General features: G+C 43.7%; 1 protein-coding gene across 1 annotated transcript; it reads left to right on the top strand.

Annotated features, from left to right (window-relative positions):
* The first annotated feature begins 36,299 nt into the window (after positions 1–36,299).
* Positions 36,300–68,641, top strand: NCCRP1 (NCCRP1, F-box associated domain containing). Its single transcript, XM_077480059.1, has 6 exons — positions 36,300–40,177; positions 44,641–44,715; positions 54,858–54,954; positions 57,739–57,834; positions 60,709–60,847; positions 66,472–68,641. Exons 1-6 carry the CDS (start codon positions 36,385–36,387, stop codon positions 66,625–66,627), a joined length of 4,356 nt encoding a protein of 1,451 aa, XP_077336185.1. The 5' UTR covers positions 36,300–36,384; the 3' UTR covers positions 66,628–68,641.
* The last annotated feature ends 2,304 nt before the right edge of the window (positions 68,642–70,945 follow it).

The following is a 70,945-nucleotide window of genomic DNA, read 5'->3' as shown; positions in this document are numbered from 1 at the left end:
GATTGTCCGGCGGACTAGAGTTTGCCGGACTTTTCCACCCGATTGTTTGATCGTGTGTACGCGGCATACGGCTTATGGTACTCCTAGGGATCATCAAAGATTTTTATATTGTTTTTATAACCTAAGGCCCATTTCATACGGGGCTGTCTGTATTTAGCCATCCGCTTGCTCAGCGGGGGTCGCTCCGTTAATCCCTGCTGAGCCGGCAGATGACAAGTCCGTCTATGCACTCTGTGCAGGGACGTACCTCTCAGAGACTCTGCTTTCCCCCTACAGGGGGATCGGATGATTGCGGACCGCCTGTCTGATTTCATCTGATCTGCCAGACGGATGGAAAATAGGACATCCATCCATCTGTCTGGATTTTGCGGATCGAATGTCAGTGGACTTGTCACCGCTGACATCTGACGCTCCATAGAGACAATGGGGAGACCGTTCAGATCAGCCTGAAAAAACTGACAGGCAGATCTGAACGGTCTGCACATGTGTAGGGGCCTAACCCTGACTTGCACTTCTCAACAACATTGTACCTTACTTGTTTGGAAAGTTCCTTTGTCTTCATAGCAGTGTTTGGTTAGTGGTGTCTCTTAGGTGTTGCAGCCTCTGGGTCTTTCAAAAAAGGTGTGTATATGTAATGACAGATCATGTGACACTTAGATTGCACACAGGTGGACATAATTTCACTAATTATGTGACTTCTGAAGGTAATTGGTTGCACCAGAGCTTTTTATGGGCTTCATAACAACGGGGGTGAATACATGCCAATTATCAGTTTTTAATTTCGGAAAAAGTTTTATGTATATATTTTTCTAACTTTACTTCACAAACTTAAAGTGGTTGTAAACCCTTACAACACACTTTGACCTACAGGTGAGCCTAGATTAAGGCTTACCTGTAGGTCTAAGAAATATCTCCTAAACCTACACGGTTTAGGAGAGATTTGCCGAAAGACAGGCACCGCTGTCTACGGTGCATATGCCGCGAGTGGCGGCTCCCGTGCGCATCCACGGGAGTGACGTCATTGCGGTTCCGACGAATGACAGTGCCGGAGCAGCGAGACCCACCAAGAAGATGGAGGCTCCGGACTACAGGGGACAACGGTGACTTCGCTGGCTCCTGTGTCAGGTAAGTGACACATAATGGACTACTATGCGATGCATAGTAGTCCATTATGCTTTACCTTTGCATCCCATCAGGGTTTACTTCCTCTTTAAGCCGCATACACACTATCAGATTTTCTGCTGTTTTTTTTTTCCTTCAGATTTACCAAAACCATATAGCGCAAGGGCCTGCCTGATTGCATACGCATTGAAACGCCTAAGGTTTGGCCTCATATTGTATGGTTTTGGTAAATCCTGAAAGAAAAAAGTCAGTAGAAAATCTGATAGTGTGTATGGGGCTTAAGACTATTGTGTTCTGATCCATCACTTATAATTCAGATTAAAAAAAAAAAATTTAACTAAAGGCTGTAATGTAACAAAATAGGTAAAAAGCCAAGGGGGGTGAATACTTTTGCAAGACACAGTATGTTGAAGGAAATGTTTGCCTTCATATGTTCCACATGTTTTTAGGGTGGAAGATGTAACATGTTCCCACCTCTGCAGCCGCCACCCGCTCTGCTGCCTGTAGTGACAGCAAGCAGGGGATCTTCTCCCCCCCCACTTGCTGTAACTATTTTAAAAAAGACATGGCCTTGCAGGGCCCCACCCGCCCAGCCACATCATTCATTCTGTGAAAGGCAAACTAAAAGTACCGACAAACTTTGCAGCTGACGGCTTGTAGTTTCAATGAATTACCATGGTGTTGTTGAGCACTCTGGTTGTTCATTCTCTCTTCCTGTCAGTGTGTATATGCCTGCCCGTACAAGGTATGAGCAGCCTGATACACTAACAAGTCTGTAGGAGTCCTGCATGACAACCACCTTCAGCAGATCGCGGGTGCCATGCAGGACTCCTACAGACTTGCTTTTACAGGCTCCACATAAATAAAAAAATTATACAGTACCTTGAAAAAGTATTCATACCCCTTGAAATGTTCCACGTTTTTGTCATGTTGCAAACCAAAAACATAAATGTATTTTATTGGGAGATAGATCAACACAATTGTGAAGTGGAAGGAAAATGATAAATGTTTTCTTTTTTTTTTTTTTTTTTTACAGAAGTGTGGCGTCCATTTGTATTCAGCCCCCCAAGTCAATACTTTGTAGAACCACCTTTATCTGCAATTACAGCTGCAAGTCTTTTTGGGGATGTCTCTACCAGCTTTGCACATCTAGAGTGACTTTTGCCCATTCTTATTTGCAAAATATTTCAAGCTCTGTCAGATTGGATGGAGAGCGTCTTTGAACAGCAACTTTCAAGTCTTGCCACAGATTCTCAATTGGATTTAGGTCTGGACTTTGAGCTATTCTAACACATGAATATGCTTTTGATCTAAACCATTCCATTGTAGCTCTGTATGTTTTAGGGTTTTTGTCCTGCTGGAAGGTGAACCCCCACCCCAGCCTTTTGCAGACTCTAAAGCCCCATACACACTATCAGATTTTCTGCTGATTTTTGTTTTCGGATTTACCAAAACCATGTAGTGCAAGGGCTTGCCTGACTGCATATAAATTGAAACTCCTAAGGTTTGACCTCAAATTATATCGTTTTGGTAAATCTGAAGACAAAAATCAGAAGAAAATCTGATAGTGTGTACGGGGCTTAACAGGTTTTCTTCCAAGATTGCCCAGTATTCCCTGTCCCTGCTGAAGAAAAGCATCCCCACAGCATGAAGCTGCTACCACCATGTTTCAGGCTCGGTTCACATGAGTCGCATCCATCGCACAGCAGGAGTCCGGTGCGTGCCGGTTCACCATTTCAAGTACGATTTTAGCACAAATTTTTGGCTGAATGAAACGGACCAAAAAGGGCACTAATTTTTCTTGTAAAATGCACCAGACCTGTTGCAGAGATATGTGAACCTTGCACCGTCACATTCTCCTGCTATGCAAATTGGATGTGGGGAAACCAGCATCCAATTCGCATAGGTTTGAACCCAGCCGCACGGTGGGGATGGTGTGTTTAGGGCGATGTGCAGTTAGTTTTCTGCCACACATGTTTTGCTTTTAGACCAAAAAGTAATTTCTTGCCACTCTTCTGTAAAGGCCAGATTTTTGGAGTACATTACTAATGCCCTGTACGTACAACTGGGTTCCCATCGGAATAAACTCTGAAGGTTGTTCCGACGGAATTCCGCTGAAACTGTCTTGCGTACACACGATCACACCAAAGTCCGACCGTCAAGAACGCAGTGACATACAGCATCTACGACGGGACTAGAAAAAGCAAGTTCAATAGCCAGTAGCCAATAGCTTCCGTCTTGTACTTGCTTCGGACCATGCGTAGTTTTTGGTCCGTTGGAACAGCATACAGATTTGTTCCGTCGGAAATATTTAGAACATGTTCCATTTCTAAGTCCGTCCGAATTTTCGAGAAAAAAAAAGTCAGTTGAGGCCCACTCATGATCGGAATAGACAACGAAAAGCTTCCGCCGGACATTCTGCTCGTGTGTACGCTGCATAATAGTAGTCCTGTGGCAGGGTGGCTTTTATTTAAATCAAGTCGTTTTAAATTGCTTGATTTAAATCGATTTGTTTTAAATCATCATTTTTAAAGAGCAACTGTCATCTCTGTCCCGCAGCGGCTCCTCCTCTGACCCGCTGTGTACTCACCCATTCACTTTAATATTACGGCTGGTTATGCGGCAGGGATGTGACAGAAGCAGGTGAGTGGATGCCCACTAAAGCCCCATACACACTATCCGTTTTTCTGCTGAGTTTTTCCTTCAGATTTACCAAAACCATATAATATGAGGTCAAACCTTAGGAGTTTCAATTTGTATGCAATCAGGCAGGCCCTTGCACTACATGGTTTTGGTAAATCTGAAGGAAAAACTCAGCAGAAAAACTGATAGTGTGTATGGGGCTTTACAGGCACTTCCATGATGGATCTGAAATGACAGGTGCTCTTTAAATGTAAGAAATTATTCTTGCTGGCAGTTAGAATATTTAATATTTGCAAACAAAATGAAGGTTTCCTATTTAGAATAAGTGGTCAGGTTAGTAAAACGGCAATATCAGAACTAATTTAATCATACAGTTTGTAGTGTACATAGATTTGCAAAACATTGGGATAAAGGAATATTCCTGAACTTTGGTTTATCTCATGGTTACTGTGAAATTGTACAGCCTCATGCTACACAAATTTTAATCAAGTAATAGCAAAACAGAAAGAGGGAGTAATATGGCGCACTCTGGAATTTAGCGAAGAAAAAAAAAAAGGCGCCGTCTCTCTTTCTTTGTTTCATGCTACACAACTAAGCTCCATTTCATGCTGAATGAACTAAATTATTACTGTGTCTTAACCACTTAAGGAACGCCTCATGCTGATGTACGTTGGCAGAATGGCACGGCTTGGCAGAGCCATGTACAGGTACAGTGCCCTGTAAGAGCCCAGCCCTGGGTTGTGTGCACGCCGCCGGCAGCGCACTCACGACCCAGTCCTGAGCTCCGTGGCCGCGGGACCCACAGACCCGATCGCCGCCAGTGTCCCACGATCGGGTCAAAGAGCTGAAGAATGAGGAGAGGTATGTGTAAACAAACCTCTCCTCATGCTTCCTAGTGTGGCTGTCACTGATCGTCTGTTCCCTGTTATAGGGAAAGACGATCAGTGACGTCACATACCAAGCCATGCCCCCAACAGTAAAAAAAACACACACGTCACACTTAACCCCTCCCCGCCCCCTAGTGGTTAACCCCCTTCACTGCCAGTGTCATTTACACAGGAATCGGTGCATTTTTAATCGCACTGATCACTGTATTAATGCCAGTGGCCCCAAAAATGTGTCAAAATTGTCCGATGTGTCCGCCATAATGTCGCAGTCACAATAAAAATCGCTGATTGCCGCCATTACTAGTAAAAAAAAATTAATAAAAATGCCATAAAACTATCCCCTATTTTGTAGACGCTATAACTTTTACGCAAACCAATGAAACGTTTATTGCGATTTATTTTTTTTTTTATTTTTTAACCAAAAATATGTAGAAGAATACGTATCGGCCTAAACTGAGGAAAAATAATTTTTTTAAAATATATTTTTGGGGGATATTTATTATAGCAAAGTAAAAAATATTGAATTTTTTTCAAAATTGTCTCTATTTTTGTGTTTAGCGCAAACAATAAAAACCGCAGAGGTGATCAAATACCACCAGAAGAAAGCTCTATTTGTGGGAAAAAAAGGACGCCAATTTTGTTTGGGAGCCATGTCGCACGACTGCGCAATTGTCAGTTAAAACGACGCAGTGCCGAATCGCAAAAAGGGGTCTGGTCCTTTAGCTGGAAAATGGTCCGGGGCTTAAGTGGTTAAATAGAAAACTATCTTTATTTTTACTCAAAAAGAATTCTAAAATAAATCTGATAAAAAAAAATAAAAAAAATCACTTTTTTTTTCCCTTTTTATTAAAAAAAAAAAAAATCATTGATTTTTATCCACGCTGTCCTGTGGACAAATTCTCTAATCTGAGCTGCGGATCTCTGCAGCTCCTCCAGAGTTACAATGGGCCTCTTGGCTGCTTCTCTGATTAATGCTTTCCTTGTCCGGCCTGTCAGTTTAGGTGGACGGCCATGTCTTGGTAGGTTTGCAGTTGGGCCATACTCTTTCCATTTTCGGATGATGGATTGAACAGTGCTCCAGGAGATGTTCAAAGCTTGGGGTATTTTTTTTATTATTTTTTTTTTTTTATAACCTAACACTGCTGTAGCCTCCCTGGCGGTATTCCCGAGTCTGGCTCGGGGTGAGACTTAATTACCATAAGCGGTATTCCCGAGACAGACTCGGGATCGCATTGCAGGATCCATGTAGGGGGTTACTTACCTTGTTCCCTGGATCCAGTGATGTCTCCCCGCTGTGATCAGTGAACCGCCGTGTCTCGCTCGATCTGTGACAGTGCCGAGCTCCATTCCCTGTGAGCGTTGCGACGCACGGGGACAGAGTTCGGCGTCAAAATTCAAAAAGTAAAAAAACACAGGATAGATACATTACTGTAATCTTACAGATTACAGTATACTGTATCAAATAATTACACCTCCCCTTTGTCCCTAGTGGTCTATCCAGTGTCCTGCATGCAGTTTTATATTATAAATACTATTCTTTATGGCAGGAAACTGGAGATTGTCCATAGCAACCAAAAAATGTCAGTTTACATCAAAAGTGGTTATAGACCAGCTAGAAAACAGTGATAATAAATTAGAATCACTCGCAGAATTGAGCGATAGTAATTTGTGGGGAAATTCGTCATCAAACACTAAAAGTAGCTGCCTGTGGGGACAGAATCGCTGTGAAATTGTTCGGAGTAACTTGCACTCTGCCCAGAGGCCTGCTCCAAGCAAGCATCCAAACAGTAAAAAAAAATTTCAACAACTTTTAGGTATGCTGCGCAAATCAGAACACATACCAAATGTGTAATGGGTGTTTTCTCAAATTTGACTGCAAAAGTGGAAATACACTTTAGATTATTAACCACTTGCCAACCAACAGCCATCATTATACAGCGGCAGGTCAGCTCATTCCCACAAATCGCCGTTAAGAGCCATAGCAGGCACGCACCCACTGCACGGCGGGGGACTCGATGCGCTTGGCCACGATGTTCACCGGCCACCCACGATTGCGGGAAAGAGAGCAGGAACAGAGATCTGTCAATGTAAACAGACAGATCCACGTTCTGACAGGGGAGGAGAGAGAGAGAGATCTGCTGTTCCTAGTGATTAGGAACAGCGATCTCTCTCCTCCTCCAGTCAGTCCCATCCCCCACAGTTATAAACACCTTCCAGGGAACACATTTTATTTATTTTTTTTAAACTTCTTTTTTTTATTATTAGTAATTGGTACAGACAGGTTATAACAGACATTTTACATCAGGGTATAATACCAACAGGACATCATGCAGGGTATCAATTCTTAAATTTTTAGTTTCCCTGTACTTCATTTATTCAGTAAGTGTGTACTTTTTCTCCCCCCCCCCTCCCCCTAATCCCAAACAACAATAAACAAACATACAAACTGTAGCACGCATATTTAGGATAGCCAGGTGGGAAAAAGTTCTAAGCGCAAACCCATTCCCCTGGGCTCAAGAGAGCCTCATGGTATTACTCTCATATAATGTTAGGTTCACAATTCAGCAGTTCCACACGTTTCTACCTTTTCCACCCAATCTCCCCATATTTTAAGAAACTTCCCTGCCCTTCCCCTTGCCTCATAGGTTATTTTGTATATCGGTATGTCTTGATTAATCAAGGCTTTCCATTTGTTTAAGGAGATCATTGCGGTTTGTGTCCATTGTAAGAGTACAGTCTTCCTAGCATAATATAGCAGAAAGCGCAAAAACTGTTTGCGGTAACTACTAAGTTCTACTTCCACAAATACCGAGAGGAGACACCATTTAGGACTACATATATTGGGCAGGTCAAAAGTGACCGCAACAAAGTGGGTCACCTGAGACCAGAATGGTCTTATCTTCTCACAGTCCCATAGCATATGTAGCAAGTTTCCTTCCCCTCTACCACACTTATGACACACTGGGGTAGGTATTTTCCACATACGAAAAAGACGCAGAGGAGTGTAGTATATCCTGTGAAAAATACGTATCTGTATCATTCTATCTCTGGCGGAGATAGCAGTGCTAAAATACGTATCCAGGAGTTCCTCCCAGTTATCCACGGAAAGCTCAGGTATATCCCTTGTCTAGTGTTGTTTCAGGATTTGTAATCTAGTAGTTCTAGGATCATTCAGTACCTTGTAATAAGTGGAAACAAGTTTAACATGTTCTGGTCGTGCTAGCACTCCCTCTAATGTAGAATTCTGAAAGAAGACATCCCTGAGTCCCAGCTGAGAATTAGATGCATGTTTTAGTTGTAAATATCTAAATCTCCAGGACTCAGGTATACCCAGCTCCTGTCGCAACGTTGGGAATGTTTTAAAGCCCCCCTCCTCGTACAGTTGGTGAACGTATTTTAAGCCTCTTTCAGCCCAGCTGCCTGCATCAGGTAAGGCTAGGTTCACACCATAGCGATGCGGGAACGCCGCGAATCCGCGGCGTTTTCCCGCATCGCATGCCTCCCGCCGGCAGTTCACACTGCCCTATGCGGACTGCTGGGAGTGTCAATGAAATGTTAATGACATCCCCAGATCCGTCCGCATATCGCAGTGCGATCTGCACACTCGCACAGGAATCGGATCGCATGGTGTGAACACCCATGCGATCCGATTCTGCTGCGGACCAAAAAAAGGGTCCCGTGCGAGTTTGCGGCAGGAGCTATGCGAATTCAGCCATACTATCTGTATGGCTGAACTCGCATCGCTACGGAGATCGGATGTGATTTTCACTGCAGTGCGGTGCGAATCACATCCGGATCTCCCACCCGCAGCAGTGTGAACCGGACCTAAATCACGAAAATTTGGAAATGAAGGGTTATTCCATATGGGCTGATTGGGTGATATCGTAGGGTGGGCTTCAGGCACCAGTGTCTGACACAATTTAAAGATTTTGAGAGAGACCTTGATCATGTCTGTACCACTCCTCCCAGCAACTCCCCCCCCCTAAATACAACGTTCGATAGAGCCTCATAGGAGGAAAGCAATGCCGCCTCTGCCGCAGTCGCAGCATTATTCAATTGTGGGAACAGCCACAAGTGTTCATATACCAGTTGTGAGGCATAGTAGTACAGTCTCAGGTTTGGTAGCGCTAGTCCCCCCTTATTTATGGGTAATTGCAGAGTAGTCATTGCTATCCGTGGGTTTTTAGGAAACCACAGAAATGTAGATACTAAAGAGTCAATCTCTTGAAAAATCACTTTGGGCACATATATTGGGCAGTTTGCTAAGATGTATAATAGTTTTGGGAAAAACACCATTTTAAATAAATTAGCCCTCCCCATCAACGTCAGGGGTAAGTTAAACCAGTTATTAAGTTTAACCTTAAGGGAAGCTATACACCCACACCCCTAAGTATTTAAACTTTGTGGTAATCTGCAGAGGACAGTTTTGTGGTAAGTGATCAGGAGAATCCGAGTCTATTGGGAATATAATGGATTTGGTCCAATTAATTTTCAGCCCTGAATATGCGCCAAAAGCAGTGATCAACTGCAGCAGCCTGGGAATCGTACTTTTTGGATTCGACAAATAAAGCAGCATATCATCGGCATATAGTGATATACGCTCTTCCAACGGCCCTATCCACATGCCCTGTACCCCTTAACAACCTTGCCAGAGGTTCCACTGCCAACGCATATAGAAGGGGTGACAGAGGACAACCCTGCCGGGTGCCTCTATGAATTCTAAAGGGTTTAGAAATGATACCATTAAGCCGAAGGCGTGCTATGGGTTGGTCATACAATATTCTAATCCAGGTAATAACATTGTTTCAGAATCCAAATTTTTCCATAACATATAGGAGATAAGGCCATTCCACTGAATCAAACGCCTTATGGGCGTCCAGGGACACAATCGCTCTAGGGACTGTTAGTGGATTAGGGGTCTGTAGATTGGTATATAATCTGTGAATGTTACTATAGGTAGATCTTCCGGGGATAAATCCGGTCTGATCCGGGTTAATTAGGGTGCTAATTATAGAATTTAATCGAGTGGCTAAAATTTTAGATAAAATTTTCAGGTCCGTATTAATTAGTGAGATTGGTCTGTATGATTCACAGTAATGAGGGTCTTTGTTGGGTTTGGGAATTAACACAATAAGTGCTTCTTTCATGGATGGGGTAGGCAGCGCTGTGTAAAAATGGTTGAAAAAAGTTTACAAAGTCTGGGGACTAGGATATCCTGATATTCTAGATGCCATTCAATGGGAAACCCATCTGGACCCTGGGTTTTGTGTTTAGCAAAGTTTTTAATGGTGAGCGTTATCTCCTCAGCAGAAATGGGCGATTCCAGTGACATCTTCTGTTCTAAGGGCAAAACAGGGAAGTCAATCGTATCAACATGTTCATATAGTTCAGGAATGGTATAGTGGGCCTGGGATCGATATAAGTTAGTGTAAAAGTTCTGGAAAGTCTCCATAATCTCATCCTGTGTATCTCTGAGTGTATCCGAAGTATCATAGACGCAAGGGATGAAGATGGGGTCAGGGAGCGGTGCGGCCAAAAACGCCAGCAGTTTCCCGCTCCTATCGCCCATTTCAAAAATCCGCTGACGTTGGTACAGGGCTTTTTTTTTGAGTCTTTGAAAGAAGTGCTAGTTCATATTCTCTACTAATGCTCTGTAAGTTCTGATAACAGAGAGGAGAGGGATCCCTAACATAGGAATCCTCCGCCTCCTTTAGCTGAGAGGCCAACTTTCGTAGGCGCTCCCCATTTGCCCTCTTCAGATCCAGTACCCCCTTCATGTAGGCCCCTCTAGAAACCGCCTTAAAAGCATCCCAAGTGATTAGTTCGGGGACCTCGTCCCTGTTTTCCTGCCAAAAGTTTGCCACTGCGTCTTTACATGTATATGTCACCATGGGCTCCTGCAGCCAATATGAGCTCATCCGCCACACCCGGTCGCCCAAGGTTGTGCATGTTCTCATAGTCAATTGCAGGGGTGAGTGATCCGAGACTGCCCTCGGTAAGTAGGAAATCTCTTCTACTCCGGGCAACGCAGCCCCAGAGAGGAAAAACATATCCAGCCTAGAAAGAGATCTATAGGATGCCGATGCACAAGAGAACTCCCGCAACTCCGGGTGCTTCCAACGCCATACCTCCTTCAGGTCATAGGACGCGGCCCAATCACTCAATACTGGGGATGAGGGTCTAGTGCATCGGAGCCTATCTTGATCTGCGCTCATAACCTGGTTAAAATCTCCTCCTATAAGGAGGTGACCTTGTAACATGGGAAGCACCACCCTCATACAGTCCCTCAGCCTCTGCAAGTCAAATGGCGGTGGTATATACATATTCACTAAAGTATATAACACTCCCAGGTATTGTAAAACTACCACAACATAGCAGCCCTGCGGGTCAGTCTTGACTTCCAGTATCTGGACCGGTAAAGATCTTAATATAAGTATAGACACACCTCTAGAGTAACTTGAATAAGTCGCATGAAAAGCATGTGCAATGTATCTCTTCTTTAGGACCATGACCCGGGATCCCACCAGGTGAGTTTCTTGGAGCATAAGTATTTGCGCCTTAGTACGTTTTAAGTAATCAAAGACGAGTGATCTCTTAATCTTTGAATTTAGTCCTCTGACATTCCAAGTGATACAATTAAAACTCATCGGTGGGATGCAGAGCCCATACAACAGAAAAGGGTAGAGAGGACAGGCCAGGAAAAACCTAGTCCCCATCTCCCCCCGTTTACTAACATATCGTGAACACTGTGTAAGGGATTCAATAATCGATCACTTCTATTCCACCAGTTTTTTCGCTGCCAGTTTGTGCGTGCAGTGTCTATGCAATAAAAACAGAACAAACAACCCAAACTCAACCATCCAGGTTCCCCCCTCCCTGCTTATTGTCCCCAACTGTAACGAGCTTCATCCCAAAAACCAAAAAGGAAAAGAAAAAAAAAACAGTTCAGTCTAGGGAGTGACCAGGCGTATCTCCCAGTTTCAGTTAGTAGTAAAACCTTGTCAGGTCAATCAAGGGGAATCTTGGTCATCCCCCGGCAAATCATAGCAAATGAAAGGCATCTAATGCTGTTACAAAATGAAGATGTGCGCATCCTTTGTTGGGTTATGGGCACCAGATCTAGGTCCGCCAGATAAACGTGAGGGTAACACAGCACTAAGCATGGCTCCTGGTAGGACAACACAGAGATACCTCACATGATATGCGCCCCAGCCCGCAAACAGCGAATCCATCCGTAGTAATAGATAAGGGCAATCTCATCGTAGACTGTGCAACACCTTAGAAAGATAGGTTTATTGCAGTCCATCTAACCATTCCGAAGCTTCTGTGGGTGAAAGAAAAAATTGTACTCTGCCTTCATTAACCACTCGCAGCTTGGCAGGATACATCATGCTGTAAGGAAGGTGTTTCTCTCGTAGACGCTTCTTAACATGGAGGAAAGCCGCTCTTTGTTTTTGAGTGGTGGCAGAAAAATCAGGGAAAATTGAGATTTTCTTTCCGTTATATTGTATATCTTGTAAATTCCGGGCAGTACGCATAATGCATTCTTTGTCCCGAAAGTGGAGCAGCTTTGCCAGGATGGGACGTGGGGGCGCTCCAGGGGGCATAGGGCGCACAGGTACTCTATGAGCCCTTTCAATCGCGAATAAGGGTGACAGGGCCTCCCGCCCCAGCAAAGTACCCAGCCATTGCTCCAGGAATTGCTCTGTGTCTCTGCCTTCCGCGCCTTCCGGAAATCCCACGAATCGCAGATTGTTCCTGCGCATTCGGTCTTCAAGGTCTCCCAATTTAGTGGCATGATCTTTAAGCTCCTGTTGGTGCGTGCGGATAGTAGCAGACATAGGCTGTATACTGTCCTCCATATCACTGATTCTTTGCTCTGTAGTAGAGATCCTAGAGCGAATCTTCTGACTGTTTCGATCTGTGTTGTTAGTGTGGTCTGGCATTGATGTATAGCCTCCATCACATGTTTTAAAGTAAGCTCTTCCTCTCCCTCCACCGTCCCCTCAGCCTCCATCCCCCGGTCCGCCTGTGGTGTGGGCTCGCCAGGGTCATTGTCCTTCTCCCAGGCCCCTTCCTCCTCCCATGGCTCCATGTTCTCCTCCGCCCATGGCATCACCGGTGGAGGGGTATGCTGACTGTGCGGGGAGTCCGCAAAATGTTCCTTAATGGTCGTCGGGGGTTTAGTTTTAATGGTATTGCCTGAAGATGTCTGTGTACCGGCCGAAGGGCCAGACTCACCTTTCGCCTGCGGCTTGCTTTTCGGCGGCTTACCATTAGAGGAGGATGCGCCAGCGCCATCTTTGGCCTTGTTCCCTGCCTGCGAGGCCGCTCGCTCCGCGGCGGATTTTTGACTCGCCGGGCCGTTCCGACCCATTCTAACGGGTCCTGGTGAAGGCGGTGGGTGTCCCGGTGGTGTCTGCGAGACAGGGATAGAGTCGGTGCAGTCGGATGCTGTGCAGGATACTTTGGTGCCAGAGGAGCTCTCAAGACACGCTGTCTACATGTCCGCCGCTGGCCACGCCCCCACCCCAGGGAACACATTTAATCCCTTGATCGCCCCCTAGTGTCAACCCCTTACCTGCCAGTGTAATTTATACAATAATCAGTGCATTTTTATAGCACTGATCGCTGTATAAATGTCAATGGTCCCAAAAAAGTGTCTGCTCTATCCTGCTAAAAATCGTAGATTACTGCTATTACTTGTTAAAAAACAAAACAAACAAAAAACATACAAATGTGAAATCTATTCCCTTTTTTGTAGATGCTATAACTTTTGCGCAAACCAATCAATATAGGCTTATTGTGATTTTTTGTTTTCCTTTTTTTTTTTTTTTTTACCATAAATATGTGTATGGTCTAAGCTGATGAAGAAATTTCTTTTTTTTACATTTATTTTTTTAGATATTTATTATAGCAAAAAGTTAAAAATATTTTTTTTTTCAAAATTGTCACTTTTTTTGTTTATAATATGATCAAATACCACCAAAAGAAACCTCTATTTGTAGGGAAAAAAAAGAAGTCAATTTTGTTTGGGTACAGCGTCGCACGAGCGCAATTGTCAGTTAAAGCGATGCAGTGCCATCTCGCAAAAAATGTCCTGGTCATTAAGGGGGGGTAAATCCTTTTGGTCCTTAAGTGGTTAAAGAACGGTATGACACAGAGTGCACAATTGCTCAGTGTCTGAATTTGTATAGGAGACATCTGGATGTAACAAATATCTCATTAGGTAAAAGTGGCCTCAGGCAATTTCCATACTAGTCTTCTTCTAATCCAGTTTCAGAAAATCTTCCAGTTTGTAAGTGGTTAAAGATGCCTGTTTTCAGGATAATTTAGATCCCCTATTTTATACAGCATCAAATAATTGAGAAGGCATCTACTCCCCAAAGTATGCATCCTTAAGGTCGGGTTCACACTGGTACGACACGACAGTCGTACCACTTTGGATCCGACTTTGCCCTGCGACTTGAAGTCCGACTTCAATGAACAGGGATCCGACTTTGATCCCTGACAATACCAGGCACTGTGTCTGGTATGAATCTTTAGGGGGAATTCCACGCCAAATTAAAAAAAAAATGGCATGGGTTCCCCCTCCAAGACATATCTGACCCTTTGGTCTGGTATGGATTTTAAGGGGAAAAGTTCATACCCCCCCCCCCTACCCCAAAGCACCTTGCTCCCATGTTGATGAGGACAAGGGCCTCTTCCTGACAACCCTGGCCGTTGGTTGTCGGGGTCTGTGGGCAGGGGGCTTATTGGAATCTGGAAGCCCCCTTTAACAAGGAGGCTCCCAGATCCCGGCCCCCACCTATGTGAATGAGTATGGGGTACATTGCACCCCTATCCATTCACTTAAAAAAAGTGTCCAAAATAAAACACATTACACATGTTTTTAAAGTAATTTTTTAAGGCAGCTCCGTCATCTCTTCCAATCTCTTCCCCCCCTCCCTCTCTGGCTCTTCTGCCTTCTCCGCTCATGTCTACTTCTCTGCCGGTTCTTCTCCCCTCTTTTTTCTCCCCCCGGGTTTTCTCTGCTGATATCTTCTCCCTCTGTCCCTGTCTTCTGCCTCTGCTGGGTCTTCTCCACTATCTTTTTGCTCTTTTACTGGGTCTTCTCCCTTCTTCCGATTTTGACTCTACCCTCTCTCCCGCTCTAATGCTGCATGCTGTTTTTTCAGCGTTGGGGGTTCCCCTTAAAATCCATACCAGACTGAAGGGCCTGGTATGCTCTTGGAGGGCTAACCCATGCGTTTTATTTTTTATTTGGCGTGGAGTTTCCCTTCAAGATCATCATAGCACAAGTCGCATGCCAAAGTTGGATCAGATAGGACGGTGATCCACCATCAGTGATATTTAATGGGCTGAAGCAGGATCAAAGTGTGACCAAAGTAGTGCAGGGACCATTTTCAAAGTCGACCGACTTGTGTCGGACCAGTTAAAGTGGTTGTAAACCCTTACAAACCACTTTGACCTACAGGCAAGCCTAGATTAAGGCTTACCTGTAGGTCCAAGAAATATCTCCTAAACCTATACGGTTTATGAGATATTTGCCTGAAGACAGACACCGCTGTCTACGGCGCATGCGCCGTAGACAGCGGCGCGCAGGCGCACTGAGCGCGGCATTTCCAACAATGGATCTGCCGCGCGTGTCGGTTCCCGTGCGCATGCGCGGGAGTGACGTCATCGCGGCTCCGCCGAATGACAGCGGCGGAGCTGCGAGACGCCACCAGCAAGATGGATGCGGCGGACTACAGGGGACAGCGGCGACTTCGCTGGCTCCTGTGTCAGGTAAGTAACACATAATGGGCTACTATGCAATGCATAGTAGTCCATTATGCTTTGCCTTTGCAGGGAATGAAAGAGGAAGTAAACTCATCAGGGTTTACTTCCTCTTTAAGACGGCTTCCATAGGGAAAGATTGATTTTCACACGTCATGCGACATGAGCTTCCAATGTCGGATCGTTTGTCATACCAGTGTGAACCCGGCCTAATAATGTAAGTTGGCTAATAAAAAGCCTGTAACAGCTGTTATTCCTATCAATAAAAAGGATTATGTATTCATTTCCCATTTTGTATAGTCAATTTGTAAATGGGTTCAGTTCTCTTCCTGTTTTGCCAGATGGTTTGAATGCTCTGAAGATTAGGCTCTGTGACATTCCTTACTCCATAGAGGAAATGAGCCAGTCTTGTAAATGTATTCTCTGGAATGTGTTTGCTAACTGACCTGTAAGGCCGACTAAAGTACAGTAACAGTAATTTCATCGGGTACTGGCAACAGAAATACCCACAGCCTAACAAAACCTAAACATAAGCCTTGGCTGTTCTGTCACATTGGTTAAAGAAAACCTCTACTAAGGAAATATATACAGTAGGTGTCACTGCTTACCTTTGCTGTTGAAAATACTAGTTGCCTGACACTTTCCAACCCTAAAGAAGAACGTCAGTCCCCTTTCGTTTGGCTCCTCCCCCCTCTGGCACCGCCATTTTCATTATTATGGTGAGCGCTCAGATGTGCTGAAGGACTCTGCCCGGCCTTTGGGTCCTGACAGAGACCTTTGGCAAATCTGCTCATGTGCAGGAGACTTTCTGAGCATATATAAACATGGCAAAGTTTTGGCAACTCCATAACGGCCATCTTTTATGCATTCATGTGGAGACCCACCGGACTCTGTCAGGACCTGTATGCACAGAATCTGGGGATGTGGGGGAATCTCCATGTTTGCAGCATTTTTAAATGTATAAAATATGTGGAAATGTGCATTTATTGCTGAGATGCATATTATTTTAATATATATATATATATATATATATATATAATTTTTTATTTTTATTTTTTTTTAAACTTTGTCCATACATGCACTTCATGACTTTCTGTGTAACTGACCTGAAACAAGTATACAAACTTGGAGTTCTGACTTTGCTTTGACTCTGCCATAGATGATCTAAACTCAGCCCTTACATATACAGAGGTAAGTTCCTGCTGCAATTACACTAATCGGAATGTAAGGCTGGCCATAAACTGCTTAATAATAGAACACAATTCTCTCTATTTCAAGACATAGGCTAAAATTTAGTCCAACAATCTACCAATTTTCGGTATGGTGCTTTTGACAGTCAATTCAGGTTTTTCGTCCAACAAAAGCTGGATGTGCAGACTATAACATTTTTGTCGGATGTGAAGACACCATCCATTTTTCATATAATTAGTATGGTTTTTGTATTATTAGTACAGTTTTCATACGAAAAAAAATCATAAGAGAAAGATTACGCATGCTCAGAAACGAAAGAATATATACAATACTAGTCAACACATTACATCACTTCTGAAGTTGTATTCTGTTGTATGAGAATTTTAGTATGGTGAGTAACCTCTTCGCTTTCGACATGAGACTAGCATGCAACAAAAAAAAACGGACGAAAGATCGTCCAAAAATCTGATCGTGTGTACGAGACTTTAGTTTCTCAAATCATCAAAGCAAGGGTAACTTCTGTATGTTTATTTTGGCCATGCGACTGTAAATTTCCAATTTCATTGGACTCCACCAGTCCTGTAAAACAACGTAATTGTACGTTATCCCCATTAAGAGCTGCTGGAGGTGCACGTGCCCGGCAGGTGCGATCACAAGCACGAGAGCTAGAATGGGATTTGTGTGTTTAAACACAGAAATGCCTGTTCTGTCAGGGGAGAGGAGACAGATTGTTTATTTCTACTTAGTAGGAACATCAATCTGTCTCCTCCCCCAATCAGTCCCATGCCCCCACAGTAAAGCCCCATACACACTATTCGATCTCAGGCATATTTTTGTCTTTAGATTTACCAAGACAATATAATATGAGGTCAAACCTTAAGAGTTTACATTTGTATGCAATCAGGCAGGCCCTTGCACTACGTGGTTTTGGTAAATCTGAAGACAAAAATCTGCAGAAAATCGAATAGTATGTATAGGGCTTAAGAAACACTAACTAGGGAACACATTTAACCCCCTTGATTGCCCCCTAGTGTTAACCCCTTCTCTACCAGTGACATTTGCACAGTAATCAGTGCATTTTTATAGCACTGATCACTGTATACAGTGCCTTGCAAAAGTATTCACCCCCCTGGCTTTTTACCTATTTTGTTATATTACAACCTTTAGTTCAATGTTTTTTAATCTGAATTATATATGATGGATCAGAACACAATAGTCTAAGTTGGTGAAGTAAAATTAGAAAAATTATATACATTAAACTATTTTTCAGAAATAGAAAACTGATAATTGGCATGTGCGTATGTATTCATTCCTTTTGAGATGAAGCCCATAAAAAAGCTCTGGTGGAACCAATTACCTTCAGAAGTCACATAATTAGTGAAATGATGCCCATCTTTGTGCAATCTAAGTATCACATGATCTGTCATTACATATACACACCTTTTTGAAAGGCCCCAGAGGCTGCAACACCTAAGCAAGAGGCACCACTAAGAAAACACTGCCATGAAGACCAATGAAATCTCCAAACAAGTAAGGGACAATGTTGTTGAAGTACAAGTCAGGGTTAGGTTATAAAAAAAAATATCTAAATCTTTGATGATCCCTAGGAGCACCATAAAATGTATCATAACCGAATGGAAAGAACATGGCACAACAGCAAACCTGCTAAGAGATGGCTGCACACTAAAACTCTTGGACCAGGCAAAGAGGGCATTAATCAGAGAGGCAGCACAAAGACTTAAGGTAACCCTGGAAGAGCTGTAGAGTCCCACAGCAGAGATTGGAGTATCTGTACATAGGACAACAATAAGCTGTATACTCCATAGAGTTGGGCTTTATGGCAGAGTGGCCAGAAGAACACCATCAGCAGCATTGTGCTGTGGGGATGTTTTTCAGCAGTCGGGAGTGGGAAACTGGTCAGAGTTGAGGGAAAGATGGATCTGTGTGTGATTTAGGACTAGGACAATGACCCCAAACATGTTCAATGGCTCGGTTCTCAGTGTAGAGATGGTCCGATGCTGCATTCACCTAGGTAAGTATGATTATGGGAAAATAAAATAAAATAACAACAAAAATATTCCAAAAAACAAAAAAGTTATAAATTGATTTGCATTTTAATGAGTGAAATAAGTATTTGATCCTTCATCAATCAGCAAGATTTCTGTCTCCAACTGTCGTCTATATATACAGGTAATGAGCTGAGATTAGGAGCACTCCCTTAAAGGGAGTGCTCCTAATCTCAGCTTGTTACCTGCATAAAAGACACCTGTCCACTGAAGCAATCAATCAATCAAATTCCAATCTCTCCACTATGGCCAAGACCAAAGAGCTGTCCAAGGATGTCAGGGACATGATTGTAGACCTACACAAGGCTGGAATGAGCTACAAGATTATCGCCTTGCAGCTTAGTGAGAGGATGACAAAAGTTGTCACGATTATTCGCCAGTGGAAGAAGCACAAAATAAATGTCAATCTCCCTCGGTCTGGGGCTCCATGCAAGATCTCACCTCATAGAGTTTCAATGATCATGAGAACGGTGAGGAATCAGTCCAGAACTACATGGAAGAATCTTGTCAGTGATCTCAAGGCAGCTGAGAGCATAGTCACCAAGAAAACAATTGGTAACACACTACTCCCTGGAGGACCAAAATCCTGCAGCTCCCGTAAGGTCCCCCTGCTCAAGAAAGCACATATACAGGCCCGTCTGAAGTTTGCTAATGAAAATCTGGATGATTCAGAAAAGAACTGGGTGAAAGTGTTGTGGTCAGATGAGACCAAAATCAAGCTCTTTGGCATCAACTCGCCGTGAGAAGGAGGAGGAATGCTGCCTATGACCCCAAGAACAACATCCCCACCGTCACACATGGAGGTGCAAACATTATGCTTTTTGGGTGCTTTTTCTTCTAAGGGGACAGGACAACTTCACTGCATCAAAGGACGGGGCCATGTACCATCAACTCTTCGGTGAGAACCTCCTTCCCTCAGCCAGGGCATTGAAAATGGGTCATGGATTGGTATTCCAGCATGACAATGACCCAAAACACACAGCCAAGGCAACAAAAGAATGGCTCAAATAGAAGCACATTAAGGCCTGGAGTGGCCTAGCCAGTCTCCAGACCTTAATCCTATAGAAAATATGTGGAGGGAGCTGAAGGTTCAAGTTACCAAACGTCAGCCTCGACTTAGAGATAATCTGCAAAGAGGAGTGGGACAAAATCCCTCCTGAGATATGTGCAGACCTGGTGGGCAACTACAACATCTGGCCAACAAGGGTTTTGCCACCAAGTACTAAGTCACGTTTTGTGAAGGGGCAAAATACTTATTTCACTCATTAAAATGCAAATAAATTTATAACTTTTTTGAATTGTGCGTTTAGGATTTTGTTGTTGTTATTCTGTCTCTCTCTGTTAAAATAAACCTACCATTAAAATGATAGACTGATCATTTCTTTGTCAGTGGGCAAACGTACAAAATCAGCAGGGGATCAAATACTTTTTTCCCCTCACTGTATGGGGATGGAGGTGCAGAATGAGGCACCATGAGACCCCATTAGAGCACCACTGGATCACCAAAAGCCTAAAAAACTGGCAACTGTATGTTCATTGTTATAGAGTTCAGGATTTTTTTTTTCTTTCGGTGGGTGGAGGGCTCTGCCAGAACACTGCGAGGATTCAGTATAATAATAATAATGGTACACTGGCTTCCTTGATTGCCATCTTTTTCAACACTGCATTTTCAGTGACCAGTCTCCAGGTTCTCTTTAAGGGTGTAGGCATCAGACATAGCAGAGAGTGTCACACATCAGCTAAATAAAGCCAGTATAAGTGAGTCAGCAGGGAGGGGACACTACCTACAATCACTAAAACTTCCAACACAATCACTAAGGTCACCTACCTTTATATAGGTCACGTCTGCTAACACTCCCTGAAAAAGACAGTGCTGTTACAGACAATACACTATGTTCTGTACCACTGAGAAACCTGAAACAATGCTGGAGTGCTGATATATCAAGTACGGTCTATCCTTTATATTTTAGGCAGCTAAAAACTTATATGTGACTAATAAACTGCAAAGTGGAGGAAATAGAGAAGAAACTGTTACATCATTTAAGGGCAAGCTGATTTATAGAAATTGCCCATAGCAACCAATACCGTTTAGAGAATAAAAGTAAACAACCAGTCACTATGTGTTGCATTACATTTTATCCTTTGATTTTAAACAACTGTACAACCATAGCTCCCAACTTTCCCTGATTTCGAGGGACTGTCCCTGATTTTGAGCAATGTCCCTCTTTCCCCATCATTTGTCCCTCATTTTGATCTGATCTATATAATTGTATATAAAATGCACTTTTTATCTTTCAAAGAGTGTTTCCTAGCACTAAACCTTTCATCCAAATTCTAAATGGCTGTATTTGTAAAATTTAAAAGCCAATATAAAGGAATAGTAGGGGTAAAAAAAAGCCCTAAGTGGATTTAATTGACTCTTTTTTTTGGTTAATTCTCCCTTAAGGGGGTGTGGCAGGGGGGCGTGTCCTATGCCTACATACATTTGCTAGTAGGTGTCCCTCATTCCCATCTCAAAATGTTGGGAGGTATGTATAACAATTAATAATAATTCTAAGTATGCAATTACTATTACATACTTAAAGTAGAAAAAAAAAGAAAACCTTTTTATTTTTCAATTTGGTGTAAGGGAGGCTTAAAACACCTGCCAATTATTTTTTTTCCATCTGTATCCATTGGACAGTTTTCCATCACTTCCTGTCCCATAGCTAAAACAGGAAGTGATCCCCACCAGTCACCATAACTAGTGTCCCCATTGAAAGTTTTCCCCTCTATTTCTGTTTTAGTAACAGCTCAAAATATGGGATTTTCTTTCACTCACAATGATAATGGTCACCAGGACAAATTCAGAGGGTTGATCTCCCTAACGAGGGCACAAGCAGCAATAAAAACTGTCAGGGGTTCTAATCCTTCTCCACTCTATCCAAAACTAAAAAAAATTGCCTTCAGCTATACGTTACTTTTATTACTGTAGGTAGTACAGACTCCCATCCTATATGTATGTCTCACTTGAATCCTGCTGCATGATACTAGTTTACACATAGCTCCCAACTGTCCCTGATTTCGAGGGACTGCCCCTGATTTGCAGGATAGTCCCTCTGTTCCTCCTCATCTGTCCCTCATTTTGATCTGATCTTTATAGTTGTATATAAAATGCACTATTTATCTTTCAGAAAGTGTTTCCCAGTGCTAAACCTTTCATCCAGTTTCTAAATTTATAAATTTCAAAAGCCAGTATAAAGTAATAGAAGTGGTAAAAAAGAAAGCACTTAATAGGTTTAATAAAGGGGGCGTGGCGGGGGGTGTTTCCTATGCCTACATACTTTTGCTAATAGGTGTCCCTCATTCCCATCTCAAAACGTTGGGAGGTTTACATTTATTTAAAAGCATCACCAAAAGTCAACTTAATGGTGAATTCCAAGCAATAAGCTAAAAGGCAATTTAAATATGCACATGATCCTGGCTTTATAAGTGTAGCAAGGTCCCAGGCCTCTTTTAGTCTAATGAGAACTTCCAGAGCCAGGGACAGCTGACATCCTTCTATATAGAGTGGGGCACAAGGCATGGTGGGTGTAGTATAAGATGGATTCATGGGCACCAGACACTTCTTGAATGCAAAGAGATATATTTTCTCTTGAACAGAAATGTGGGAGAGAGGGTTAGGGCCAGGACACCTTAGGTAATTGCAATGTTAATTGGCAGACTCAGAGAGGTCTACAGGTAGACAGCCATGCAGGGAAAGGCATCCAGCAAGATACCACATGTGCATGGTATAGGAGCGCTGTCTCCTATGACACAGTCTTATAACAGTTTCTAACACAAGTTGTAACAAACTCCTTTACTTCCTCTACAACCACTTCTTGTAGATTCTCAGCCCAATGAGCTCCCAGTCTCTCTCACTAGACTTGCTGGTTCACTGCCACTGAACCCCCACAAGCTCTTCAAATCGTCTTACGTAGTATATTCCTCAAGCATCACACCCGCTTCCCTGCTGGGTCCCTGACAGTCCCACTCCAGATACTCCTCAAGCGTCACCCCACTGGTTGAGTCCCTGGCTTGGCACCTGCTGAAGTTTCTCGATTCTTCACCATCCCCGGTTGGCGAGAACACTGCTCCGGTACTTGCGTCAGCTACTCACTGTGGTCCCTGGTAACAAGGTGGTTGGTCCCTTAGTAGCGACAGCTTCCCCTCTACTTCTGACCACAACAGGTTCTCCGGCTGGCAGAACCGTCACTTCTGGTTGGACTGCAAGCCACAGTCTCAACCCTATGCTGCTCTCTTGCTTCTGGATAGACCCTTGGACAGCCTAGCAGCCAGGGCAGCTCAACACACGTCCACCCAGACAGCCGTCCAGGTGGCACGAAACAGTGATCACCTGACTAAACCCAACTTCTCCCAGCAGGCTAAGGGGCCAAGAAAACCCCTGTTCATTGGCTGAGACACCCCATATACTCCTAATCTGTCCTTGCCGTACCTTATGTCACCAGGTACCCGGCAACCCAGCAATTGATCCCTAGCAATTGGCCAAGGCAACTATACCTGGCAGATAAATTTAGAAGCAACCCGGCCTAAACATTAGGGTGCTACATCAGCACAAAAGAAGGGACTTTATGGCCTCATCCAAAATCAAATCTAGAAAAAGGTAGGTCTAAACCAGAGTATATCTCCAGTCAGGGCCGGCCCTACCATGGGACCCAGGGGGCCCATGGCCCCAGGTGGCATTTTAAGAGGGACGGAAGCCGGCAGTGATAAGTTGTACCTGTACGGTCAGCCGTGCCAGATGTCTCCTGAGATCTTCCTGTGGGACTGTCACTGCTGTGAAAGGCTACATCCAATGAGTGTGCAGCCCCTGCTGCCTGTGAGACAGTTTCACATTGAGCAGATTGTCCTGCTTGTAAGAGCCGCTGTGTATGTGATACTGACATGTAATGTAACTGAATGCAGAGAGAGACCAGCTGTCAAAAGTGAGCGTTGATGTCGGGGCCGGGCAGGACCCAGCAGCTATCAGACACCAGCCAATGGGATGGGATCTGGGCGGGGCGTTACGTGTATGTGACCTGCCCACTTTCTTAAGCAGCCCAATCATTGGCTGGTGTTTGATAGCTGCTGAGGTCTGCTGGGTCCCACCCATCCCAACATCATCGCTGAATTTTGACAGCTGGTCTCTCTCTGGATGAAGTTACATTACATGTCAGTGTCGCAGTTTTACTAAGCGTCAATATCGGTTCAGTGTGAAACTCCCTCTCCTCTACCAGGGCCAATCAGTGCCACCTGCCAGTGCCAGTGTTTCTAATCAGTGCCACCTGTCAGTGCCAATCAGTGTTTCCAATCAGTGCCACCTGTCAGTGCCAATCAGTGTTTCCAATCAGTGTCACCTACCAGTGCAAATCAGTTCCGCCAATCAGTGCCAGTGCTTCCAATCCGTGCCACCTACCAGTGCCAATCAATGCCCATGAGTGCCACCTATCAGCACCCATCAGTGCTAACTATCAGTGCTGCCTATCAGTGTCCATCAGTGCTGCCAATCAGTGCCACTAAATGCTGCCCATCAGCGCTGCCTATCAGTGCCGATCAGTGCCATTAGTGCTGCCAATCAGTGCTTTCTATTATTGCCAATCAGTGCCACCAATCAGTGCCAATCATTGCTGCCTGTCAATGCTGCCAATCAGTGCACTGAGTACAGGGATGGGGCAATGAACTCAGCAGCCAGGCACATTGTCCATGGGGGGCCGGCGTGGTGGGGCACAACTGAAATCTTTTGATGTTTATTAATTGCACATGCCCATCTTTAGTATAATAGGTAATCATCACACTACTATTTACAATAAACTACTGGAGGTAAAATAAAAAAAGTGTCAGTAAAAGGCCTGCCGCTAAGCACTGTTACGTGTTTCCACACCACAAAAAAAAGTGCAGTGCTAACTTATCAATAACAATAATGGTGGAATCCTCTAATGTATGGAAATCTCAATAGACTTCAATATTACGACAATACCGGTCTCTGATACGCAACTTTACATATAATACACATCAAACGGAAAATAAGATATACTGTATAAAATGAAACTTAGCAGGGATGGTGGAAACCCCTCCTATAGATATTGGCTATAAAAAATGTCTTCATTAGTTTAGGCCAATATGTATTCTGCTACATATTTTTGGTTAAAAAAAAAAAATCTAAATAAGCGTATATTGATTGGTTTACGTACAAGTTATAGCGTCTACAAAATAGGGAATAGATTATTGGCATTTTTAATCTGATTTTCTGATAATTGGAATTTTAGATATCATGATATAAAATAATGAATGGCCTTTTTTGTGGGCGTGATTTTTTTGTTTTGGGGGGGGGGGGGGGGGAGGCGGGACAGCATTTTATTCTTGGGCCCAGGCAAAACAATGTCTTGGGCCGGCCCTGTCTCCAGTAACCTAAAGTTTATTTTTAGGTTAGGTTACTGGAGACATGATCCTGGCTTTACTTGCCTAAAGTTTGTAATTTTTTCAGTCCTGTGATCCAGGCACCTCTGCCACACAGGACAGCAAGGTCCTGGGCCTCCACCACAGAAGAAACACAGCTTTATCTAGATGACTTTAACTGATGACTTATCACCACAGCCACACAAAAACCAGGTGCAAAGGCAGGAGCAATGCCGCCTTACCTCTGCCTCCTCATCTCCAGCTCTGGGACACCTACGTACAGTACACTCCATTGACTGACATTGGTGAAACTAGTCACGAACCAGCACTGCTGGAGCTGAGGGACTCCCCTAGTTGCCAGGGCAAGAACTCCTCTAGTGAGAATGGTGGGGAAGCGAAGGGAAAGGAAAGACCGATTCTGTTGGTAGGGGATTCAATTCTTAGCCCACGTACACACGGTCTGAGATTTTGCCAACCAAATTCGTCGGATTTTGTCCGTCGGATTTAGTCCGACGGATTGTGTCCGAAACTGTTGCATACACACGGTTGGGCCAAGTTGTCTGATTTAGCGGTTGCCAAGAACGCGGTGACGTCATTTCGTTACGATGGGACTACATTCAGGCTAGTAGCCAATAGCTTTGATGTAGGAATTTGATCTGAGCATGCGTGGCACTTGGTCTGATCAAAATTCGCTACACATGATCGGAGTATGTCCGACCGGCCCAGTTGGTCGGGAAATATTTCCAACATGTTGGAAAATTGGGTCCGACGGAGATTCGGACGGAATCAGTCCGATGCATACCACATACAGTCGGATTATCTGACGACACGGTCCGATAAGATGCATTCCGACGGATTGTCCGACCGTGTGTACGCGGCATTAGAAGGAGCAGAGAGGGCAATCTGTGACAAAGACCTGAAGTGTCAATCTGTAGGCTGTCTACCGGGCGCTCGGGTTTGGCACACCACAGATCTGGTGGACAGATTACTAGGAGGGGCTGGGGAAGACCCGGCTGTCATGGTGCATGTTGGCACCAATGACAAAGTCATTGGCAGATGGAGTGTCCTAAAGAATGATTTTAGGGACTAAATTGAGCTAAATTGAGGAAAAGGACCTCCAAGGTAGTATTCTCAGGAATACTACCGCTACCTCGAGCCACACCAGAAATGCAGAGGGAGATTAGGGGCGTAAACAAGTGGCTGAGGAGCTGGTGTAGTAAGGAGGGATTAGGGTTCCTGGAGAACTGGGCCGACTTCTCAGTCAGTGACCAGTTCTATAGAAGGGATGGACTGCACCTAAATGAGGAGGGTGCAGATCTGCCGGGAGTGAAGATGGCTGAAAAGTTAGAGGGGTTTTTAAACTAGGCGACGAGTGGGGGTGGAGGGGGGTCCAGAGGTAGAGATAGTAGGCAGTGAACATATTCCAGAGGATTATATTGGGGGCATTAGTTGTAGGTTGACTAAAGCACATAAACCTAAGGAAAGTAAAGTAACAAGTACTATATAACTAATAAGAGGACAGTATGCGACCGGTCTAAACTACATGGGATGTATCGGGGGGACTTCAGTTACCTAAACTGCAGTGTTTGTCTCCATGACACATCACAGGAAGCACCATCATGGCTAACAGAGGACAAATTTAGAAAGAGACTTGGGAAACGTAACATTAATAACATTAAATTAATACATCACCCAGACCAGATGGCTTGCACCCAAGGGTACTTAGGGAACTCAGTCAAGTGATTGCCAGACCATTGTTCCTAATTTTTACTGATAGTCTACTGACTGGAGTGGTACCAGCTGATTGGAGAAAAGCCAATGTAGCACCAATAATTAAAAAGGGGCCAAAATACATCCCTGGGAATTAAAGGCCAGTTAGCCTAACATCAATAGTATGCAAGCTCTTAGAGGGGATGATAAGGGAGTATAAACAAGATTTTAGTAATGAAAACAGTATCATTAGCAGTAATCAGCATGGATTCATGAAGAATCGTTCTTGCCAAACCAATCTATTAACCTTCTATGAGCTGCCATCTAGATAAAGGAAGGCCAGTAGACGTGGTGTATCTGTATTTTGCAAAAGCATTTGACACAGTTCCCCATAAACCTTTACTGTACAAAGTCCGTTGGCATGGACCACAGGGTGAGTACATGGATTGAAAACTGCCTGAAGCGCGAGTTCAGAGGGTGGTGATAAATGAGGAATACTCGGAATGGTCAGGGTCATATAATCATACACATAGGTTGGACTGGATGGACGTGTGTCTTTTTTCAACCTCACCTACTATGTAACTATGTAACTTGTTTATCTGGGGGTGGCTTCCTAAAGTCCGGGACTGTACCCGGAAACCCAGGGACATCTGGTCACCCTATCTAAGCTGGGCTAACAGCAGAAATGAATTACAGGCTGCAACTACTTCTTAGCATTTGTTTCTCCACCCCACAATGTATTGCTCAGTGCCTAAATGACTTATCAGGATCCTGGGGAATGTATGTATATACCTAAAAGGTGTTTTCATAGAAGATTCACATTTTTGAATTTGCCTTGCTAAAAGTTGTGTTCATCTTGTGTAAAATGGACCTTTAGGTGTACGTCCTGACAAAATATATATTTTTTATTTTGGACAGAGTGAGAAATGGTTACAACACATGTTGGGTTTTTCCTATTGTCTGGGGCCCATTCACATCCTATTTTCTAGGCTGTGTTGCCAGCTCAATGACAAGCTGAAATCCATTTGTTTCCAATATGCATAAGTAGGTGTAGCTAGCTAGTCTGCCACTAGGTGTCTCTGTTTCAGAATAGTGCCGGGGTATATAAAATAGTGTCATCAGGTGCTGGGTCCCTTTTAGCTAGAGCCCTCCAGTAGTGATGCAATGGGTGAGTCAGTGCCCACATATAAGCCAGGTTGGGAGGAGCCCTAGTGGAGTTGGAGCATGGGAGCCAGAGACCCCACCATGAGGCAGATGTTGTCAGTAAGTGGAGGCCCTGGACAAGGCTGGAGAACATGGAGAGATAAGCCTGCACCCCGAAGAGCCAGCTGTAGATTCTTATTGTGGAGGAGGCTAGAGCGGGTTGCAAAATGCCTTTTAGGCCAGGCCAGCCCAAGTGTTTCCTGGAGTGAGGCTTTCCCCCCAGACGACCTGGGAGAAGTGTACCCAAGTCAGAGGTTACTGCAGTGATCCTGTCTCAGAAAGACTACCTGTAAGGAGCAGTGAGCTGGATACTGACAGTCTAAGGCAAACCAGGACCCTCTCATACTTCCCAACTTTGGTATGATGGGTAGATGGGAATGAGGGACACCTTTTAACAAAATAATGCAGGCATAGGACACAACCCTTGCCACTCCCCCTTAAAGAAGAATTGTACAAAAAATAAGAGATTGATTCAACCCAAAAGTGCTTTTTTACCACTACTCTTCTAAATCGCTGCATTTGTAAATTCCAAAAGCCAATATAAAAGAAATCAGATGAAAGGTTTAGCACTGGGAAACACTTTTTCATAGATACATTTTTTTTTTATACATCTATATAGATCAGACCAAAACAGGGGCGGACTGACCATTGGGCCACTAGGGCACTGCCCGAGGGCCCCATGCCACTAGGGGGCCCCATCAAGGTTGCCAGCCTCAGTAAAACCAGGGACAGTATGTAAAAATTTGTGTTTTTTTTTTACATCTGTCTCTGAAATGTCCCTTACCGACATCCTTTTGGTCTAAAAATCCAGAGATTATAGCTGCCCCACCTCTCCAGTACCTTCTCAGCCAATAGAAACATGTCTGTGTATACTGTGTGATTGTATATTGTGTGTGTGTGTTTGTGTATACTGTGTGGCCCCATAATCTCTGATTGCCTGGGGGCCCCATAATCTCCTATTGCCCGGGGGCCCCATGAGTTGTCAGTCCGCCCCTGGACCAAAATGAGGGACAAATGAGGAGGAATGAGGAACAGAGGGACATTGCTCAAAATCAGGGACAGTCCCTCGAAATCAGGGATAGTTGGGAGCTATGCCTTCTGTGTGAGTACTAATGATCCCGGCAGGAGGGAGACTGAATAGGGAAAGTGGCTTGCTAAAATGTACTGTGTGCTGTGGTTTGTCCACTATATGTGATTGACAAAATGCTGTCAAGTGACTCTTGATAGTATGTCTATGTAATGCCATCTTAAAGTAACACCAGTAACTATGAACTTCTCTTGAACCCCTCCTTTTTTTTAACCCCTGTTTACCTGATGCTAGATTGCCCTTAATTCAGATACCCACCCAGCAGATCCAGCGTTGTGCTCTTGCAATCCGCTTCTCCACTGTCACTGCTCAGGTCCTGCTCCACCATCTTCCTCTGTGACGTCACTGGGTAAAGGCTGTCTCTTGTGGGTTTAGGCCTCCCAATGATGCGCTGGCCCCGCCCCCTGATAGTTTCATGAATGGGAGTCTATGCTTCCAGAGATATGTGATGTGCATATGCCGGTAGGCTCCAAACAGAGGCGGCTCTTTAATTAGGCAAATTAGGCGATTGCCTTAGGCCTCGCCCTCAGAAGGGCCTCGCGGGCCGCGGCCACCTAATTTGCCTGACAGGAAACATGGTGCGGACTCAGGAGTGGAACGGTCAGTGTGTGTTGCGGGGTGAGCGAGCGGGCGGGTGCTGCACATAGACGCCGCGCCGCCTGTCTGAGCTGATGAGCCTCCGCCGCCGCGGACGAGTTAGATGACATCAATCATCTGGGCTCAGTCAGGCTGCATCCAATAACAGGCTCCACCGTTGCGGCGCTGTCCTCCTAGCCTTTCCCCAGTCGGCAGCCCCAGTGCATGGCGAGAGTTGTAGTTCTTCACAGCACAGACAACAGACTTGGGCCTCTGGTGCCTCTGCTGTGCAGAGACTACAACTCCCAGATTGCAAAAGCACATCATTCTAGTCTAGGACAGAATGGAGGAAGGAGGCAGGTCGGAATGTGAACAATAAATAAAAAGGTAAATAAACAGCAACAAAGTTTTTTTTGAATTAAGCTCTGCTTTAATCACAAATTTACTGTGCATAATCCATTGAAAGTTCTTGACAGTACTAGAGGGAAGTTAGGGGAGCCATTTACATTGCTGCACATGTTGAGGTGCATTGCATTAACACAGCACATTCTGTTTGCAAAGGCCCTTAACAAGCCTCAACACATGAAATAATGATGTCTTAGCGTATGTTGAATCACAGTAACTTCTCTGGAGGACTTCAGCCGTAAAATATTCCTTCAAGAATTCAGGTTTATTTCCACCTGCCACAGCCATTGCAACGCTAAATGTTGTCACATTGTCCCAGGCCAGTGTATTCTCTATATATTATAAAATAACTGAGAAATCCACCCATAACAGTCACAGCTTCATTGTGACAACTTCATCATGGCCTCGTTCTTGGGGGCAAAGACATAAACTGACAAAGCTTGCCAAAAGAGGTTAAGACAACGAATGATTCAACCCACAAATATCTGTTAAATACTAAAATTTGAGTTAAGATGAATATGGCCTTTGGAGAAGAATCAGTGCAAAACACAACATTTTATATTAGTTCCAGTTAAATGCCAGTTCTCATATACACTACCCTGTTTCCCCGAAAATAAGCCCTACCCTGAAAATAAGACCTACAAGGACTTTAACTGGGGCTTATTTGGGGGGTAGGGCTTATATTGCAGCCATCACCGACAATCACTCTAGGTCTTATTTCCAGGAAATAGGGTATATTACCAAAAGTATTGGGGCGCTTGCCTTTACACGCACATGAACTTTAATGGCATCCCAGTCTTATGCCCCGTACACACGATTGGACTTTCCGCCAACAAAGCCACTAATTTTTGTTCGAAGGATGTTGGCTCCAACTTGTCTTGCATACACACGGTCACACAAATGTTGGCCAACAATTCCGAACGTGGGAAAGCTGTGACGTACAAGACGTACGACGAGCTGAGAAAAAAGAAGTTCAATAGACAGTGCGGCTCCTTCTGCTTGATTCCGAGCATGCGTGAATTTTTGTGCGACGGACTTGTGTACACACGATCGGACTTTCCAACAACAAGTTTTGTTGGCGGAAAATTTTAGAACCTGCTAGCAAACATTTGTTGGCAGAAAGTCCGACAGCAAATGTTCGATGGAGCATACACGCAGTCAGACTTTCCGACAACAAGCTCACATCCAACATTTCCCGTCGGAAAATCCGACCGTGTACACGGCATAAGTCTGTAGAGTTCAATATTGAGTTGTCCCTCCCTTTGCAGCTACAACAGCTTCAACTCTTCTGGGGAGACTGTCCACAAGGTTTAGGAGTGTGTCTATGGGAATGTTTGACCATTCTTCCAAAAGCGCATTTTTGAGGCTTGCAGTCTTTGCTCTAATTCATCCCAAAGGTGTTCTATCGGGTTGTGGTCAGGACTCTGTCCAGGCCAGTCACGTTCCTCCAACCTAAACTCGCTCATCCATGTCTTTATGGACCTTGCTATGTGCAATGGTCCAAATCATTTGGTGGTGGGGGGATCATGGTGTGGGGCTGTTATTCTGGGGTTGGGCTTGGCCCCTTAGTTCCAGTGAAGGGAACTCTTAAGGCGTCAGAATACAAAAACAAATTTTGGACAATTTCATGCTCCCAACTTTGTGGGAACAGTTTGGGGATGGCCCCTTCTTGTTCCAACATGACTGTGTACCAGTGCACAAAGCAAGGTCCATAAAGATGAGCAAGTTTGGGGTGGTGGAACTTGACTGGCCTGCACAGAGTCCTGCCCTCAACCCAATAGAACACCTTTGAGATGAAGTTGAGCGGAGACTGCGAGCCAGGCCTTCTCGTCCAACATCAGTGCCTGACCTCACAAATGTGCTTCTGGAAGAATGGTCAAATATTCCCATAGACACACTCCTAAACCTTGTGGACAGACTTCCCAGAAGAGCTGAAGCTGTTATAGCTACAAAGGTTGGGCTCTCTACACTTACACCTCCATCCCAGCCTGGAGCACAGGCAGCTATGGTTGGCAGGCTAGCCTTGCAGGATGTCCCTGAGCTGCTGGACATGAAGAAGAGGGGGGACAGGGTGCCGGACAGTCTAGACTCAGGACTCCGCCCAAGTCCTTGTCCCAGCAACTGACTCCTGAGCCCAGCAACAGCAGACTAGTCCTCTGATTGGGCGGGGTCCGGGCAGACAGTGTGGATGGTGAGTACAGTAGTGATGTCCAGTTCATGAACGAATCGTTCTTTTGAATCGGTTCTTTTTAGTGAACTGGATGAATCGATTCTTTTCAGTAACTGATTCGTTTGAAACAGTTCACTCTGCACTCAGTACATAGCAGAGCAGCAGAGTTGTAATATGATCCTAGAGTGAGAGAGCTCGGCCCCTCCCTGCAACCAATCAGCTGACTCAAAGCACAGTGACACTCAGGAACTGGATACAAACTTAAAACAAGAGCCAGGAGTACACAGTACACCGAGTTAAAGAATCGTACAAGTTACCGAGTTAAAGAATCGTACAAGTTACCGAGTTAAAGAATCGTACAAGTTACCGAGTTAAAGAATCGTACAAGTTACCGAGTTAAAGAATCGTACAAGTTACCGAGTTAAAGAATCGTACAAGTTACCGAGTTAAAGAATCGTACAAGTTACCGAGTTAAAGAATCGTACAAGTTACCGAGTTAAAGAATCGTACAAGTTACCGAGTTAAAGAATCGTATCTGTTTTTAGAACACAGTACACTGAAAGAACCATGAGTCCCCACCAGTAAAACAATACACTAAACCAATGAGGTAGCAGCAGTGATCAGGTGGTATGGACAGCCTAAGGCCCTTTCACACTCGTGCGACTTGTCCTGCGACTTGAGACTGCAAAGTCACATGACAAGTCACACCCCGTGATTTCCAACGAGTTCAGTTCATATCTATGCGACTTCAAAGTAGTTTTTGTACTACTTTTGTCTGACTTTGATGCGACTTGTGGCAGAGACCTCAAGATTACACAGACATTGCTTCAAGTCATGGCAAAAATCATGGCAAAAGCACTTGACTTTCAAGTCGCACAAGTGTGAAAATAGCCTTAACGATTGGATTTTACTACCAGGGGTACTTCGCCCATGGTAGTGGTAGTAAAATCTGATCATCATTCCTGCGCATGCGCTGTAAAGACTATGGGAAAATCTGATGGCTAGCAATGTTAACTGGGAAGTTGGCCCATCAGAATGCAGTTCACATGCACAAAAACCCACTTTTCATTTAGGCTCCATTTCCACTTGTGCAACTTGTCCTGCGACTTTGTACGCTATGAAGTCCAATGAGTATTATTCGTATCTGTGCGACTTCAAAGTAGTCCCTGCACTACTTTGGTCCCACTTTGATGCAACTTGAGATCCATAGACCTCCGGAATACACAGGCATTGCTTTAAAGTCGCATCAAAATTGCTCAGAATTGTGCAACTTTCAGGCTGCGTTAGCCTGAAAAGCCAGAAAGTTGCACGATTCTGCCACGACTTGAAGCCATGCCTGTGTATTCTGGAGGTTTATGGACCTTGAGTCACATTATAATGGGACCAAAGTAGTGCAGGGACTACTTTGAAGTCGCTGTGACTTGAAGTCGCACAGATATGAATGGTACTCATTGGAAATCATTGGGTACTTCTTGTCATGCAACTTTGCAGTCCCAAGTCGCAGGACAAGTTGCACAAGTGGAAACAGAGCCTCAATGAAAAGCGGGGTTTGTGTGCATGTGAACTGCATTCTGGGGCAACTTCACAGGTAACATTGCTATCCATCAAATTTGCGGAAACCTAGGCTCAGGGCCGGTTCACACTGCAGCATAGTGCAAAATCGCATGCGATTTGCACTGCAGTGCAAATCGCAGGCGATGTCCGTGCAATGCGATTTCAGCCATACAGCTAGTATGATTGAAATCGTATCGCATTCGGACTAAACTCGCACAGGACCCTTTTTTTGGTCCGCACCAGAATCGGATCACATAGCACTCATGCGATTCGATTCATGTCCAAACTGACACTTCGCAGTGCGACATGCGAACTGAAATGGGGGTGCCATTAACATTGTATGACACTCCCCAGCAGTTCGCATATGTCGTTGTGAACTGTCGTGCGAGTCGGGTGCGATGCAGGAACCCGTCGTGGAATCGCAGGGTTCCCGCATCGCACAAGTGTGAACCCAGCCTAACACAGCTGTTTGTGTATCACCAAGATGCATGACACTGCGCTAATCTGACAACAATGGAATAATTGTCAATTGACAACAATTGTGCTCTGCGCCGATGAACTAAATCAAAGTAAACGTCCCCAGGACCTGCCAACCTTCTGTGTGAATCAGTCTTCTGATTCTACTCATTTAAGAAGGTTGAATCAGAGCTTCGGTTCACTTGCTTGTCAGTAGACTCAGCAAGTGAATCGAAGAACCGAAGAATCGATTCATTGAATCGGTTCATTTCAGTGAGCAGTTCGAAATGAACCGATTCATTTTAAAGATCCGGACTTCCCATCACTAGAGTACAGTTCTGTCTATGTGCTACAGGTCATTGGGCTGCCACATAAGAGCCTGTATAGATATAACCTCTAGGGGGCACAAGGTGTACAAGGGCACATTGTGTTATAGCAATGTGATGTTCATTAAATTATGTGATCATTGGTGATCAGTAATGGGATGATGATCAGTGATGCAATGTGATGATAATTAATGATGTGAACAGTGATGATCAGTATGCTGAGATTCTGTAGTGTATACTCTACTGTGATTCTGGACTGTATACTCTGCTGTGATTCTGGACTGTATACTCTGCTGTGATTCTGGACTGTATACTCTGCTGTGATTCTGGACTGTATACTCTGCTGTGATTCTGGACTGTATACTCTGCTATGATTCTGGACTGTATACTCTGCTGTGATTCTGGACTGTATACTCTGCTGTGATTCTGGACTGTATACTCTGCTGTGATTCTGGACTGTATACTCTGCTGTGATTCTGGACTGTATACTCTGCTGTGATTCTGGACTGTATACTCTGCTATGATTCTGGACTGTATACTCTGCTGTGATTCTGGACTGTATACTCTGCTGTGATTCTGAACTGTATACTCTGCTATGATTCTGGACTGTATACTCTGCTGTGATTCTGAACTGTATACTCTGCTATGATTCTGAACTGTATACTCTGCTATGATTCTGGACTGTATACTCTGCTGTGATTCTGGACTGTATACTCAGCTGTGATTCTGGGGCTGTATACTCAGCTGTAATTCTGGGGCTGTATACTCAGCTGTGAGTCTGGGCTGTATACTCTGTCCTGTAACTCTAGGGCTGTATACTTTATCCTCTGAGTCTGGGGCTGTATATTCTGTCCTGTGATGCTGAGCTGTATACTCCTGACACTATGAGTGGAAGAAAGTGGAATACAGAGGACGGAGTGGGTGGATGCTATAAGGGGTGGGGTTTATAAGTGGGAGGGGTCAAAAAGAAGGGGCAGGTCTGGCGCCCCCCATCCTAAATCCAGCCCCCGCTGCATCCAACAGATATTCTTCCTTTCATCCACAAAATGTTTTAACTGAAAATATACAGTATATGAACAGTTATATGTAATAACACCAGAGATTGTTGATCACAGGAAATATTTGATTGCCTTGAGGGATCAGAAAGGATTTTTTCCCCTATTGGAGCAAATTGGACTATGCTGTATAGGGTTATTTTTGCCTTCTTTTGGATCAGCAGTGGGTATAGGGCTCTATATATGCAAATTTTCTTTTTTTTCTATTAGTTTGAGTAAATGTTTATTTTTTTTTCAGCCCAACTGTACAATTATGTAAAATCGGCACTCATCTGCAGGAAAATGAATTTTAGCTTTAATGCAGGTACTTCTTGCAGCCTTGATTAGTGAAGGAGCCACTAAGCAAATATGCTAAAGTGCAGTTGGTCTGTATTCCTGTGTCACAAAGAAAAATGCCTGTATGATTAGGCTCTGATGGAAGCTGCCATTCTTGACTTGTGCTTAGCTTTGCTGCCCCTGAACTAGTATGCAGCAAATGAGTCAAGGCCTAATCATAGAGGTGTTTGCTTCAAGATGGATTTTCTGTACTAAACTAGGGTACTTGAAAGCACCATCACTTTAATTCCTTGTTGATAAGGAAAGAATAATGATCTGCTTGTACTTTAGAGAGGATGACGCCTCTATGCTGACACGCCCGCAACTCCAGTATTCTGATCCTTACACACCTCCGCACCTGGTTGCTGGGAGGGAGGAACATAAGACTAAAAACACCTAGAAGACGGGAGAGAACAGACAGCGAGATGAGTGACTGTACACAGCAAGGGGAGAGCTCTGACAGCTCAGCTGGAGGCCTGAGTGCAGTGAGACAGCCTGAGGAGGATGTAAAAGGTGGACAGAAGATGGTTGGTGACTCTGATCTAAAAGACGACACTGGAAAGAATGTACGTGCTGATGGAGCTCAAAAAGAAGTCACGCGCAAAAAAAAGGGGATAAAAGAGACAACAAAAGAGAAAAATCCAAGTAAACAGACTAGGAACCAAACAGACAGCAATCCTGTATTAGTAGAAAAAAAGGAGACAGCCAAGAAAGAAGTTAAACAAGCAGAAGGAGACCACAAAGTGCTTCCTGAAGAAGAGAGAACTCAGAAAGATATTTCTAAAAAAGACAAAGTGACAGCAGAGGGACCTGGAACAATTAAAGAGACAGCTAAGAAACATACAGAAACATCTCAAGAAAGGAAAAAAAATCCAGAGACATCTCAGGAACAAGCCAAGCATAGCGAGACAGCTCAGGATCCGGAGACCGCTTACAAACAAGAGAAGCACAAAAACACATGCCAGGGGCTAAATGAGCTCAAAGAGACAGATGAAAAACTCCACAAAGGGGTGTGTTTGGAAAATAAGAACCGCAAAGAGACAGCATGGGAAAAAGAGGATTTTAAAAATACAGCTTATGAACAGGGCAAAACCACAGAGACTTCTCATGGAAAATGGAAACAAACAGAAACTCAGGATCAAGAGAGGGGCGCAGTGAGCCTCCTGGACCAAGTGAAAGACAAAAAGAGCCTTCATGGGCAAGACAAGAAACAAGAAACATCTCAGGAGCAAACAAAACACTCAGGAAACTTTCAGGAGCAAACACAACACAAAGTGACCTTCAAGATCCAGGTGAGACACCCTGAGACCATTCAGGAGCAAGCAAGATACCCAGAAACCTCTGAGAAGCAGGTAAGACACTCAGACACCCTAGCACAACACATAGCGACCTCCGAGAAGCAAATAAAACACTCTGTGACTCCCCAGGAGCCAGCACAACACATAGTGACCTCAGAGAATCAAATAAAACACTCAGAGACTCCTCAGGAGCTAGCACAATACATAGTGACCGCCGAGAAGCAAATAAAACAGTTGGAGACTCCTCAGGAGCTAGCACAACACATAGTGACCACCGAGAAGCAAGTAAAACACTTAGTGACTCCCAAGGAGCTAGCACAACACATAGTGACCTCCGTGAAGCAAATAAAACATTTAGAGACTCCTCAGGAGCTAGCACAACCCATAGTGACCACCGAGAAGCAAATAAAACACTCAGAGACTCCTCAGGAGCTAGCACAACATATAGTGACCTTCGAGAAGAAAATAAAACACTCAGGGACACCTCAGGAGCAAACATATCACACAGAGATACCTCAGGAGCAAGCACAACACATAGTGACATCAGAGAAGCAGGTGAAGTACTTAGAGACCCCTCAGGTGCAATTACAAGACACAGAGACCGTTGAGAAGCAGGTGAGGCACTCCGAGACCCCTCAGGAGAAAGCACAACACATAGTGACTTTGAAGAACCAGGTGAGAAACTCTGAGGCCTCTCAGGTGCAGGAACAAGACATAGAAACCTTTGAGAAGCAAATAAAACACTCAGATACTTTTCATGAGAAACCACAACCCACAAAGACTTCTGAGAATCAGGTGAAACACTCAAATACTTCTCAGGAACAAGCAAAACAAGCACTGACCTCTGAAAAGCAGGTAAAACAATCAGAGACCCCTCAGGAGCAACAACAACAACACACAGATAACATTGGGAAACAAGTAAAACACTCAGGGACCCCTTGGGACCAAGCACAAAACACAGAGACCTCTGAAAAGCAGATAAAACTCTTACAGACCTCTCAGAAGCCAGCATATAATACAGAGAAGCAAATAAAACAAGCAGAGACCCTTCAGGAGCAAGAACAACACACAGAGACCTCTGATAAGCAGGTGAAACACTCAGAGATCCCCCAAGAGCAGGCAAAACACATGATGAGCTCTGAGGAAAAAGTACAACTCTCTGAGATCCCTCAAGTCCAAGGAAAACACATAGTGGCCTCTGAGAAACAGGTACAACTCTCTGAGACCCCTCAAGTGCAAGGAGAACACATAGTGGTCTCTAAAGAGCAGGTACAACACTCTGAGACCCCTCAAGTGCAAGGCAAGTGCATAGTATTCTCTAAAGAGCAAGTGAAACACTCTGAGACCCCTCAAGTGCAAGAAAAACACATTGTGACCTCTGACAAGCAGGTGAAACACTCAAAGACCCCCCAAGAGCAGGCAAAACACATAGTGACCTCTGAAGAGAAAGTACAACTCTCTGAGACACCTCAAGTCCAAGGGAAACACATTGTGGCCCCTGAAAAGCAGCTGAAACACTCTGAAGCCCCACAAGTGCAAGGAGAACACATGGTGGTCTCTAAAGAGCAGGTACAACACTCTGAGACCCCTCAAGTGCAAGGAAAGCATATTGTATCCCCTAAAGAGCAAGTGAAACAATCTGAGACCCCTCAAGTGCAAGAAAAACACATTGTGACCTCTGAGAAGCAGGTGAAACACTCCGAGACCCCTCAAGAGCAAGGAAAGCATATTGTATCCCCTAAAGAGCAAGTGAAACACTCTGAGACCCCTCAAGTGCAAGAAAAACACATTGTGACCTCTGACAAGCAGGTGAAACACTCAAAGACCCCTCAAGAGAAGGCAAAACACATAGTGACCTCTGAAGAGAAAGTAAAACTCACTGAGACACCTCAAGTCCAAGAGAAACACATTGTGGCCCCTGAAAAGCAGCTGAAACACTCTGAAGCTCCACAAGTGCAAGGAGAACACATGGTGGTCTCTAAAGAGCATGTACAACACTCTGAGACCCCTCAAGTGCAAGGAAAGCATATTGTATCACCTAAAGAGCAAGTGAAACAATCTGAGACCCCTCAAGTGCAAGAAAAACACATTGTGACTTCTGAGAAGCAGGTGAAACACTCCGAGACCCCTCAAGAGCAAGGAAGACACATAGTGACCGCTGTGGAGCAGATAGAACTCTCTGCGACCCCTCAAGTGCAAGGGGAACACATAGTGGCCTCCAAAGAGCAGGTACAACACTCTAAAATCCCTCAAGTGCAAGAAAAGAACATAGTGGCCTCTGAAAAGCAGGCCCAACACTTAGAGACCTCTCAAGAGCAAGCACAACCAATAGAGACAGTTGGGAAGCAAGTAAAACACTCAGAGGCCCCTCGGGAGCAAGCATGCCTCACAGAAACATCTGAGATGCAGATGAAAAACTCTGAAACCCCTCAGGAGAAAACACTACACACAGATACCTCTCAGAAGCAGGTGAGAGACTCTGAGACCCCTCAAGAACCAGAAAAAAACAAAGAGACATCTCAAAAGCAGTGTAGACAATCAGGGACATTTGAGGATCAGATTGAAAAAGGCGTTGGAGAAAAGGGTGATCACAAGCAGACCTTGGAGGATAAACAAATTGACATTGCTCATGTGAAGGCAATTCTTGAACTACAGAAACTAGTTAAGCCACCAAAATTCAAAGATAATGTGGGGCCTACGGTCCAAGAACAACAGATGGAAAGCCAGGCCTGTCAGTATACTGTGGATCATGTCCCACTGATAAAGGAACCTGATACTGATGAAGGCTGGCTGGAGCTCTGTGACAAGGAATGGGGTCTCAAGAAGAAGGCAGTGGCCATCCCTGACAACATCAGCTGGAGAGACACCTACAAGAAGAAACCCTTTGGAAGGAACTTTTTGAGAAGCCCAAATCCAGAAGGTATGTTGTGTTTAGCTTACTTGGCATTCCAGGCTATATACAAAGCACAGTCATTTCTTTTTTTAATTTCTGTATACTGTGAACTGGATTAAAAACGGGAGAGAGGGTAAAGGTGGGTACAGACTATAAGAAAATCGGGCGAACGATCATCCGATTTTCCTTGATATTTCACAGCAAGTCAAAAATTCTCGTACAACAAAGGCCTTTTTTTTGTTGTTTATTGTTTCTGATTATTGTTATATTGTTTGCTTATTGTTTCATGCACTGTTTCATATCTGATTTTTCTTGTACGTAAATAGTACACATTAAACGAAAATCATTCGTTCTGTTCACTTATGGTAAACATTTTGGAGTTTGTCCCGTCAGAAATTTTTGTTTGGAAAGTTTGAATCAGATGTTGAAAATTGTGTACACACTTTACGAAAATTGAACGATCATGCCTCGTACAGAATTTTTCTTGCAATTTTCTCACAGTGTGTGCCTAGGTTTAGGCTTGAGGCAATGTATACAGTGAAGCCACCAATTACAGCATTTTAGCTTACAGGGAGGGAAAATTTCAAGTATATACAATATGTTGGGAGGTCTTGATAGGCTGTGCCCGGCTTCAGGAATTTAACACTATATCCCACAATTACAAAGGTGTGAGAATATTCAGCAATAAAGACTAGTATACACAATCAGAAAATCGTAAAACAATTTCAAAGCGATTGTACCATGATTCCGAAATTATCCGAAGGGACAAACACAAATTTTTCTCGTACGATACCAGATCATGTGATTTTCATTTATTCAGCACAGTTTTCGTCTGAAAATACAATACAAACACATTACATCACTTCTGAGGCTTTGCAGTCTTTTTAAATGTGACATTTTTACATGTTTGTTCCTTCTTATTTTTTATGTTTGGTAAGGTGAACTCCAGATATGATCTTAATTATACTTTTATTGGTTTAGTAGAACACTGTGTAAGTATGCATATTGTATACCGGAAGGACTGCTGTAGAAGCTGACAATCCTTGAAGTAGTAGGCGCTACTATAGGGAGTGCTGCAATCTCCCTGGTCCTGTGCCGATTGGCTGCCCCACTTCAACACTAATTATGGGGGAATGCTCACTCACCACCGCCATCAATCGCACAATGCCTTGTATTATGTCAAATTATTACAAGATACTCTCTGGACGAAGTGGAGATCATGAAATTACTACCCTTCCTCTTCTTCTCATCCTATCAGAGAACGCCTTGTAAAAATTTAATACGTGGCATTCTGTAAATGATGTCAGTGCCGAGTGAGTTTTCCTCTGTAGTCAGTGTACAGTGGGGCAATTGCTTGGCACAAGGTCTGGACGATCGCAGTGATCACTGTAGTACCGCTGACTACTACAGTGATTGTCAACTTCCACAGCAGTCCCTTAGGTATGGGATATGTACAGTATATTTACATTGTGCCAAGCTCGACCAATGTAAGTATGCAATTAGGATCATACCTGTGGTTTAACTTTAAGTATAATGATTAGCCTCAGAAGCAGGGTAGATAAGCTGCTTGTACCCAAGTCGATCCATCAATCGGCTTGGGTACAACCAGTCTGCCTGACTTTTTACATGCAATTTCCGCTGACGACTATAGCCGCTAGCAGTAATGCCGCCCGGGAAAGCTGTATGCTGGCAGAACACAATAGCATTGCAGAAGGGATTCCCCAATCAACACCAACTATGTTGATGGAGGAATCAATCGATTTTCTTTCATGCCCCACCATGGTGTCAGGAAAGATAATTAAGTAATCTATGACTTGCCTAACTGCTTAGAAACTTTTGTAATAACATATCCACCATACAGGGAGTGCATTGTTTTCAGTGAGTCAGCCGACTCATAGACTTGCATTGTGAGTAGAAATATAACACAACCACTGTGTAGCCCTGCAAAGTAGGAAGCGGTGCCTGCATATGTAATGAACAAATTTGGCTGCTCCCAAGTACTGTACATGTATTATTTAAAATTAAACATCGAAAACAAAAAAAATTACACATTAATAAGTTTATTTACAATAGCTGAAATTTTGCACATGTGCCTACCTTTTACATATATAAAGTATTTGAAAAGGTTGTGCATTCCTTTTAAAGCATATCTAAATGTCAGAGAAAGTCTCGACTTCCTATCAGCATTTGTGTTCAAATTCAGCGACTCAAAGCATAGAAGCTGGACAACTAGCATTTTTAGAAGGACGGGTCAACAATGGAAGCCTCAATGTAATTATCATGACTGGTTTCCTTTTACTGCTTAAAGAGGAAGTAAACCCTGATGAGTTTACTTCCTCTTTCATTCCTTGCAAAGGCAAAGCATAATGGACTACTATGCATCGCATAGTAGCCCATTATGTGTCACTTACCTGACACAGGATCCAGCGAAGTCGCCGCTGTCCCCTGTAGTCCGCCGCATCCATCTTGTTGGTGGGGTCTCGCAGCTCCGCCGCTGTCATTCGGCTAAGCCGCGATGACGTCACTCCCACGCATGCACACGGGAGCCGACACGTGCGGCAGCTCCGTCGCTGAGAATGCCGCGCTCAGTGTGCCTGCGCGCCGCTGTCTACGGCGCATGCGCCGTAGACAGCGGTGCCCGTCTTCGGGCAAATATCTCCTAAACCCATATAGGTTTAGGAGATATTGCTTGGACCTACAGGTAAGCCTTAATCTAGGCTTACCTGTAGGTCAAAGTGGTTTGTAAGGGTTTACAACCACTTTAAGGACCGTCCCATGTACATATACTGCGGCAGGGTGGCCCTTAAGTGCAAAATCACGTACCTGTACGTGATTTCTTTTTCCAGGTCTGGGGCACGCCTGTGCGCCACCGGAGAACCACTCCAGCTATGATCCGACGATCGTTCAACAAGGCAGACTGCCGTTCTGCCAGAGGGGAAAATGGAGATTATGGGGGTTATTTACTAAAGGCAAATTCTCTTTTCACTACAAGGGCACTTGGAAGTGCAGTCACTGTAGATCCGAGGGGGACATGCAAGGAAAATAATAAACAGCATTTTTGCTTGTACATGATTGGATGATAAAATCCGCAGAGCTTCCCCTGATTTCCGATCTTTCCCTCTTCCACTTCCCCTTACCTTTTGCCTCCAGCAAATCAACCCCACAGTTAGAAAGCACCCCCTAGGGACACATTTAACCCTTTGATTGCCCCTGGATGTTAACCCCGTCCCTGCCAGTGTCGTTAATACAGTGACAGTGCTTTTTTTTTTTTTTTTTTTTTTTAAGCACTGATCACTGTATTGGTGTCACTGGTCCTCAAAAAGTGTCACTTAGGGGGTTATTTACGAAATGTAAATCCATTTTGCACTGCAAGTGCACTTAGAAGTGCAGTCGCTCTAAATCTAAGGGGTAGATCTGCAATGAGTGGAAGTTCTGCTGATTTTATCATCCAATCATGTGCAGGCTAAAATGCTGTTTTTTATTTTTCTGGCATGTCCCCCTCAGAACTACAGCGAATTTACTTCCAAGTGCACTTATTTTTACCAAAAACATATAGCAGAATACATATTGGCCTAAATTGATGAAGAAATTTGATTTTTCAATTTTTTTTTATTGGATACGTTTTATAGCAAAAAATAAAAAAATATATTGTTTTTTTCGTATTGTTTCTACCGCAAAAAATAAAAACTGCAGAGGTGATCAAATACAAGCAAAAGATAGTTTGGAACAAAAAAATAATATACCACCAAAAGAAATCTCTATTTGTGGAAAAAAAAAAGGACATCAATTTTATTTGGGTACAGTGGTGCACGACTGTGCAGTTGTCAGTTAAACTAACGCTGTGCCATATCGCAAAAAATAGCCTGGTCAGGAAGGGGGTAAAACCTTCCGGAGCTCAAGTGGTTAAATATGTAGGCTCCAGGACTGTCACCCTAATCCCTGACTTTCCTACCTAGTGTGTCATTATTCTGGAGCAAGTACTGTAAGTAGGATGGGAATTCATCCTTGTCAGGCTTCTCTGGTTGGAGGCTTCCTCCAGGTGAGTGAGTGCTAGCTAGTAAAGTTAGAATCAGGATGACAGTGCTAGCTAGTGAAGTGAGGATCAGGATGGCAGTGCTAGCTAGTGAAGTGAGGATCAGGATGGCAGTGTTAGCTAGTGAAGTGAGGATCAGCATGACAGTGCTAGCTAGTGAAGTGGGGATCAGGATGGCAGTGCTAGCTAGTGAAGTGAGGATCAGGATGACAGTTCTAGCTAGTGAAGTGAGGATCAGGATGACAGTGTTAGCTAGTGAAGTGAGGATCAGGATGACAGCTTTGAAGTCTGCAGCTTCACAAGTAGTCTATGACACCTTCCATATTTCTGTGAGAAGTTCTTTTCGGTATACTCTCCGCCTCCTCCTCCCGCATCTTTCTCACGCTATGTCTCTTCCATCTGTCACTGTACCAGGCAAGCTTTAACCTGTATGTTCATTCATGTGTTGTTCCATCAGGTTTATCCACCAGCCAGCCTCCTCCACAAGAAGAATTTGATCCACCTCCTGAGAAGAAGCCCCTGGAGACATTAGGTCAGTACTATGATTGGAAGACACAACAAGTTTTACTTCTTCCCAAGTCTCTACCTGATTGTTTGTTCTATGATTGTGCTGCCCACACCCAATGTATCACCGGAGGAACACAAATTGTCAAACTGATTTCCTTTGAATGCATTGGAGTGATGAGTAACATCAGCTTGGTCAAATCAGGATAGGAAAGGGGCATTGCTAGGTTCCTAATAGAACCAGGCCAGCCCTGGGCACTGACATTGAAATGTTGCAAGCCTTCCAGCATACAATGACAGTCGGGGTAATCTATACTTTTTCTTGTTGAATATTAGTTATTAGTTTTGTTCAATTATACAATTTTTTTTTTTTAACATTGTAAAAGAGCTTCTGCAAAGAGATTGAAGGTACTATGAGAAACCTAGGAGTACATTGTAATAAATGTAACTGTACAAACAGGCTTGTTAGCCTATTTAACAAAGACACAATTAAAGCCGGCCATAGGTGGTTTGAATCGAGATTTGAACCATGTATGGGCAGGCTGATTGTACCCAACTTCATTGATCGATCAACTTAGGTACAACCAGTCTGTCCAATTTTCCACGTGATTATTGCGTGAGGCTATAGCGGCTGACCAGTGGTGGCCAGTGGAATTTTTTTTTTTTTTGGGGGATGGGGGGCGGCAAACAGTATCCCCCCCAGTTGGTTGGTAGCACTTACCCCATCAGCGGCGGCTTCTCCTGCTCGGCGGTGGCGGCCACCCGTTCTCCTGCTCCCCACGGGTCATCAGCAGCAGCTTCCGTATCCTCCCTCCTCGGTGGCCAATTGGGAGTCTTCTCTTTTCGGCCAATCGTAAAAAAGGTCTCACACCCACTTCTCATTGGCCAGATTGAGGATTAGTGTTTCAACAGCGAAACACACCTGGGTGGAATTGTAGCCCATTCTTTGCAACCCGAGCCCAACCTATTTTGAAGCTTATTAAAGCCTCTGGTGTCCTAAAAGGGGCTGGACGCATGAATAGGGGGTGGCCATGGATAGATTCATGCTATGCGTGAATCTATCCATTGCATATAGGGGGTGGCGTGGAGAGAGGGGGGTGTCGGGTGCCCCTAATGGACGGGCCCCCCTGCCTCTGACAATATTCACTGTGTGTTCTCCCAGCCAGGACAACTCCCAGCATCCCCTTCACAGGGAGAACACAATAGCTTCTTGGGAGGGATTCCCCCATCAACACAGAACCCATGGTTGCAGGAAAGAAAATCACTTCATCTAAGGTTGGCTTATGGAGTTTCAGAAAATGCTAAAATGTTAGCAGTCAGTGGTGGCACCAATTACACGTGGCCTAAGATAAGGGCAAAGCACACGTAAGGGGATGAAACAGACTATCCAATGACAACTGAGAGATTGAAGGGGAGTAACGAGAGATAGAGTAAGAAAAAAAGGGGGGGGGGAAGAAGGACACTCTGAAATGGAGTGCAAGGTCCTCATCTATGTCAGATCAATGAATCAAAGTTCGAGGAGACGACAAAAAATTTAATGAAATTTCCCTGGTAGGCAATGGAAAATTTAGAGGTCCCAAACCCACTTCAATTTCATCATAGTGCCATGTAATTTAGCCATGAATTCTTGATTCTTATTAACCAGGGCCCATAGCATAAGGGCTTTAACTTCATCAATAGAGTTTGTGCCAAAACACAGATCATTAAAGTATGCTTTTTCTGGTGATCTCTACTGGTTTAAAGTGTTACTAAACCCACAACAGTAAAATCAGTCTGTACATGCATGTAAAGCATGCTTGGTATTCTCACTGTGGAACCTAAGGGGTTAATCCTCTGCATTGTGTAAAAAGGCTGTTTGATTATGTCTCCTCTGATCCTCCCCTTCTTCCACTGTCCCCAATCCATCTCCTAATATAACAGAGCCTTGGGGGCAAGCTGCACATGCTCAGTTTTGTGTGTTTTGCTAGAGGGTTTTTCTTTTTCTTGTGAGAGAGCATGTTATCAGCACAGGGCCAATCAGCACTGTCCAGACAGAGGGTCAGAGGTCCTGCAGACAGTCAGAGGAGAATTAAAACTCCTCCTACAAGCTTTAACCAGACACAGATAGAAGTCATAAGACTGCTCTAACTGCTGATGAAAAAAGTTATTTGGTAGTTTATATTTACTAAAACTATTGTATTTCCATGTTTTGTGTACTGTGGGAGATGAGATATAGTGAATACAGGGTCCTGGATTTAATAACGCTTTAAGTTAAAACGGAGTTCCACCCATAAATGGAACTACCGCTGATCGGATTCCTCCCCCCTTCCGGTGCCATATTTGGCACCTTTCAGGGGGGAGCGGGGAGCAGATACCTGTCAAATCCAGGTATCTGCCCCCACTTCCTGGAAAGATCGCCGCACATTCTGCGGCAAACTACGTAATATCCAGCCCTTCTCCCCCCACTCCCCCCGCTGCTATCTGGGAGACACACATAGGCCCCAGAAAACAGCAGGGACCACTCAGAAAGCACAGCGCATTGCGCAGTAGGAAACAGGCTGTGAAGCCATAAAGCTTTAATTCCTGTTCACCTTAGTAATGATTCCGGGGCCTGTACCTGGAGCCGAGGGATGGGTCGGCTTCGGGTGTCGACATCGTAGGGTCCCAGGACAGGTAAGTGTCAGCTACAGTATGTGTAGCTGCTGACTTTTAATATTTTTTTGCTCAGGCGGAACTCTGCTTTAAGAATGGCTTCTTGTGGTAGCATGGGTATTGATTTTTGCAAGAGAGTATACAAAATGGCATCAACTTGAGGCTGGGTTCACACCGTTGCGGGTGAGAGATCCGGATGTGATTCGCACCGCACTGCAGTGCAAATCACATCCGATCTGTCTGTGCGATGCGAGTTCAGCCATACAGATAGTATGGCTGAATTCGCATCGCACCCGCCGCAAACTCGCACAGGACCCTTTTTTTGGTCCGCAGCAGAATCGGATCGCATGGGTGTTCACACCATGCGATCCGATTCCTGTCCGAGTTTGCAGATCGCACTGCGATGTGCGGACTGGTCTGGGGGTGTCATTAAGATTTCATTGACACTCCCAGCAGTCCGCATAGGGCAGTGTGAACTGCCGGCGGGAGGCATGCGATGCGGGAAAACCCTGCGGATTTGCGGCGTTCCCGCATCGCTATGGTGTGAACCCAGCCTGAATCCAGAATGCATGTGCCATCATGCACGACCACTAAATATGAAAATATGACCCCAGGTCTGGCAGCTGTGAATCTATCATTTTATCCCTCATATCTTTTCCCTGCTTTCATAATTTCCTCCAGATTATATTCCCTTTCCTATTGCACTTTCCTGACATTAGTTCTTTGGGGCTTTGCTGATGGGATGCCAAACCAAAAAACCCAGACCCACAAAAGGCCCTTCAAACGTCCCATGCAGTTATACGGTTTCCACCACATGGCATCTTGTGCAACCTAGCATAGAAGTACCTGTAAGCTAATACGTAGGATTGTCTTTCATTGATATCAGTACAGGTATAAACACTGCCTTAAAAATCCAAAGAAAAAATCTCCTACAATGGCTTCCACCCCAACAAATAGCCACTAAAGAGACATCATAGAGAGCCAGGCCACCAGGTAACACTGTCTATGTCTTGACCCAGAATACATACACATTTCAGAATACTAGCTTTCCATAAGAAAGCTTAAATAAAGCCTTGAAAACTCAACTCAAAGAAAAAAATTGGATGAAGGTGGGGCCAATCTAATCTATTTCACAAAAAAAAAGAATTGATCACAGCTGTAGTTTTAATAATATGTCACTATGATTAAAAGGAAATGCATCATTGGTTAAAAGCCATACAAATCTATGAAGCTGAGCAAAGGTTTATGTTTTTGTCTAGCAGACAATTCTTGGGGCGACAGCAACAATTACAAAGATAATACCAGAGACACCAAACTGTGGTCATGTAGACGCGTTTCACACATACATATTGTGCTTAATCATTACATTGGTAATGATTAAGCACAAGATGTACGTGTGAAACGCGTCTACGTGACCACAGTTTGGTGTCTTTGGTGTTATCTTTGTGAAGCAAAATAAAAGGCAATCATAAGTTCTGGATGTGCAGCCATTTCTTTCTTCTTTCCAAGTTTCCCGCGGAGGCAGGCCAGGGCTAGCACTCTGCACGATACTTCAATCAGCCTTATCTTTATACATCTGGAGCAGCGGTTCTTTTTCTTGTATACTGCAAAGGAGCAACGTGGGATAGGGGTAACGTTGCCACCTATTCGGGATTCATCCAGGTTTTGAATTGTGTCCAGGTTTCACATTATTCAGACTGGACTGTTGCCTGGCTCCACATGTAACTGAGTACCACCTCCTTCCTACCCCTCTGTGTCTGCCCACCCACACTCCAATCCCCAGCTTGCTGTGTCTCAGAAAAGGGATGCATGGGCAGGAAATTTGAAGCCCAGCAGCTGGCAAATACATGGTGGATGGATGGTGCCAATGCCCGAGCCTCCATCCTCGGGTGAGGGAGCTCACCATCCACTGTCTGCGACTGAAGTCTCCTTCCTCCTCTTTACTGCCTCTAAGCAAGAGAGAACACCAAGGCAAGGAAGACTCAGATGTAAGGGCTGCGCTGTGTACTCTGATGTAAGGGGGACTTTGGAAACCCTTACATAAGGGGGGATTTGGTGAGCAGAAACCCCATCATAGTTACCTTTTATACCAGAGTCCACAGTGTTCCTCCTTAAAAAAAAAAAAGAAAAAAGATGTGGGCTGCTAAAGTGTTTGGGTTTGGCTTGAAGAAAAGGTAGCAACCCTAGATAGGGGCTATCTAAATCTTTCTTGGTCCTTTAGTACCTCTCTATACATTCACAATCACTCACTCCCAAGTTTTATGAAGTAGTAAAAGGAGGTTTTGAATCCCTTATAACTGGAAGCATGTGCTCACTGCCCTCCTCCAAGTAAATCAATAGGGATTATGGAGAGCACAGGAATCATAGGGCAAACTTGCCCCTCGCTACAATTTCCATCAGCAAACAAATTGTATATATTGGAACTGCCATTTAAAAAAAAACATAAGCATTAATATTCTAATTTCTGCTCAAAAGAAAGGACAGAATGCATACCTCCCAACATTTTGAGATGGGAATGAGGGACACCTACTAGCAAACGTATGCAGGCATAGGACATGCCCCCTGCCACACCCCCTTAAATGAGAATTAACCCAAAAAAAGGTTAATTAAATCCACAAGTGCTTTTTTTTTACCACCACTATTCCTTTATATTGGCTTTTAAAATGTACAAATGCAGCAATTTAGAAATTGGATGAAAGGTTTAGCACTGAGAAACACTTTTTGAAAGATAAAAAGTGCATTTTATATACAACTATATAGATCAGACCAAAATGAGGGACAAATGAGGACAGAGGGACATTGCTTCAAATCAGGGACAGTCCCCCAAAATCAGGGACAGTTGGGAGGTATGCAGGAAGTGTCTAATACTAAACATTTAGCATTATATTGTATTACTGCGTTATTATTATTATTATTATTATTATACAGGATTTATATAGTGCCAACAGTTTACGCAGTGCTTTACAATATAAAAAGGAAACAATACGGTTATAATACAATAAAATACAAGAGGATTAACAGGGCCCTGCTCAGAAGAGCTTACAATCTAATAGGATGGGACAGGTGGTACAAAAGGTTGTAACTTTGGAGAATGAGCTGATGGAAGTAGTAGAACATTAGTTGGAGTTTTCAGGGATCGCCTGAAGGTTGCAAGAGTAGGAGCTAGCCGGACCGGTGGAGGTAGCGAGTTCCAGAGGATGGGAGATGCTCTGGGGAAAATGGTAACTATTATAAAAGGTAATTAAAAATATCTATTCGCCAAGACATTATACCTAAAAGCATAGAAAACTTGCCTCATAATTCCCATGCTACCGTTCATTTTATCCTCCCTATCAGTATGTTCGCTCTCAATCCACCGAGAGGTTGGAGAATCTGAACTCCTGAAGGTGCTGTAGTGAACTGCTTGCTGTTGAAATGACCCCTTTAGAGGGAAAAACATCTTTTTTTTTTTAAACTACGAAAGAAAGAAAGAAATTAAAACAAAAATGAAATCAGTAGATATTACACCCAGGTGTCGGAATTGTTTTGGGTGGACAGGATGGAGAACGTTTTTAATAATTTACTCATTTTGACTTTGGACAAGTTTGACTACAAATAGTTTGGTTAAGAAGGATGTGATTTACTCCATGCATACTGTACATGGCAAAAATGTAATCATGTTTTAAAGCTGGAAAAAAATATCCTTACAATGGGGGCCGGGGCTTCCACACTCTAAGCCCTTGAACACACGGTCGGATATTCCGACGGAAAATGTCCGATCGGACCGTGTTGTCATATAATCCGACCGTGTGTGGGCTCCATCCGACTGTTTCCGTCGGAATATCCGACCGACAATGTTTTAGAGCTGGGTTATAAAATTTTGCAACAACATGGTCCGATGGGACTTTGTCCGATCGTTTGTAGAGAATTCCGATCGGACAAAGTGCCACGCATGCTCAGATCAAATTCCTAGACCAAAGCTATTGGCTACTAGCCTGAACGTAGTCCCGTCGTAAGGAAATAATGTCATCACGTTCTGAACGATCAGATTTTCCGACAACTTTGTTCCGACCATGTGTGTGCAACACAAGTTTTGGACAAAATCTGTCAGACTAAATCCGACGGATTTTGTTGTCGGAATGTCCGACCGCGTGTACAAGGGCTAAGGGTTATATACTCTTTAAATCTAGTGGGTAGAGGACAGGGTAAGGAGTAATACTTTCTCCATCCATATGACCAGTCCAGCGCTGCTGCCTCTCTAAGGTGCTCTCAGCCGTGGTCACATGCCCACCTCCTCCACATACTGTACAATGCAGGTTATTAGCCTTACCTTCTTCTGTTCTGAAGATATTTCTGTGGATCTAGTGAACTTCTTCTAAAGCTACCTGTATTATAAACCCCTAATCAGTCTCCATAATAGAAAATAGTGCAGCCGAAGCATCCCTACCTAATGGACAGGTTTATCAACTTTCTATTGCAATAAATAGACTGTGCAAGACCTATGTATGGGAGGTGCAGGGCCCATCTGGGATGACTTTAAGGGAGGACGAGCAGCAGGGTCATCTTTTACACAGGGCAAAAGGGGCAGCTGCTCTGGGCCCAGTCATTGTTGTAGGGCCCAAAGCAGCTGCTTCTTCAACCCACACTGTCTGCAAATCATTGATAAGTGGATTCAGAAATCAAAATGTTTGCCCAGGGTCCAATCAATATTAAAGAAGGCCCTACCGAGCAGGTCATACATTGACGATCACAGTGAAGTGGGGTCATTGCCAGTAAAGGGTAAGCATTTTATTTATTTATTTCAGGTACTTATACAGCGTTGTCAATTTACGCAGCGCTTTACATGTACATTGTACATTCATTGGTCACATGGGTTGGTCACATGGGTTGATGTCACATGGGGACTATGACATCGTAAGGGGACGGGGTCACCATGTGACACCAACCCATGTGACATAAAGCCATGTGACACCGCCCCTTGTCCCTATATAAGTGGCCGCGCAGCGCGTCCCTGGCATTGTGGCCGGAGAGAGCGTTGAGTCAACATCTCCAGGAGAAGAAGGAGAAGAAGAAGAAGAAGAACGGAAGGCGGCAGCGGCGACAGAAGACCGGGCCACCGCCTGTAAAAGAGCTATAAGAAGGCGCGGTGGCCCGGCAGAAGAACCGAAGAGGGGGACAAGACCCCCGAAGTCGGGAGAAGAGGCCGGCGGCGAGGAAGAAAGCCGGACTCCTCCGCTAGCAAAAGAGCTACAAGAAGATAGCGGAGGAGTCCGGCGAGAAGACCCCCAAAGACGGAAGACCCCCGGAGCTGTGCAATAAAGTATTTTATCTCGTGTGTTGTGTTTTTTTTTGTACTTTATTTTACAGGTGAATGGGTAGGGGTACATTGTACTCCATACTCATTCACATAGGGTGGGGGGCTGGTATCCGGGGGCCCCCTTATTAAAGGGCCTTGTCCTCATCAACATGGGGACAAGGTGCTTTGGGGTGGGGGGGCCGCGCGGCCCCCCCCCTTCCCCAAGGCACCCCCCATGTTGAGGGCACGCGGCCTGGTACGGCTAAGGAGGGGGGGGCGCTCGCTCGCCCCCCTTTCCTGGCCAGCCGGGTAGCGTGCTCAGACAAGGGTCTGTTGTGGACTTGGGGGGGACCCCCACCCCGATTTTTTTCGGCGTTGGGGGTTCCCCTTTAAGTCCATACCAGGCGGGGGGGCCAGCGACGTCTCCTTCGCGGGCCCCGCCTACCTGGAGACGCGCTCGAAATGAGCGGATTTTCCTCCGCGTGTGTGGGCGAGTCCGTTCATTTCAAAAGTACGGCGGACTTAGTACGGCGGACTTAGTACGCCGTATTAGTCCGCTGAAAAAGTGCCGTGTGTGGGCAAGTAGCCCGTTCGAAAATTCCGACGGACAGTTTGGCGGACGTCCGCCAGACTAAGTACGTCGGACAGACGGCTACGTGTGTACGTGGCTTTACTCACATTCATACACATACTAGGGCCAATTTTGATAGGATCCAATTAACTTACCAGAATGTCTTTGGAGTATGAGAGGCAACCGGAATACCCAGAGGAAACCCACGCAGGCACAGAGAGAATATGCAAACTCATACACACCTGCTTCTCTTTTGTAATTTTCCTTACCCATTAACCACATGCCGACCAGCTGCCACAGTTGTCTGCAGCAGAATGGCACGGCTGGACGAAACTACATTATATAACGTCGCTTCGCCCTGTGGCCACTGAGTGCCCATGTCGCTTCACCCTGAGTGCCCCCTCCCGCTCGCTCCCCGAGCCGTTGCAAGTGCCCAATCACCGCCAGGCTCCCGCAATTGCCGCTGATACACGGAGAACCGGGATCTGTGTGTGTGTAAAGACACAGTTTCCAGTTCTCTGAGGGGAGAACAGACAGATCATCTGTTCATACAGAGTATGAACAGCGATCTGTCATCTCCCCTGCACAGTCCCCTCCCCCTTCAGTTAGAACACACACTAGGGAACACCTTAACCCCTTGATCACCCATTAGTGTTAACCCTTTCCCTGCCAGTGACATTTTTACAGTAATCAATGCATTTTTACAGCATTGATTGCTGTATTAATGCTAATGGTCCCACAAATGTGTCAAAATTGTCCGATGTGTCCGCCATAATGTCACAGTCCCAATAAAAATCACAGATCGCCGCCATTACTAGTAAAAAAAATAATAATAATAAAAATGCCATAAAACTATCCCCTATTGTGTAGATGCTATAACTTTTGCGCAAACCAATCAATATACGCTTATTGCGTTTTTTTTTTTTTTTTTTACCAAAAATATGTAGAATACATATTGGCTTAAACTGAGGAAAAAAAATATTTTTTATATATTTTTCAGGGATATTTATTATAGCAAAATGTAAGAAATAATGCATTTTTTCGTTTCTCTCTTTTTGTCATTTAAATCGAGGCGGTGCCGAATCGCAAAAAGTCCTCTGGTCAGGAAGGGGATAAATTCTTCCGGGGCTGAAGCGGTTAAGGATGATACATTTTTACCAGTATAAAAGTGAAGAATTCTTTTTATTGAGGGTGTGTCTGTACTTTTTATTTACATAGCTACATTATGTTTCACAGCACTTGGGGTAATCATGGAATAGACAAACAAGAGTTAACAATAGAATAAGCAATGAAGAAAAAAAGGGCTATGACCACAAGAGCTTACAATCTGGGGAACATGAGAAGACACCTGCCTATTACCTATTGACTGCACACCATTGAAATACCAAGCCTGCCAATGCTGACCCTCTTTTGAAAGTGCTAGTAGCCTGGCTGTCATGTTAAGCTTGATGTTTAAACTACTTTATAAATCACTGTCACAATACACATATGCAGATAAGAATGCTTGCTTCACTTGTTGCATACTTGTTCCAGGTCTGAATGTATTGAAGCCGGAGGACCAGCATGATAGGCTGACAGCTAACATTTTCAGAGGGAGAGGTCAGCAATGGCAGATCATGTGCCTCATGCATGACAATTTTATAAAAGACTGAGCACCTTCCTGATTTCTCTCTCTTCATATATATCTCTCCAGGAGATTTTACTGGTTGGCAGATAAGTACAGAGGAGATTCCGGTCGACAGGAGCAATATCCCACCTGGGGTGGTTGTGTGTTATCTGCCTATCTACAGGTCAGTATAGGTAATTGCCAAATACAAATATTGGCATTATTGGCAACTGAAATCTGACCTATTTGTCAAAATATTTGCCAGCATGCTGACAATTTTCAGTTGCTCAAGAGCCTGCACCTTCTGAAAAAGTGACTTTTTTTTTTCTTTTTATAAAAATTCATGATGAAACTAATCTTGAAACGTTCTCATTTTTCCTGTCCATGAGAATTTTCTATCCTTGGAAAACTTAAACTGTTAGATCTTGAATCACATATTATTTGTAGTGTACAGATGAACATTTCAGCATGTCTGTTACTGCGTGGGCTACACATATAACTGCACTGACACCTCGTGGTCAAAAAGTGGTACTGCAGCATGCATTATTTTTATTATTATTATACAGGATTTATATAGCACAGTTTTTGCAGGGCTTTACAGCATGAGGGCAGACAGTACAGTTATATCATTATTATACAGGATTTATATAGCACAGTTTGCGCAGCACTTTACAGCATGAGGGAAGACCGTTCAGTTACAATACAATTCAATACAGGAGGAATCAGAGGGCCCTGCTCATTAGATCTTACAATCTAGGAGAGAGGGTCAAGTGATACAAAAGATAATAACTGTGGGGATGAGCTGATAGAGAAAATAAAAGTACAGTTGATAGGTGGAGGCAGGATAGACTTCTCTGAAGAGAAAAGTTTTCAGGGTAGTGGATAGAGTTGGAGATAGTCAGGCAGGTTGGGGTAGGGAATCCCAAAGGATGGGAGAGGCTTGGGAAAAGTCCTAGAGGCGAGTATGGGAGGAGGTGACAAGGGAACTAGAGAGTAGGAGGTCTTGGGAGGAACAAAAAGAATGATAAGGTTGGTATTTTGAGACTAGGATAGTGATGTAGCTGGGGGCCAAGTTGTGGGATGGCTTTGTAAATTGTTGTTAGTATTTTGAAATTAATTTGTTGGGTAAGTGGAAGCCAATGGAGGGATTGTCAGAGAGGGGTAGCAGATGCTGAGTGGTTTGTAAGGTGGATGAGTCTGGCAGAAGTATTCACGATGGACTGAAGGGGGGATAGTCTATGTAAAGGTAAGCCAATGAGAAGGGAGTTGCAGTTGTTGAGGCCAGAGATAATCAGGGAGCGAATTAGGAGTTTTGTCATTGGTTAGGAACGGGCGAATTTTGGAGGTGTTGCAGAGATTGAGGCAGCAAGCACCCTTGCATGCGGGTAAAGTTGTTGGTTGTTCCATTGATCATTATTAATAATAATACTTATTGCTAATAACAATAATAATATTACGTATTATTAATTATTATTATTATTAGGGTTGCACGGATACTGAGTATTTGCACAGGTATCGGTACTCCTGCAAATGGGTTCTTTGAGCTGTCAGTGGGTCTCCCCTGTTGACAGCTGAAGTGTTAAAGAAGTCCGGTAATTGGAGCTGTCGAAAAAAAAAAAGCAGCCGGCAATGTTTATTAACAACATTGCTCAACTACTGAAACACTAAAATAAAAAGATACGTTGTTTCTTTTTGAGTCTTTCTGTTTCTTTATCTGCAGATCAAAGAGATGAACTAATGTTCCTCTGTTTCAACCCTTAATTTACTCTAATCAATCTTAATTAACTCAGTATTCTCCTCCATTCTTTTTTTTCTAAACGATAAACAATTAAAACTTTTTTTGTTTGCTTTGTTAGTGAATGTTTTTATACATATATATTAACATATATTTACACATTTCACATTGAAAAAGCGCAAAATTTAAAAAAAAATCGATTTATTTAATTTATAAATAACTTTTCAATGCTTTGTACCATTGCTGACAGCTGAAGTGAAAACAAAACAGTTGCGGTAGGTATCGGTAATTGGTATCGGCGAGTACTAAAAAAAAAAAGTATCAGTACTCGTACTCATTGTAAAAAAAATGGTATCGTGCAACTCTAATTATTATTAATAATACTTATTGCTAATAATAATATTAAGTATTATTAATTCTTCTTCTTCTTCTTCTTCTTATTATTATTATTATTATTATTATTATTATTAATAATAATAGTAGTAGTTGTTGTTATTATTTTTTTCATTGTAATATTATTATTATTTTCTCTCTTGGCTGGCATGTTGACCTTCTTACTCCTCTTACTCGCTGTCCCTGAAGAAATATACAGGAAAGAACTTCTGACTGTTCTGTTCTGTAGACTTGTTCCAGGTCAGGGACTTGGGCTGGACTCACACCTATGCATTTTTTACGCTTTTTGCATTTTGCAGATTCGCACTACAGAACGTGTTCCATAGCAAACCATGTTACATGATCTGTAGTGCAAATCTGTAAAATGCAAAAAGCACTAAAAATGCATAGGTGTGAATCCAGCCTTACAGAGTACTGAAACCAGAGGGTCAACTATTAACTAGCAAGCAACTAGCATTTTCAGATGAAAGTCATCAGTGAGGCCGGATTCACACCTATGCAGTTTTAGTGCTTTTTGCATTTTGCAGATTTGCACTACAGTCCATGTAACATGGTTTTCCATGGAACACGTTCTGTAGTGCAAATCTGCAAAATGCAAAAAGCACATAAAATGCATAGGTGTGAATCCAGCCTGACAGCCCCCGCTATTTCATGTTAATTTTGTAGCTTTAGTCTAAAGTGGTGCTGTTAGCAAATGGTTAAATCTCTCAGTAGCATGAAATAGCTCAGATTCAGTCCAATTATTGCTTCACTAAAGATCATCAAATGTACATGAAGAAATAAACAGCAATGTGAGAAAATCACCTTCTGTTTTCACTGACATGTGCCCAATATCTGCAGTTGGTGTGTGAAGGAACAGATGGTGGACCTGCTGTCTGAAGGTCTCTGGCCTGAATTGCTGGACTCCTACCAACCCAATATCTACGTCTTGGACTGGTCAGTATATTAGAGGGATACAAACATCATAAAACATACACCCATTGTATATTTTAAGTATATTAAATGTATTGCTTACATTTTTTGTTGTATTTTTGTTTTTTTGTTTATGTGTTAATTTCTTAAATGTACCGTGTTTCCTCAAAAATAAGCCCGGGTCTTATATTAATTTTGGCAACAAAAGACGCAGTAGGGCTTTTTTGCGGAGTAGTTCTTGCCATGCAATGTGCTGTCTTCTCTCCCCCTCTCTCTCCCTGCCTGACATGAATCCCCAGTGTGAAGTGAGTTAAAATGCTTGTAAAATCCTATAATCCACTCTATTACAGTAGTATATAATGTACAATGTATGTGAAAAGGAAAAAAATCGCACTACTACTTTAGCGCAATTTTTTTCCTTTTCATTTCTACTTGTACTATACTTCACATTTAATTGCTGCTTTTGGACTGGTTCATCCAATTAATTTAATTATATTTATTTGATTAGCGCAGTTTTTTACCTTTAGGCCCCTTTCACACTGGGGCATTTTTCAGGCGTTACAGCGCTAAAAATAGCTCCTGTATAGCACCTGAAAAAATCTGGCCCCTTTCACTCCAGTGTGAAAGCCGGAGGGTTTTCACACTGGAGCGGTGTGCTAGCAGGACGGTTAAAAAATTCCTGCCAGTCGCTTCTTTGGAGCGGTGAAGGAGCGGTGTATTCACCGCTCCTAAACCGCTCCTACCCATTGAAATCAATAGGGTAGTGCGGCTATACCGCCGGCGCTTTGTGGGCGGTTTTAACCCTTTTTCGGCCACTAGCGGGGGTTAAAACCGCCCCGCTAGCGGCTGCATACCGCCGATAAAACAATGATAAAGCGTCGCTAAAAATAGCGCCGCTTTACCGCCGACGGCGCTCCCGCTCCAATGTGAAAGGGGCCTTAGGCAAATGGGCGTACAGGTACGTCCCTTTAAATTTGCCACCTTCCGGGCGCATGCCCACTGCACGCTGCAGGATCGTGCAGGTGGGTCCCAGGAACTTGATGTTCTCTGGTGGCCCGTGATGGTGGTGTGGAGAGGTAGAAGAGGGAGATGCCTATGTAAACAAGGCATTTCTCCATTCTGTTTTGTGCTCTGACAGAGATCCACTGCTCCCTGTGATCAGGAGCAGGGATCGCTGTCATGTCATAGGTAACCCCCCACAGTTAGTATCACTCCCTAGGACACACTTAACCCCTTCACCGCCCCTAGTGGTTAACGCCTTCCCTGCCAGTGTCATTTACACAGTAATCAGTGCATTTTTATAGCACTGATCGCTGTATAAATGACAATGGTCCCAAAATAGTGTCAAAAGTGTACAATGTGTCCGCCATGATGTCACAGTCACGATACAAATCGCAGATCACCACTATTACTAATAAAAAATAATAATAATAAAAATGCCATAAAACTATCCCCTGTTTTGTAGACGCTATAACTTTTGCGCAAACCAATCAATATACGCTTATTGCGATTTTTTTTTTACCAAAAATATGTAGAAGAATATTAAGGAAAAATGTGTTTTTTTATATATTTTTGGGGGATGTTTATTATAGCAAAAAGTAAAAAATATTGTTTTTTTTTTTTTCAAAATTTACGCTCTTTGTTTATATCGCAAAAAAAAAAACGGCAGAGATGATCAAATACCACCAAAAGAAAGCTCTATTTATGGGGAAAAAGGATGTCAATTTTGTTTGGGTGCAATGTCACACAACCGCGCAATTGTCATTTAAAATGACGCAGTGCCGAATTGCAAAAAGTGTTCTGGTCAGAAAGGGGGTAAAATCTTACGGGGCTGAAGTGGTTAAATAGAGCAATCACTACAAATGTATCATACAATTACTAGAAATTTAAAAATGTGAAAATTTCTAAGGGTTTATATAACTTGAATCGGGGCAGAGAGGCCTACACACATGTACTGTGTCCCAGCTTCAGAGTGTTCTTGACACTATCAAATACTAGTTGCCCATACTTGTCTTAACCACAAGGTGCCGCCATTTGATGTGGTTATGTGCATTTAGAAGCTGGGAGACAGTGTGGGAGGTCAGGAAACTGACCGGGTGGCAAATGTGAGGGTGAAATCAAGTTAAATAAAAGGAAAATATAAACAGATTCATTTTAGATAGAGTGCCGAGGGCTTATAACCTCTGAGGGGCTGTTATTGTTGTCTGTGTCCCCATTAGGGCAATTCTTCCTCTCTATTTGGCTTGGTGACCACTATCACTGTGACTGAAAGTGATGAGAAATCCAAGATTTTGAGTTGTCACCAGATCAGGAATGGAGGGCAAAAGTTCCATTGGGGACACTTGTGTCTGTGACAACTGTCTCAGTGATTTTAGGTTCTGCGATGGATTCCTACAGCAAGAATCTGTGCCTGAAATCACGGGTGGTTCCAAACAGCTGCAGCCTCTCAGCTTGTAAAAAGAAATGACAGGCTGACAAGAGCTGTGTCTGTCTGCCGATCCTCACATGTATCTGCACACCCTGCGGCTAGGAACAGATGGCTTAGTGGTTAGTATGTCTGTCTTGCAGCATTGGCATCCTTGGTTCAAATCCTGGTCAGGACACTATCTGCATGGAGTTTGTATGTCCTCCCTGTGCATGCTTAGGTTTCCTCCCACACTTCAAAGACATGCTGGTGGGTTAATTTACTCCAGTATGCGCATGCATGCATTGACTAGACTGCAAGCTCCTTGGGGGCAGGGGCTAATGTGACTGTACAGTATGTAAAGCACTGTGTAAATTGTAGGCACTATATTAATACCTGTAATAAATTAGGCATCTCTTGGTGAGGATGTTCTGCTCTGTGCACTTCATTGGATATGTAATAAATTCTGTTTCTCATTGATGTTTGCTCTACAGGTATGAGGATAGTAAGCTCCACAAACATGTGTATGAACTGCATGTCAAGTTGCTAGCAGAGGACAAGACGACAGTGCTTTCTCATCTGGACCTGACTCCAGAAAACAGCATGAGCGGGCAGCCTGAGGGATGGAACATGGTGAGAGCAATGAAGTGTAGAGAAGAGCCTACTGCCTTTTCTGTATTAAATACACTATATGGTTAAAAGTATTGGGATGCCTACCTTTACACGCACATGAACTTCAATGGCATCCCAGTCTTAAGCCTCGTACGCACGATCCGTTTGTTGGCCAACCGAGCGTCTGATTTTTGTCCAAAGGTTTGTGCCAGGAATTTGTCTTGCATATACTAATGGTACACAATTGTCGGTCAACAAACAGGAATGTAGTGACGTACTATGAGGTCTTTCAGCTCTTGAGCGCCACCCTTTGGGCCCCTTTTGCTAATTTCATGTTTGGTGAGCATTGATTTCGAACATGCGTGTTTGTACTTTCGACTTTTGTGTGACGGACATGTGTATTGACATCACAAAAATAAGACAACAGACCGTTGTCCACCAAAAATTTACTAGCCTGCCATCCAACATTTGTTGGCCGAAAGTTGGACAACAATTGTCATAAGGAGCGTACTAACAGTCAGATTTTAGGACAACGGTCTGTCAACAGACAATCCCCTGCCAACAATCTGATTGTGTGTACGAATCTTTATTCCGTAGGGTTCAATTTTGAGTTGGCCCACCCTTTGCAACTATAAAAGGCCCATACACATGATCGGACTTTTTGAAAAGAAACATGCAAATTAGCTGTTTTAAGGTAACATCCAACCGTGTGTACACTCCATCGGACAAACTTTTTCGGTTTTCATCTGACTTTTGTTGGCTGTGCAAACGCCAAACCTTTCGACAACATAAGTCAGATGGAGCAAAGTCCAATCGTTGAGCAGAAACCCATCGGACTTTACAAAAACCCATGCTCAGAACCAATGCAAAAGATCAGACAACAATACAGAAGTTGACCAAAGGTGGCGGTAAAGAGCAGAAAAACCATGTGATTTGGTGAAAGTTGGCTGAAAAAGTCAGATTGTGTGTATGCTTAACAAGTTCAGGGCCAACGCCCTTAGTACAAAAGTCCATGGGAAAATTTGTATAAAGTCGTGTGTATGAGGCTTAACAGCTTCAACTCTTCTGGGAAGGCCGTCCACAAGGTTTAGGAGTGTGCCTATGGCAATGTTTGACCATTCTTCCAGAAGTGCATTTGTGAGGTCAGGCACTGATGTTGGACAAAAAGGCCTGGCTCGCAGTCTCCACTCAAATTCATCCCAACGGTGTTCTATCGGGTTGAGGTCAGGACTCTGTACAGGCCAGTCAAGTTCCTCCACCCCAAACTCACTCACCCATGTCTTTATGGACTTTGTTTGTGAACTGGTCCAAATCATTTAGTGGAGGGGAGATTATGGTGTCGGGTTGTTTTTTAGGGGTTAGGTTTGACTCCTTAGTTCCAGTGAAGGGAACTCTTAAAGAGGAAGTAAACCCTGATGGGTTTACTTCCTCTTTTTTTCCCTGCAAAGGTAAAGCATAATGGACTACTATGCATCGCATAGTAGCTCATTATGTGTCACTTACCTGACACAGGAGCCAGCGAAGTCGCCGCTGTCCCCTGTAGTCCGCCGCATCCATCTTGCTGGTGGCGTCTCGCAGCTCCGCCGAATGACAGCGGCGAAGCCGCGATGACGTCACTCCCGCGCATGCGCACGGGAGTCGCGTCTCGCAGCTCCGCCGCTGTCATTCGGCGTAGACAGCGGTGCCCATTTTCGGGCAAATATCTCCTAAACCATATAGGTTTAGGAGATATTTCTTGGACCTACAGGTAAGCCTTAATCTAGGCTTACCTGTAGGTCAAAGTGGTTTGTAAGGGTTTACAACCACTTTAAGGCGTCAGCATACCAAGACATTTTGGACAATTTCATGCTCCCAACTTTGTGGGAACAGTTAGGGATGGCCCCTTCCTGTTCCAACATGACTGCGCACCAGTGGACAAAGCAAGGTCCGTAGGAACTTGACTGGCTTGTACAGAGTCCTTTCCTCAACCCGATAAAACACCTTTGAATTGAATTAGAGCGGAGACTGTGAGCCAGGCCTTCTCATCCACCCCAGTGACTGACCTCACAAATGCACTTCTGGAAGAATGGTCAAACATTCCCATAGACACACTCCTAAACCTTGTAGATAGTCTTCCCAGAAGAGTTGAAGCTGTATTGGCTGCAAAGGATGGGCCAACTCAATATTAAACCCTATGAACTAAGACTGGAGGGCCATTAAAGTTCATGTGCTTGTAATGGCAGGTGTCCCAATACTTTTTACAATATAGTGTATGTCCCTAAATCATAGATAGCAACCTCTTCCTTTTACATAATGCATATTCCTGCTATCCCTATTTTGGCTGAACATTCCTAAATTGTAGACCACTCAATGGGAACGGCATACATATTTTTCAAAATATTATCATAGTGTATGGGGGGAGGGGTTTTAAAAATAAAACAGGCAGGATTTTCATTGTAAAAGCGACATAGTATAGGGTGTATTTATTTATAAAAATTGCATACCTGTTCATTCGTTGAAAAAATTGCATGTAAATTCGTTCTGTGCTTAAGGGAAAAAATCTAATGTTTAGCTATATCATCTGCAGTTCGAATGTGTAAATGGGTAAAATACCAAATTATGGCCACTAGATGGCGCTAACCACCATAGGAAATATGTATGCTCCTCAGCTCCATCTTGTGGCCATAATGCAGTATCTTCAACATTTACACTTTCAAATTGCAGAAAATACAGCATAGCCTGATTGTAAACATTTGATTTTGACCCAATCACACAATGGATTTACAGGCAGTTTACGTGGAGAAACAGTTTTGTAATTTTTTTTCATAAATACAACTCTATGTCTCTAATGGAGTGGTCATCAACACTGTCCTCAGGGCCCACTAACAGGCCAGGTTTTATGTATTACCTTGGGGAGATGCAGACTAGAATACTGCAATCACTGAGCAGCAAATGATATCACCTGTGATGTATTTCAGTTATCTTGCAAACCTGGCCTGTTAGTGGGCCCTGAGGACAGGGGTGATGACCACTGCTCTAAATCAAAAATATTCAGAGAATCCCAATGTAAAATGTCAGCATCTGTAGGGATGAATGAACTCATATGCAGGCGTGGGAGTTACTTCATCCCCATGTGACCAATCAAGATACCAGAAGATCCTGAACCCAGAAGAAGACCAGATACATTTTTTAGCACCGGTGAGGAATCTCTTGGATGTTGCATCACTGGAGTGGAGGTGAGTATATACTGTGGTTCCACTTTGCAGACTTGAGACTTTTACATTTCGGGATATGTATTCACATATGTGGCATAAAAACTATGGTCCTTGAAGCTCTTTAGCCAATGATATTAAAGTGTACGTTCAGCCAAAACTTTTTTTGTCGTTTTTGCATAGAGTGGTAAAAGGATTTGAACCCCTGGAAGGTTTTTACTACTATGTAGGGCTCCATAAAGCTCATGAAACAGGTTACAATTTGACTGTACAATTACCTTTAGATCTACAGGCAATCTACAATGTCGTTTAAGGGCCTGCTACATTGCATAAATCGATTCTATTGTTTAGTTAGGTCCTCCTATTACATAGTTTTGGTAAATCTAAAGTTGATTGTATAGTCAGATTATAATGTGAATGGTGAACTTTACAGAGAGGAACAATCTCTAAGAGCAACACAGAAAGAAATAAGTGCCACTTTGGGTTATTGAGATGGAGATGATCACTTTGGGTTATTGGGGTGGAGATGGTCACTTTAGATATTGGGGTGGGTGGTGGAGATGGTCACTTTGGGTTATTGGGGTGGAGATGGTCACTTTAGATATTGGGGTGGGTGGTGGAGATGGTCACTTTGGGTTATTGGGGTGGAGATGGTCACTTTAGATATTGGGGTGGGTGGTGGAGATGGTCACTTTGGGTTATTGGGGTGGAGATGGTCACTTTAGATATTGGGGTGGGTGGTGGAGATGGTCACTTTGGGTTATTGGGGTGGAGATGGTCACTTTGGGTTATTGAGGTTGAGAAGATCACTTTGGGTTATTGAGGTGGAGATGGTCACTTTGGGTTATTTGGGTGGAGATGGTCACTTTGGGTTATTGGGGTGGAGATGGTCACTTTGGGTTACTGATGTTCAGAAGGTCACTTTGGGTTATTTAGGTGGAGATGAGTAAGTCTAGAGTTGAAGCCCCCAGACTGTAATATTCAAGTCCAAATTTAAGTTTATTCCATTAAGGCCCCTTTCACACTAGGGCAGTGGGTGTGTCGGCGGTAAAACGTCGCTATTTTTCGCTGCGCTATTCGGCCGTTAGCGGGCACTTCCACCCTCGCTAGTGGCCGAGGAAGGGTTAAAACCACCACAAAATGCTGCTGCAACAGCACTATGCTAGCGGTACATCCGCTCGCTCCTTCACTGATCCAAAGATGCTGCTAGCAGGACTTTTTCTAGCGTCCTGCCAGTGCACAGCTCCAGTGTGAAAGCCCTCGGGGCTTTCACATTGGAGACAAAGCAATGGCTCTTTTTGGGCGCTTTGTAGGCACTATTTTTAGCATTGTAGCTTCTGCATAGCGCCACCAGTGTGAAAGGGGTCTAGCTAATAGTTTCACAATGTGCAACACAGAAAGAAATAAGTGCCACTGGAGATGGTCACTTTGGGTTATTGGGGTGGAGATGGTCACTTTGGGTTATTGGGGTGGAGATGGTCACTTTGGGTTATTGGGGTGGAGATGGTCACTTTAGATATTGGGGAGAGGGGAGAGATGGTCACTTTGGGTTATTGGGGTGGAGGTTGTCTCTTTGGGTTATTGGAGTGGAGATGTTCACTTTAGATATTGGGGAGGGGATGGTCACTTTGGGTTATTGGGGTGGAGATGGTCACTTTAGATATTGGGGAGAGGGGAGAGATGGTCACTTTGGGTTATTGGGGTGGAGGTTGTCTCTTTGGGTTATTGGAGTGGAGATGTTCACTTTAGATATTGGGGAGGGGATGGTCACTTTGGGTTATTGGGGTGGAGATGGTCACTTTGGGTTATTGAGGTGGAGATGGTCACTTTAGATATTGGGGAGGGGATGGTCACTTTCGATATTTGGGGTAGGGGGAGGGGAGATGGTCACTTTGGGTTATTGAGGTTGAGATGGTCACTTTGGGTTATTTGGGTGGAGATAGGTAAGTCTAGAGTTGAAGCCCCCATACTGTAATATTCAAGTACAAATTTAGGTTTATTCCATTAACTAATAGTTTCACAAAGCCAATGTGTTTTGGGAGCTGTACTCCACTCCACCTTCATCAGGGGTACATAAAACGGTGTTAAGTGCCAGCGTGGGGGGGGTCCAGGCAATCTCTTCTGGGAGCTGGGGAGGGTCATGGCTGGCTAGCTGGCAGTGCATGCACCAGTTTCCAAATTATAATACACAGACGGGCACATCCACTGCCAGCCATTTAAAATCATGTAACTAGCTGGATGTGGCCCACGGGCCATCGTTTGGGCCTCCTACTCTACAGAAAAAAAAAAAAAAGAAGAAAAGTCTGGATATACAAACACTTTAAAGGTGAATTCTGGTTCATTTTGCTGAGTGTATATTTAGAGTTATTGTTATAAAACCCATGCATAAGTCATTTTTGATGTGCTTTCCACATTTTAAGGATAGTAGACTATGATCATCTCTTTATGTTTCAGGTGTCTCATATATTTAAGTCCTATGGACCTGGAGTTCGTTATATTCATTTCTTACACAAGAGTAAGGACCTGTCAGTGCTGGGATTTCACCGCACGCGGGTAACTGACAGCATTTTATTTGTCCAACTAAAAGAATGTGGCGAGACTGGAGAATGATGAAAGATGGGGGACGATATAGAGACCTCAGAAGAGTCATGTGTCACAGTCATCTCATGTTCAGTAATGGGGACACAATGTTGTCTTATCCTCATTCCTCAATAGCTTTATGTACTGGAGATACGTGGTGGTTGGTGCTGCGTCCGGTTCCTCTGGTTACAACAAGTGCAATATATTTCAGCAAGCGATTCCACTGAAGCTGATATGTGAAAACGAATGCAAAATTAAAATGTATAGCTGTCTTATTTAGGATTCCAAGTACCTACAATACTTTAAAACCTTTAAACCCTACCCTGAATGTAGTGTCCCAGACCCATATTTACATAATGTTCTGGCTGCTGGAGCTATCTCTACCATCCATCCCTGGAGTACAATAGAGACAAAGGCTCTGTGCTGAGCTATTTAGAGTGAATAATGGTCAGTCTGACGCTGAACTTGTGTCTCCCAACTACACATGAGGGCTGGATTGATGTCTACAGCAGCCATAGCTGTGGTAGACATGGCATATAGACATGGGTGAGCTGCAGTCTTCTAAATAGAAGCTCCTGATGATAAACTTGAACACCAGGCAAACACATATATGAGTTCTGCTTTTCAGCCAGTGTTGAGATTTGCACAGCTCCGTTACACAGCAAAGTCAGGTTGGTGACTTTTTCTCTGCTACAGTTTAAGCTAAACTCCAGGGATATGTTTTGCATATTAACATTGGGCCAGCTTTGATATGCAATATGTGATACCTGATAAGCCTCTGTTTAAGTTCTAAGTCAATGTAGTAGCCCAAGCTACGCCACAATATTCCTTGTACCAGGCCAAACACTTGCCCTTCTGCATAATAACCACAGGGTGGAAGAATGTCTTGCATTTGTTTTTTATATGGAAAGTGTTCTCTGTTAGGACACCGCCCCTTCCCTCAACCTAGTCCAGTGATGGTGAACCTTGGCACCCCAGATGTTTTGGAACTACATTTCCCATGATGCTCAACTACACTGCAGAGTGCATGAGCATCATGGGAAAAGTAGTTCCAAAACATCTGGGGTGCCAAGGTTCACCATCAGTGACCTAGTCCAACTCTCACAGTGCCATGGTGGGGCATGTTTGGAACAGTCCCTGGGACACCCCTTAGTCCAAGGGCAGCCGCTCGAAATGGCACCTAGAAGATCATGACCATTTACTGCTTAGAGGTAGATCATGTATTAAATATGCATATTTACTTTGGACAAAGCTGGTCCAATATAAATGTGCAAAATATATGAACGCTGGAGTTCAGCTTTAAGCAAAACAGGTCACCGCTCATCCAGGCTTTCATTGGACAGTGAAGTAGCCACATAAGATTAATAATCTCATCACTCTGCTCTCTCCTCCTGCCAGCACATGTGCACACCTTAACTATTTTGTGCTATTTTGAATGAAAATATAGGTACTTTTTAAAACATCAGACCACCAAAGCAGGTTTGAATTTAGTGTGGTTGCCGGTGATTTGAATTCTGCTCAGTTGTTTTTTTTCATCCTCTGCAGGCTTTGTAAGAAAGATCTTTGATTTAATATATAAATTTGTTAGTTTATATTGCAGTACCTAATTTCTGGAGTTACCAAGAAATATAAAAATCATGCATAAAAGTAAAACCTAAATATTTGGGCAAGAGCTGATAAATGGGAGTATTTTTTGGAAAACCAAAACGTGTTGGTGACTTTCTTTATTGTCCTTTTGACTGTACTGGAATGCAATTGTATCCAGACTATTGAACAGTGATACGGAGCTTCAAATCTTCTTCTGCCAACCAGAAAGTATCGGCTTTATGAAGCCCCTTTGCCCGCACTTGAAAGTTGATGTCTAGCGCTGGCTTGGTGTTACGGTTACTCCTCTTATTTTTTTTTTTCTTTTGCACTGGTTTTCATAATTAATCCCCAACAATCAAAATATAACATGTCAAACTGTTATTATTATTATATTTTAATTGGTTGTATTGTGCTGTGTTTTAACAAGGTTCTGAAATAAACAATATACAGTAGAGAATTTGATCTTTTTAAAATACATTTTGTATTATGGCTAAATAAACAATATTGAAAGAACTCTGAAATATGTGCAAGAGCGGCCATCATAGGAAGCACGGGGGCTTAGTGGTTAGCACTTACTGTAACTTGCCTTGGAGAACGCAGTGCGATTTATATGCGTTTTCAATACATTTTATTAGAAAGCAAATCTGATCTCTTTAACCACTACAATACAGGGCACTTTCACCCCCTTCCTTCCCAGCCCAATTTTCAGCTTTCAGCGCTCTAGCGCTTTCAGTGACAATTGCGCGGTCATGCTACACTGTACCCAAATGAAATTGTTATCATTTTGTTTGCACAAATAGAGCTTTATTTTGGTGTTATTTATTCACGACTCCGTTTTTTTTTTTTTGCGATATAAGCGCAAAAAAAGCGGAAATTTGGGAAAAAAACAATATTTTCTTTTTTCTATTTGAAAAGAAATCCAATAAAATCTAATTTTGTCATAAATTTAAGCCAAAATGTATTCTGCTACATGTTTTTGGTAAAAAAAATTCCGTTAAGTGTATAATAATTGGTTTGTGTGATCACGGACATATGTACGCAAATGATCATGTACATATGTGTGCAGGTGATCACGTACATATGTGTGCAGATAATCATTGGGACATGTGATTTTAGTGGGACATATGTGGGGGACATGTTTTTATTATTAGGGACATGTGTTTTTATTATTTGGGGACATGTATGTTTTGGGGACATGTATGTTTTGGGGACATGTGTGTTTTGGGGACATATGTGGGGACTGTGTTTGTACTGTGTGGTGTGTTGTGTGTTTACACTACACTGATGATCAGTGAGTAAAAAGCTGTAAAAAGCAGCCCATACTCACTGATCATCAGCCGGCTGCAGCGTTCTGCTCTCCTCTCCTCAGCGGTGACTTCCGTGTGAGGAGAGGAGAGCCGATTGCCTAGCAACCGGCTGTTTGTTTACCTCACATGACGGCCGTGATTGGACACGGCCGTCATGTGATCAGGAGGGCCAATCACAGAGCCCTCCTGCCGATCTGAGATGTGCCGTGTCCGGGTGACACGAGCACATCGGGATCGCGCCGCTGCGCGGGCGCACGCGCGCGATCCCGCTACTCCTGAAGGACGTTCCAGAACGTCCTATCAGGAGTAGACGGCTCCCACCTGGCCGTATATATGCATTGGCCGGGTGGGAAGTGGTTAAAAACCAATACATTGCAAAGTTGGCCATGGTCTACACAAGGTACTCCTAGGGTTGCCACCCTTCAGGGATTCACCCTGGACAATCTGGGTTTTGAATCGTGTGTCCATGTTTCAGACCTTCTGAAACCCGGACGCAATATTTTGAATGGACTGTGGCTCCCCATGTAACCAAGTACCCCAAACTCAAGTGCATAGGTGTGCACACGGGCCTCTCCCCCAGGTGGGGAGAGAGGGCTTGATCTGCTCCTCCACCTGCCCCTACCCCTCTGTCTGCCCAGTCACACTCCGATCCCTGCCGTTCTGTGCCTCAGGAGAAGGATGTGTGGGCTAGAAGTTTGAATTTCAGCAACTCTGCTCAGATACATTGTGGATGAAAGGGGTCGATGCCTGAGCCTCCACCCTCGGGTGAGTGAGCTCACCTTCCACTGTTTGTGGTTGAAGTCTCCCTCCTCCCTTCTCTCTTCTGCCTCCAAGCAAGTGAGTACAATAAGGTAAGGGGTGCCCTATGGACTCTGATGTAAAGGGGGCTTTAAGGATTCTAATTTAAAGGGGAATTCTGGGAACTCTGTGAGTGGGAGGTTTGATGAGCAGAAACCCCCTTACATCAGAGTTCCACCTTACACCAGAGTCCTTAAAAAAAATTGCTGTGCCACTAAAGTGTTCGGATTTGGCTTGAAGAAAGGGTGGCTACCCTAGGTACTCCTACAAATGTTTTATTTTTTTTTCTCAAATCTTTTATTTAAACTGAAGACAAGATCCATAGAATCAAAGCATACATGTATAGTAAATCATTATATAACATCATATAAGAAAACAAAGGCAAAAAACCCTTTGTATTACTAGAGTCCAGACTGCACAATGCAGTATATCTCTGCAAAACATAACATTCTATCTAAGCAATGATGAGAGGAGGCCATTGTAGGAGGCGCAAAAATAAGAAAAGACTTCATGAATCTTGCCTCGACCCGGTTTCTGTTTTTCTTTAGTCAAAAAAACAAGAAGGTGGAGCCGTAAGGATACGGAGAAGAAGTAGAAGAAGAAAAGAGTAATAATTTGAAAGGAAATGAGGAGAAATGACGGGGAGAGAGGGTAAA

This window comes from Lithobates pipiens, unplaced genomic scaffold, assembly GCF_037356315.1.
Source record: "Lithobates pipiens isolate NorthernLeopardFrog02 unplaced genomic scaffold, aLitPip1_a1.2 Scaffold_1, whole genome shotgun sequence".
NCBI classification, from domain to species: Eukaryota; Metazoa; Chordata; class Amphibia; order Anura; family Ranidae; genus Lithobates; species Lithobates pipiens.
Note: the sequence above shows the minus strand (reverse complement) of the source record. Positions and strands in the feature narration are given on the sequence as shown.

Bases quoted from the DNA above. Each gene is read 5' to 3' on its own strand.
- NCCRP1 (XM_077480059.1), top strand. From the start codon at position 36,385: ATGAGTGACTGTACACAGCAAGGGGAGAGCTCTGACAGCTCAGCTGGA. The intron at 57,835-60,708 runs GTCAGTATATTA...TTTGCTCTACAG, and splicing joins AATATCTACGTCTTGGACTG to GTATGAGGATAGTAAGCTCC. The intron at 60,848-66,471 runs GTGAGAGCAATG...TTTATGTTTCAG, and splicing joins AGCCTGAGGGATGGAACATG to GTGTCTCATATATTTAAGTC.